Source organism: Thalassophryne amazonica, chromosome 6, assembly GCF_902500255.1.
Source record: "Thalassophryne amazonica chromosome 6, fThaAma1.1, whole genome shotgun sequence".
Lineage (NCBI taxonomy): Eukaryota > Metazoa > Chordata > Actinopteri > Batrachoidiformes > Batrachoididae > Thalassophryne > Thalassophryne amazonica.
The window spans coordinates 41488799-41560887 of record NC_047108.1 but is presented as its reverse complement, the minus strand read 5'-3'; the positions used below and the strand labels follow the sequence as shown (position 1 = coordinate 41560887).

Sequence of the window (72089 nt, the reverse complement as noted above, 5' to 3'; positions counted from 1 at the left end):
AACATTTTTGACATTTAAAGGCGTTAAGAGATGAATAACTGACTGGTGCGGAATGTGTTACAGCAACTGCTAAACTGCATGATTGCCTGGGGAAAAAAAGAGAAGAAATGTAGATTAAACCTGTTTGTTTTGATTCCATTTGCTACTGAGAAGATGGACATAAAACATGGATAAAAAGACATAAGTTTCCTGCAGATTTAGTTTGTTAGTATTTCTGAAACTGAATTATTCTGTTATTATGCAGACTAGAGCGTGGATACCTGAACCAAGCCCGAAACAGTTTGACATAGTAATTGGGTTTGATCCAGTCATGTCAGCACAAAGACACAGGAAGGCTCCACAAAAAGGGTCACTGCATGTACTGTACATGTTTGTAGATCTTTAGCAAACAAATATAGTTGTTTATGGTATTTTTAAATTGGCTGCTTTATTTCAAATAAGGTTAAGGTTAACGAAGTAATGTTTCATTGAATCAGTACAACTAAAGCAGATGATTCATAATGAAGCACAGCTTCGACACTTATACAAAGCCAATCTGTGGTGTGTGTTTGTGTCCGTTTCTCCGGGTTGTGCCTTTTGGTTATGATTTGCATTCAGTCCTGTATGTTTTTGGTTATGTGTTGTGATTTGTTGCCACACCCTGTTGGTTTTCTGTGTGTGTGTGTGTGTGTGTGTGTGTGTGTGTGTGTGTGTGTGTGTGTGTGTGCGTGCGTGTGTGATTCCCTGCTTGTCATTCGTGTCATGTTGTCTCCATGCCTCCTGTGTGTGTGTGTGTGTGTGTGTGTGTGTGTGTGTGTGTGTGTGTGTGTGTGTGTGTGTGTGTGTGCGTGCGTGTGTGATTCCCTGCTTGTCATTCGTGTCATGTTGTCTCCATGCCTCCTGTGTGTGTGTGTGTGTGTGTGTGTGTGTATGTGTGTAGTAATAAGTCCCCTGCCTGTGTCGGTCATTAATCTCTGCCCTTGTGGTTCGTCCTTGGTCTGTGTCACTGTGTTTTCTGCTTTAGCTCTGGATTTAGGTTTTGGTCATTGTTTAGTTCTGATTGTCGTTTGTGTTTTTATCACCTCCTTATTTTGTTCTTAGTTTTCTTGGCAGTTTTACACTGTTGCTGTTTGTTCACTTCTGAGTTCTACGTCTGTTTTAGCATTATGTATTTTTTATATGTATTTTGGTTTTGTGATTTCTTCGTCAGTTATGTTTTTTTTTTTGTAGTTTTCCACTCATCTTCTGATGCCTTTTTAGTTTTAGTCATTTGGTGTTCCGTACGTCAACTTTGACCTTGCCTCCCTTATTCAACACCTGTTGTTCATTAGTTCGTTTTCATTTAAGCCCTCACCTTTTTCCTGTTTGTTGCCAGTTTCTTTGTTTTGGTCCCCTGTGAGTTTGTAAGTAATTTGTGATCCTCTGTCATTACCAGTTGCTTCTTGGTTTGGTACCTTGGTATTTGATCATTTTTGTTGTGGCCCTTCCTTATCAGCTGCTTGATTTCTGCCTGCATATTTGGGTTTGATTAGACATTGTTAAAACTTAACACGATCTGACACTGAATCTCTGCTGTAAGCGTGAAGTGAAATAAAGCAATGCTTCATAATAGTCGGACTCCATACACACTCTATACACGCGGGCTAATACACACTTCAGATACTGATCAGTTTCTCATTTAACAGACAAATGCAACAGAGAACAATTAGAAATTGATAGAAATCTCACAAATGTGTGTGGACCGGTTATGCTACATGTACAAATGCGTTTACATTGTGACATAGTACCCTGTGGCGTGATGCAGTTAATTCTTGTTCTTTTTGTTTAATGGCCATTGGAAACTAATTCACTAGTGCATTACTGCCACCACTGGACTGGAGTGTGGAACAGGAAGTAAATTTGAAAAAATAAATTTCCTCTGAAGTTCTTTGCAAAATAGTCTGTAGATGTAATGTCAGTTTATTTGCATTAAGCAGATGGACCAATGCTGTGTATGTGAGAACAATCAGCTCTTCTTTACTGCCAGACACAGTCCTGGATCTCACAGGCGGTCCACCATGAACGCAAAAACACTTTAAGCCATCAACTTTAGTTTAAACTGATCTAAATCATAGTAATTCATACTGCTTTCTGCTATTCTGAGATGTGCCTTGCGGTGATTATGTTGTGATTTGGTGCTATACAAATAAATTGAGTTTAACTGAATTATTTAAATTCTGGTTGTTCATAGTCATACACTCAAAAAACTGATGCATTGGATGAATTCAGTTCAATCAAATTTCAATTAAAAACTAAATTAAATTAAATTATCTTGAATGGATGTGCTTTATTTGAGTTGGGGCTACCTATATTTATTATTAGATGGAAACCCTGCTCATAAATGAACTGAGTTCATCCAGTGGGTCATCTGTTTGAGTGATCACTCAAAAAACTGACTCATTGGATTGGAGTTCCATCTAATAAATATGCGTTGTCCCAACTAAATTAAGTTACATCATGTTGCGTGGATGTGCTTTATTTGAGTTGGGGCTACATATATTTATTAGAAGGAAATTCTGCACATTATTGAATTGAGTTCATCCAATGATCCATTTTTTATAAGGAGTTCCTAAAGTGGAACTCCTTATAAAAAGATTGAGAATGACTGCTTTAGAATATGTGGTATTTTTGAAACAACTGATACTTACTGATGTGCAGTGTGTGTGTGTGTCCGGTGTGTGCTTGTTTGATAAATACAGATTTTTTTTCTTTTTTCTTTTTGTATGACAGCATTTAGAACCTTTTCTACGCACAGCTCAATAAATGATGGCCCTGGACCTCTTCTCCTGGAGATGTTTAACCCTGGCTTCACTGAGTAAAAGTCCTTCCACACATTTGTCCCGTCATCCACTAAACCAGCTGACTTCAATTAGTTAAACTCTTCAGGCAGGTAGATGAGCTAATTAGTGAAATCGCTTGTTTTAGGTGCACATGGTCAGACCTTAACGCACTGAAGCCAGGGTTTTCCACTTCTGAACACCTCTGTCACATGAATGCATCACCCATAAGCTCTTCAGCAGTCTTGGAAGTGACATTCACAGCACTGCCAAAAATCATTAAGAAACACTAAAAATGCTGAAATGGACAAAATGAGGAAACGACTTTGGGCCTGACAGTTGCAGTGACATATAGCAGAGAGCATTAGCTCCCACATCCCACTCTTACTTTGCCTTTTCACTCCCTCTCTGGCCATATTAAGAAACTCGGACGAGACGAGAGCAGGGCTGACAAATCAAAAGAAAGAGAGATGTGGACCCGTTCCAGGTCTTCAGTTCCTGTTGAGTAATGAGGACATGGGGCGGAGGCAAGATGAGTTCACAGGCGTCTGTGTTCAAGTATGCATGAAATCAGCGCACACACACTTTAGTGAGTTACGGTAAAGGTGGGCTTGATATTTTTGAGACTCTAATTTGGACACGTAACGTCGATCAATAACCCTCATGTCTGTCCAAACCCGGTCCTGAAATTAGACAGAGGTGTCAGAGACGTCTTTAAAAGGACATGAGCCGCATCACAACGCAGGAATCTAGAGAACGGCCAGATGTGCTGATGTAAACACACATTACACACACACGCCCACATATACAACTGCCAATCATTTATTGGACTACAGCGTGAAAAGTGATGGAAGTCAAGTTAGGACGAGGGTGGTCGCTCTCTTTCTCTCTGACAAATTTGTCCAAGCAGAAGAATTTGCTCTGAGTCTTTGTCTACATTAAGCGTGACTGCTTTCAGTTTTCTGTTAATATAGTTTGCTGGGGACATTTAACAACCTGGGAAGGCACATCCACAAGTACATTTAAACGCTCTTGAAGTCCTTCTGATCCACAAACACAGCCTTTTAAGGTAAGCTATCCCTCACTCTCTCACTCTTTTGGCTTGTCTCTCTCTCTCTCTCGCTCTCTCTGTCTTGTCCAGCTCTGTTTCTGTCTTTTTCAGCTTGCCTCTGACCCCCCCCAGCTGTGATTTTTTCATTTCCCCCACGATGTTGCCATGAAAATTGAGCACTGCTGGATTCTCTCGTGACCGGCATATGTCCCCTGGGTCTTTTGCACTCTTGAACTCATAAACAAGAGAAGGAGGCTTGAGAACGGCAGTTGAGCAGGGCGAGGGGGCCAAAGAGCAAAGCAACCATCCTGAGGCTTGCAGCAACAAGAAGAGATGAGCTGCAGCTCTCAATGTGTGCCACACACACACACACACACACGTGTGCTGGTTGTTGCTGGTTCCAGCATGTTTATTAGACTGGATTCTTTAGCAGCATTACTTAAATTTGGGCAAAGAGCTGCACGTGGTCATGAAGTTATTGTTTTGGTGTGTTTTAACACAGTATGTGTGGTACAGAGGAATAGAGATGGACTTTAGAGTTTTGTCCATATAAGGGGGGAGGAATGTGAAGAGAGAGCTGCAATGAATGACTGATCTCCCTCTCACCCTCCCTCCATCTTCTCTCTTTCCTACAAGTTTCCTCTCTCTAATCCCTTCTCTCTGTCTAGATTTCTTTTGTTGCTTTTTCCAAAAGTATGGCTTCATCTATGCAAAGAGTGCATAACTGTATGTGCACAAAGTGTATGCAGTGCATCCTGCACATTGACTCACAACGGGCCCAGTACCCTAAACCATAACCTTCACCAAAACTAAATAAACCTTGACACTTTCACAAATTTGATCCTCGCACTGTCACACAAGCTGTGTATAAACTGTGTGAGGCTGTGTGCCAGTGCACAAAGAAAATTTTGAAATGTTTAAAATTTCTGGCACGCATAAACTTCGTGCCACTTGCATGAACTAGTCATGAACATTGCACAACCTATTCGCAGACACTGCGTGCCAGTGTTTGTTAAGGGAGGTGATGGTCTAGTGGTTAAGCACTGGGCTTGAGACCAGAGGATCCTCGGTTCAATTCCCAGCCTGACCAGAAAATCACTAAGGGCCCTTGGGCAAGGTCCTTAATCTCCTAGTTGCTCCCGGTGTGTAGTGGGCGCCTTGTATGGCAGCACCCTGACATCAGGGTGAATGTGAGGCATTGATGTGTAAAGCGCTTTGAGTGTCTGGTGCAGATGGAAAAGCGCTATATAAATGCAGTCCATTTACCATTTGCCTGTCAAGGTCTGTCAATGTGTGTCATTGCACGTCATTGTGTGCAGGACCTAGCACAGTCTACGCACAGTTTATGATGAGTTAGTGCAGGGATCAAATTTGTGAATGTGTCAAGGTGGCTTAAGAACTGCCTCAACCCAAACCAGCTGGGTAGGGGTTTGGGTTGAGGCAATTTGTCAATGTCAGGTTTGGGTTGATGCATTGGATAAGAAATGAAACTATGTTATTGACGTATACGAGTAAAAATGTGATGATAGTACAGGTGGTAACATTGCAAAAATCCACTTTCTGCGTTAATTTTGGAGTTTGAAACAAATTTTGCAAATTATGAACAAAAGCAGCCACAACTCTCACATGTTGCATCTGAGGTCCTGTGAATGTTGCACCAACACCTAGTTGTGAAGAAAGACATGAGCCAGACGGTGAGGCTCTTAGTTTACCTGCCAATTTACACTCCTATCCTCACTTAAGGTCACGAATGGTGAGTAATGACCAAAAGAACAAAGTGGCAGAAATGGGGTAGGTTCCTTCATATCTCGTATCTGGTCTTACACTCCGGGACAGGGTGAGAAGGTCAGATATCAGGGATGGACTCGGAGTGGAGATCCTGCTTCTTCGCATTGAAATAAACCTGCTGAGGTGCTTCGGGTATCTGGTGAGGATGCCCCAGTTGTGTCCTGAGAGAGGTCTTCCAGGCACTTTCAACTGAGAGGAGGCACCAGAGAAGACCCTGGAGAGATTATATTTCCCAGCTGTCTTAAAATACCTCAGGGATGATGGTAGGGAAGTGTGTGATGAGCCACGAGCCACTCAAGGACATTCACAGACTTGTCCTGAAGCCACTCCTTTGATATCTTGGCTGTGTTTAGGGTCATTGTCCTGCTGAAAGATGAACTGTCCCGCTGAAAGATGAACTGTCCCCCAGTCTAAGGTCAAGAGCGCTCTGGAGGAGGTTTTCATCCAGGATGTCTCTGTACATTGCTGCATTCATCTTGCCCTCAATCTTGACTCATGTCTCAGTTCCTGCTGCTGAAAAACATCACCACAGCATGCTGCTCCCACCACCATGCTTCACTGTAGGGATGGTGCCTGGTTTCCTCCAAACATGATGCCTGGCATTCACACCAAAGAAAGAAAATTTTGTTTCTCATGGTCTGAGAGTCCAGGTGCCTTTTGACAAACTCCAGGTGGGCTGCCATGTGCCTTTTACTAAGGAGTGGCTTCCATCTGGCCACTCTACCATACAGGTCTGATTGGTGGATTGCTGCAGAGATGGTTGTCCTTCTGCAAGGTTCTCCTCTCTCTACAGATGAATGCTGGAGCTCTGACAGACTGACCATCGGGTTCTTGGTCACCTCCCTGACTAAGACCCTTCTCCCCAGATTGCTCAGTTTAGACGGGTGATTAGCTCTAGGAAGAGTCCTGGTGGATCCAAACTTCTTCGATTTACAGATGATGGAGGCCACTGTGCTCATTGTGACCTTCAAAGCAGCAAATATGTTTCTGTACCCTTTCCCAGATTTGTGCCTCAAGACAATCCTGTCTCAGAGGTCTACAGACAGTACTTTTGACTTCATGTTTGGTTTGTGGTCTGACATGCACTGACAACTGTGGGACTTTATATGTTGACAGGTGTGTGTCTTTCCAAATCATGTCCAATCAACTGAATTTACCCCAGGTGAAGTTGTAGAAACATCTCAATAATGATCAGTGGAAACTAGATGCACCTGAGCTCAATTTTTAGCTTCATGGCAAAGGCTGTGAATACTTACGTACGCGTGGTTATTTTTTTATTTTTTTAAAAATTGCAAAAATCTCAAAAAACCTTTTTTCACATTGTCATTACGGAGTATCGTGTGTAGCCGGTTGATGGAAAAAATTTTATTTCATACGTTTTGGAATAAGGCTGTAAAATAACATGCAGAAATCATGTCCAATCAATTGAATTTACCCCAGGTGGACTCTAATTAAGCTGCAAAAACATGTCAAGGGTGATCAGAGGAAACAGGATGTACCTGAGCTCAATTTTGGCTTCATCGTTAAAAGAAGAAGAAGAAGAAGAAAAAAACAGAACTAAAGTGTAGCACTAGTGCTGTACAAGGAGTGTAGCACTCAGATGTTCATAAAAAAATAATATACATACATTTAAGTAATTATACACTGACACAATTTCTCTAATTTTGCCTCTGTACGCCAACACAATGGTGTTGAAATGAAACAACTAAAATCAGTCTGTATTGTAGACTATCTGTTTTAATTTGAGGGGTTTACAAAAATATCACACTAGCCATTTAGGAATTACAATCATACAGTATTTATATATAGTGCCTCTATTTACAGCCAACTTTCTTTACACAAGTCACAGGATGCACAAGAACAACAATCATGTATTATTAAGAAATGTAAGCAGTATGGTGCTGTGTGATAAATCTGTCTGGAGTAGATACAACTCACCCGACACCAGTCGGAATAGCTCATATAAGTGCACGATGAAACATCGCGTTGACGCAGCTGCGCAATGTGGTTACGCACCGGGCAGCTGCTGTGAAAATAAAAAAAAAATTATATGCCACCCACGGGAATCGAACCCATGCCAAAAGTTCTGACTGCAGTCAGAAACTTTACCACTGAGCTACAATCACTATCCTATGATAGTTGTGAGAAACTGCCTCATATCAGGAAGGACATGGACCTATTAAAAAAAATAAAACAGCACACCATAAAAAAACACTGCATTATATTGAATCTCTCTTATCAAGTGGACAATACAAATATGATCCGTCTGTTCCTCTGTAGATGACATATGGTCACAGACATACAGTCATGAAATGACATGAACGATGAAGCAGTTCACTCTTCTCATGTCCACATCTGCTGGTCCGGTGCATCCAGCCAGCCGTGCGCGTGTGTTCTGCCCGACATGCATGTCTTGTGGACGGCATGCCGCAGGACTGACACTGAGTCCTGTGGAACAGAGCTCACATGAGTGGTGTGACAGTCAGATCGCCTGCTGCATGTTATAATCTGAAGGTCCGTTTTAACCTGAGCAGCCTGTCAATGTCTGCACCGTGCGTGTGCTTGCTTGCTGTAGTCCGTTGCCACAATGATATATGTTTTATTTATGTCCACGTAAGGACAGCAAGCAGACACACGTGTCACAGTGGACAGTTTTTAGTTCATGTCTGTCCAAACACAGCACATCTTGTCCCACTGGGATGTCCAGATCGACAGATCTCCAAAGCCGCTTCTGTCGGCAGCCACACCTTCTGACAGTTCAGCGCACACACCAACGGGTCTGTGTGTGTTTGCAAAGCCACACTCATGGGGCACTTAGACAAATTTCACTGCCAGCTCGACAATGATTGTCTGCTGACTGTTGTGGTGTTAATAGTGTGAATGGCCACATATTTTCTAAGTGCCATGCGAGCGGTGTTAGATGTTCGTGCGTGTCACCTGCCGCGAGAGGGTTCGATGGGCTCGCACAGCGCACACTGTGTTTCAGCTGCTGGTGTGCACAAATAGTTGTAGCAACAGGTGTACAAGGCAGCTGCAATTTTACACGTTTTGCACCTGATTCCTGCTTCATGCGCACTTTATGCGCAAATTGACCAAATTCGCACTGTGTGTGAAGGGGCCCTTAGAATCGTTCATAGATATCACCCAGCCAATCACTACATGTTGAAATTTAAAAGGATATAAACACAAACTGTTTCTTTTGTGAGTGTCACCCTGGAATAGTGCTGCACCTTTTTTGGCACTGCTCACACACCTGTAAATTTTGGCAAGATTTCAGTAAATTTATCGTTGACCATGTCTGTAGAGATTTTACTTTATTATAGGAGAATGTCATAGTTTTTTTTTTTTTAAGAAAATGTAATAAGTATTTTGTGATTATCCTTTTATTACTACAGGCATTTTTTTTATTCATAAGTGTAATTTCAATAGAAGAAAACTTCATTTTGTACCTTTCCCTAAAGAGACTGAATAATATGTCAAACTAATTTCTAAATCAAGCAACCAAAAGGTGATAAAAACTGTCACTATATGTACAGGGGGGCAAAAAAGTATTTAGTCAGTCCCTGATTGTGCAAGTTCTCCTAATTAGAAAATCCTACAATGTGATATTCAGGATGTTTTTTTTTTTCTCATTTTGTCTCTCATAGTTGAAGTGTACCTATGTTGAAAATTACAGACCTCTCTCATCTTTCTAAGTAGGAGAACTTGCACAGTCAGGGGCTGACTAAATACTTTTTTTTACCACACTGTACCTCCTTCAGTACTTTTATTTGATATCCCTGGACTTTCCTTCCTCTGTTCTATGTTTGTATACTTGATTGTATACTTGTTATTTTCAATAAAGTTTCTGAAAAAAAGATGCTGAAATGGGGCATCTTGACCGTGCCGACTCCCCCTAACTCCCAACCAACCCATAAATGGGTAAAGAGGTGGAGCATGGGCAACACTATTGTGAAGTGGGCGGGGCAAATAAAGCCCAAACATGCCTTATAGCTCATACTTACACTGAAAAAAAAAATGCTACTTGGGATCAACTTAAAAAAATGGATATAATTTGTTACAGAAAATGTTTTTAGTTTCTCACAATGTATATTTATGATTTTGTAAAGTGACTCCAGCAGATTTAAACTGGAAACCACAATTTTCCATTAGACCAATGTAAATAAGTACTTTGAATGAAGTGCACTGTGTTTCACTTTTTTCAGTGTACCAAACAACACGCTAACCTTGGTTTGCATATTTGATTAGCACACACTTTTGCAGACTGGGCAGTAGTTTTCATAATCCGTGGTGTTGTGTGGGCCGCTGAAGAGGAGGTACTGCTGGCCCACCACCACCAGAGGGCGCCCTGCCTGGAGTGCGGGCTCCAGGCACTAGAGGGCGCCGCCGCCTTGCAGGAGCAGCCAGAGTGACAGCTGTCACCCATCACCTGCGACAGCTGTCATCAATCATCGGATCTGCAGGGGTATATCAGCAGGACGGCATCTCCACCTCATCGCCGAGATATCGTTTCTACTGAGAAGGTAACGTGCTCAGCTGACTGTTTAACAGTGATCTTTGTGACTTTTGTGTTTTGCTCTGAGTATTTTCCAACGAGAGGTGGAGGTAACTTACCTGCCGTTCGGATTCCTGGGTGCGAACGCGCCCTCCTTTAATTGTCCTTTGTTCCTCGCCAGCAGTACCAGGTCCGACACGCGGAGGCAGTGGCCACCTGGGAGTTTGGGACTTGGCGGCTCCAGTATTCCCGGGGTCTGGTGACGGAGGAAACCGTGTGGTTCCGGTTCTACTTTGGAGAGGCGTCTCCTATCTTCGAGCCTGCCCACACGACACCTGTGTGAATTCGACTTTGTCTATTATTGTAATCTGTTGTACTTGTTGTGCATATTCACAACAGTAAAGTGTGTTATTTGACCTATTCCATTGTCCGTTCATTTGCGCCCCCTGTTGTGGGTCCGTGTACTTACACTTTCACAACAGGATATCTCGGCCAACGTCATGGATCCCGAGGGGTGTCAACCGGCTGTTGAATGGCCAATGGAAGAACAGGGCGCACAGGCGCCCGCAGGAGGAATGATCGGTGAGTTGCAGCGGATCCTCACCGTTTTCACGGCTCGGTTGGATTTAATGACCGAGCAGAACGTCCTCCTTAACTGCAGGGTGGAGGCTCTCGCCGCGCAGGTGGAGGTGCGCCCTCAGGGCGCTGCTGCGGCTCTCCCTCCTGTCAACCCTGTGCGTAACAGTGACGTTCCACTGGTGGTTCAACGACCCCTCCCACCTTCCCCGGAAGCATACATAAGCCCTCCAGAGCCATACGGAGGTTGTGTGGAGACGTGCGCGGACTTCCTTATGCAGTGTTCGCTCGTCTTCGCACAACGTCCTGTCATGTACACGACTGATTCTAGCAAGATAGCTTATGTGATTAATCTGCTTCGCAGCAAGGCACGCGCTTGGGCTACAGCGCTTTGGGAGCAAAATTCACGGCTCCTTCTGACATATGATGGGTTTGTGAGGGAGTTCAGAACGGTGTTCGATCACCCAAATAGAGGAGAGACCGCTTCAGCCGTGCTGCTGTCAATGAGACAGGGGCGCCGGAGCGCAGCTGCTTATGCAGTCGACTTCCGCATCGCGGCTGCGAGGTCCGGCTGGAATAACACTGCCCTCCGCGCCACCTTCGTAAACGGACTGTCGTTGGTCCTGAAGGAGCTCCTGGTGGCTAAGGACGAACCGCGGGATTTAGACGGGCTTATCGATCTCGTTATACAATTAGACAATCGGTTAGAGGAACGCCGTCGGGAGCGAGGCGAAGGACGTGACCAGATACGCGCCGCCCCTCTCCCTTCCAGGTTCGAAAAGGGGCCGCCCTCCCCACGCTCCACAGCCGCAGCGCTTTGTGGGGCAACAGCTCCCCCTGTTGACGTTGTTAGGGAAACGCACAGGGCCAAAATGGGGAGGCTGATCCGTGGAGAGTGTTTTCTCTGCAGCTCAACAGAGCACACACAGAGAGACTGCCCCAAACGGCCAAAACGTCAACACTCGCCCTTAGAGACTGGGCTAAGGGGGGGTCAAGACATTCAAGTGAGACACACACAAATTGCCACACGACTCCCAGTCACAATCCTGAGCGGGGATTTAACCCTTCAAGCCCGAGCACTGGTGGACACGGGGTCAGAAGGGAATCTACTAGACAGCAGATGGGCAAAGGAGGTAGGGCTCCCTCTGGTGGCGCTTCCTACGCCATTGCAGGTGCGGGCACTAGATGGCACCCTCCTCCCTTTACTCATACACAAGACACCACCAGTAACTCTGGTGGTGTCTGGAAACCACCGGGAGGAGATTGAGTTTTTTGTAACTCCTTCTACCTCCCGCGTGATTTTGGGCATCCCATGGATGTTAAAGCACAATCCCCGGATCGATTGGCCGTCTGGGGTGGTGGTTCAGTGGAGCGAAACCTGCCATCGGGTGTGTTTAGGATCCTCGGTTCCTCCCGGTTCCCAGGCTAAGGAGGAGGTCAAAGTCCCTCCCAATCTGACGGCAGTGCCGGTTGAGTACCACGATCTTGCTGACGTCTTCAGCAAGGATCTGGCACTCACCCTTCCCCCGCACCGTCCGTACGATTGTGCCATTGATTTGGTTCCAGGCGCTGAGTTCCCGTCCAGCAGGCTGTACAACCTCTCACGACCTGAGCGCGAATCAATGGAGACCTACATCCGGGACTCATTAGCTGCCGGGCTGATCCGGAACTCCACCTCCCCGATGGGGGCAGGTTTCTTTTTTGTGGGCAAGAAAGATGGCGGACTTCGTCCATGTATTGATTACAGGGGGCTGAATGAGATTACGGTTCGCAACCGATACCCGTTGCCATTATTAGATTCCGTGTTCACCCCCCTGCATGGAGCCAAAATCTTTACTAAGCTGGATCTTAGAAATGCGTATCACCTGGTTCGGATCCGGAAGGGAGACGAATGGAAGACGGCATTCAACACCCCATTAGGTCACTTTGAGTACCTGGTCATGCCGTTCGGCCTCACAAACGCCCCCGCGACGTTCCAAGCATTAGTTAATGATGTCTTGCGGGATTTCCTGCACCGATTCGTCTTCGTATATCTAGACGATATACTCATCTTTTCTCCGGATCCTGAGACTCATGTCCGGCATGTACGTCAGGTCCTGCAGCGGTTGTTGGAGAACCGGCTGTTTGTGAAGGGCGAGAAGTGTGAGTTTCACCGCACATCTTTGTCCTTCCTGGGGTTTATCATCTCCCCCAACTCCGTCGCTCCTGATCCGGCCAAGGTTGCGGCGGTGAGAGACTGGCCCCAACCCACTAGCCGTAGGAAGCTGCAACAGTTCCTCGGCTTTGCAAATTTCTACAGGAGGTTCATTAAGGGCTACAGTCAGGTAGTTAGCCCCCTGACAGCCCTGACCTCACCAAAAGTCCCCTTCACCTGGTCGGATCGTTGCGATTCCGCGTTCAAGGAGTTGAAACGGCGCTTCTCGTCTGCACCCGTTCTGGTGCAGCCCGATCCTAGTCGCCAGTTAGTGGTTGAAGTGGACGCCTCGGACTCAGGGATAGGAGCTGTGCTTTCCCAGAGCGGGAAGACCGATAAGGTCCTTCACCCGTGTGCCTATTTTTCCCGCAGGTTGACCCCGGCCGAACGGAACTATGACGTCGGCAATCGAGAGCTTCTTGCGGTGAAAGAGGCCCTTGAAGAGTGGAGACATCTGTTGGAGGGAACGTCCGTGCCATTCACGGTTTTCACTGACCACCGGAACCTGGAGTATATCAGGACCGCCAAGCGGCTGAACCCCAGGCAAGCCCGCTGGTCACTGTTCTTCGGCCATTTTGACTTCCGGATCACCTACCGTCCCGGGACCAAAAACCAGAGATCGGATGCCTTGTCCCGGGTACATGACGACGAAGTCAAAACGGAGTTGTCGGATCCACCGGAACCCATCATCCCGGAGTCCACTATCGTGGCCACCCTCACCTGGGACGTAGAGAGAACCGTCTGGGAGGCCCTGGCACGAAGCCCGGACCCCGGAACCGGGCCGAAGAATAGACTTTACGTCCCACCAGAAGCTAGGGCTGCAGTCCTGGACTTCTGTCACGGCTCTAAGCTCTCCTGTCATCCAGGGTGCGAAGAACCGTGGCAGCTGTCCGGCAGCGTTTCTGGTGGGCGTCCCTGGAGGCCGACATCCGGGATTATATCCAGGCCTGTACCACCTGCGCCAGGGGCAAGGCCGACCATCGCAAGGTATCGGGATTGATTGGGATATCCCGTGCCTCATCGCCCCTGGTCTCACATCGGCCTGGATTTTGTCACGGGCCTCCCGCCGTCCCAGGGCAACACCGTCATCCTCACGATAGTGGACCGATTCTCCAAGGCGGCCCACTTCGTGGCCCTCCCGAAGCTCCCAACGGCCCAGGAGACAGCGGACCTCCTGGTCCACCACGTCGTCCGGCTGCATGGGATCCCAACAGACATCGTCTCCGATCGCGGTCCCCAGTTCTCCTCGCACGTCTGGAGGAGCTTCTGCCGGGAACTGGGGGCCACGGTCAGTCTCTCATCTGGGTATCATCCCCAAACCAACGGGCAAGCAGAACGGGCCAACCAAGAGATGGAGCAGACCCTGCGTTGCATGACAGCCGTGCACCCGGTGGCCTGGAGTACCCATCTGGCCTGGATCGAGTATGCCCACAACAGCCAAGTGTTGTCAGCCACCGGCCTCTCCCCATCTGAGGTATGTCTAGGGTATCAGCCCCCGTTGTTTCCGGTGGTTGAGGGAGAGGTCGGTGTGCCCTCGGTCCAGGCCCACCTGCGGAAGTGCCGTCGGGTGTGGCGAGCCGCCCGTTCTGCTTTGCTGAAGGCCCGGATGAGGGCAAAGGCCCATGCAGATCGTCGGCGGACCCCGGCCCCTACGTATCGTCCAGGGCAGGAGGTGTGGTTGTCAACCAAGGACATTCCACTCCAAGTAGCCTCCCCGAAACTACAGGAACGGTACATAGGTCCCTTTAAAATCCTCAAGGTCATCAGTCCCGCCGCAGTGAGGCTTCAGCTTCCGGCCTCACTGCGGATCCATCCCGTGTTTCACGTGTCAAGGATCAAACCACATCACACCTCACCCCTCTGTACTCCGGGTCTGGCACCACCTCCTGCCCGGATCATGGATGGCGAGCCGGCTTGGACTGTGCGCCGGCTTTTGGATGTCCGACGGATGGGCCGGGGCTTCCAGTATTTGGTGGACTGGGAGGGGTACGGCCCCGAAGAACGCTCCTGGGTGAAGAAGAGCTTCATCCTGGACCCGGCCATCCTGGCCGACTTCTACCGTCGCCACCCGGACAAGCCTGGTCGGGCGCCAGGAGGCGCCCGTTGAGGGGGGGTCCTGTTGTGTGGGCCGCTGAAGAGGAGGTACTGCTGGCCCACCACCACCAGAGGGCGCCCTGCCTGGAGTGCGGGCTCCAGGCACTAGAGGGCGCCGCCGCCTTGCAGGAGCAGCCAGAGTGACAGCTGTCACCCATCACCTGCGACAGCTGTCATCAATCATCGGATCTGCAGGGGTATATCAGCAGGACGGCATCTCCACCTCATCGCCGAGATATTGTTTCTACTGAGAAGGTAACGTGCTCAGCTGACTGTTTAACAGTGATCTTTGTGACTTTTGTGTTTTGCTCTGAGTATTTTCCAACGAGAGGTGGAGGTAACTTACCTGCCGTTCAGATTCCTGGGTGCGAATGCGCCCTCCTTTAATTGTCCTTTGTTCCTCGCCAGCAGTACCAGGTCCGACACGCGGAGGCAGTGGCCACCTGGGAGTTCGGGACTTGGCGGCTCCAGTATTCCCGGGGTCTGGTGGCGGAGGAAACCGTGTGGTTCCGGTTCTACTTTGGAGAGGCGTCTCCTATCTTCGAGCCTGCCCACACGACACCTGTGTGAATTCGACTTTGTCTATTATTGTAATCTGTTGTACTTGTTGTGCATATTCACAACAGTAAAGTGTGTTATTTGACCTATTCCATTGTCCGTTCATTTGCGCCCCCTGTTGTGGGTCCGTGTACTTACACTTTCACAACACCGTGGTTTGGGTTTTAAACATTATGTCCGCCATATTGCATCTGTAACTGTGGAGTGACAGTGAAGCTAATCGGCACTGACAGTCCTAATACATGAATCATTCTAAAATTTCATGCAATGGAAATATTGGTACACATACTTCTTAGATGATACGTTAGTACAGTTAAACACCCAGCAAGACATATTATCTCAGATATTTGTCATAAAATGTTCGAAGGGGACAAACACGGTCAAGTCCACAGCAGGTAGCTGCTCCAAATTTTTTACAGATTACACTCATATCTTCACTTTAAAGATTTGTGGTTTGAGTTTTGTTTATTCACGAATGCAACGTCAGTGAGGTCAACGTATTCATGGCCAGCCTTATTTCTGCCTGACGATGTGCTAAAGCAAATCTCAGACCTGTTCTGTGGTGGATCATAGAAGGAATCAGGTGATGTGTAATGCATGAAAACTATCTATACCATTTGCAGCTTTAACTAAATGTAAATGTGCATGTATGTGTGTGTGGGGGGGTGGGGTGGGGGGTTGTGAAACACTCTCTGTCAGTCAACCTCTCTGCCTCCCTACACAGACGTGATGAAATATTATCCGTCGTCTTCACCTGCATCTGGACTGAATTCAGTCGAAACAGATGTGAAAGGAAGCAAAATGATGTCACCCCGGATGAATTTTTCAACCTAAAACATTTGAAAATGATGCATTTGATGTGTGGTTGACTGTGTATGTTTGCAAGATGTATAGAATTTCCATCTGAACATCCTGAGGCATCTCTGTGGGAATGTATTCTGAACAAAGGGTGCTGGGAAAAAAAACAAGGTGGTGGTGGTGGTGGTGAGCTCAGCCGAGCAGTATGTGGGAGGAATGGGGCCTAGCAGGAATAACTTTATGACAGCATATAGATGCACATTTTAAGTGAGTGTAAAGTTTTTCATAAAGTTCGCTTTATTACCTGCTTATGCAATTGATCGATTGGTTAAAAAGTGAACTTGAAATGCATCACCTATTAAATACTACAGCTACATTTACATAAAGGGTTTGTGTCTGAGTGGAATCCACATAGAATGGAACCGTTCTGAATCCACGGCAGAAATAAAAATGATCACTTTGATGCACATGTTTACAGTGGCTTGCAAAAGTATTCAGCCCCTTGGTATTTATTTACATCAGTTATGAAAAAATACAAAGTATGGCACTCCACAGTAAATCTGCATGGAGTAGATAGTTCTCAAAAACTGAGTGACTGTACAAAGAGAAGAGTGAGGAAAGCCACTAAGACACCCAGACAACCCAGAAGAAGTTATAGGCTTCTATGGCTGTGATTGGAGAAACTGTTCACAGTGCAAGTTTTGGATTTTATATCCCCAGTTATACAGCTTCATGAAAAGAAGACCTGAAAGTTCACCTACAATTTGCCAGACGGTACATCTGAGATGCAAGCCCAGATTTGATGTTTTAGTGAAAGAAGACCCTCCTCTATACCACTTCATCATGAAGCTGTATAACTGGAGATACAAAATGCAGAATTTGCACTGTGCACAATTTCTTCAATCACAGCCACAGAAGCCTAAAACTTTTTCTGGGTTGTCTGGGTGTCTTGGTGGCTTTCCTCACTGTTATTCTTCCACAGTCACTCAGTTTTTCAGAACTGCCTACTCCACACAGATTTACCATCGAGTGCTATATTGTTTGTATTTCTTCATAACTGATGTAAATAAAGTTCAAGACACATTCAGTGACTTGGAAATGTTCATGTATCCATCTCCTGACTTGTCTGAAGAAAACTGGCAATAAAACTGATTATTTACAGGTATTATACCAAAAGGGCTGATTACTTATGCAACCCATCATCTTTGCTTTTGTATTTTTTATTAATTTATATCAAGTTGTAGAGCTTTGTTTTCAGTTTGAGATAATTTTAGAATTTTTTATATTGAGAAGCCTGTTTTACTTTTTGTATTTGAAACCCCATAAACAAATTAAAATGCGTGAAATACTAAGGAGCTGAATACTTTTGCAAGCCCCTGTATATGTTGCTCAAAACAAAAGGCTTGGCAGTTTTTATGTGCACAAACCAGCTTCTGTTGCACCCTGTAATTTTATTTTCATAACTGAGCCACATAGTTCTATTTTTGCTGAAACCTCCAGCAGCACATTTGATCTTATGCAGCAGGATAACACTGTGACCAGATGCATCTTTCAGGGCCCCTTCACACATAGTGCGAAGTTTGGGCGAAGTACACAATTAAGATGGGCAAACACTGTACGATATTTTCAATTGTTGTACTCAGCTCCAGCTCAAATTGTACGACAAAACCACAGGGTGTAAAAGTTCAGAATTCACGATTTATGTTGTCACACTGTACAGCCCGATGCTCTGATGCGATCTGACTACTCACATTGTACGTTCAAAAACCACACATCGGACTCGTGTTTCTGGAAGCAAAATGTAAACAGAAGCTTTCTTTTTTGGGGAGGGGGGGGATTACCTTTCACTGCTATGCTGATGATACTCAGTGATACAGTGAGGAAAATAAGTATTTGAACACCCTGCAGTTTTGCAAGTTCTCCCACTTCGAAATCATGGAGGAGTCTGAAATTTTCATCTTAGGTGCATGTCCACTGTGAGAGACATAATCTAAAAAAAAAATAAAAAAAAATCCAGAAATCACAATGCATGATTTTTTTTAAATAATTTATTTGTATGTTACTGCTGCAAATAAGTATTTGAACACCTGTGAAAATCAATGTTAATATTTGGTACAGTAGCCTTTGTTTGCAATTACAGAGGTCAAACGTTTCCTGTAGTTCTTGACCAGGTTTGCACACACTGCAGCAGGGATTTTGGTCCACTCCTCCACACAGATCTTCTCCAAATCTTTCAAGTTTGGAGTTTCAGTTCCCTCCAAAGATTTTCTATTGATTTCAGGTCTGGAGACTGGCCAGGTCACTCCAGGACCTAGAAATACTTCTTACGGAGCCCCTCCTTAGTTGCCCTGGCTGTGTGTTTGGGGTCATTGTCATGCTTGAAGACCCAGCCATGACCCATCTTCAATGCTCTTACTGAGGGAAGGAGGTTGTTTGCCAAAATCTCACAATACATGATCCCATCCATCCTCCCTTCAATACGGTGCAGTCGTCCTGTCCCCTTTGCAGAAGAGCACCCCCAGTGTATGGTGTTTCCACCCCCATGGTTCACGGTTGGGATGGTTTTCTTGGGGTTATTCTCATCCTCTAAACATGGTAAGTGGAGTTGATTCCAAAAAGCTCTATTTTGGTCTCATCTGACCACATGACCTTCTCCCATGCCTCCTCTGGACTATCCAGATGGTCACTGGTGAACTTCAAACGGGCCTGGACATGTGCTGGCTTGAGCAGGGGGACCTTGCTGCCCTGCAGGAGTTTAAACCATGACAGCATCATATGTTACTAATGTAATCTTTGTGACTGTGGTCCCAGCTCTCTTCAGGTCATTGACCAGGTCCTCCTATGTAGTTCTGAGCTTTCTCAGAATCATCCTTACCCCACAAAGTGAGATCTTGCATGGAATCCCAGACGGAGGGAGATTGACAGTCATCTTGTGTTTCTTCCACTTTCTAATAAATAATTATAACAGTTGTTGTCTTCTCACCAAGCTGCTTGCCTGTTGTCCTGTAGTCCATCCCAGCCTTGTGCAGGTCTACAGTTTTGTCCCTGATGTCCTTAGACAGCTCTTTGGTCTTGGCTATGGTGGACAGGTTGGAGTGTGATTGATTGAGTGTGTGAACAGGTGTCTTTTATACAGGTAACAAGTTCAACAGGTGCAGTTAATACAGGTAAAGAGTGCAGAATAAGAGGGCTTCTGAAAGAAAAATTAACAGGTCTGTGTGAGCCAGAATTCTTGCTGGTTGGTAGGTGTTCAAATACTTATTTGCAGCAGTAACATACAAATAAATTATTTAAAAAATCATACATTGTGATTTCTGGATTTTTTTTTTTTTTTTTTTAGATTATGTCTCTCACATTGGACATGCACCTAAGATGAAAATTTCAGACGCCTCCATGATTTCTAAGTGGGAGAACTTGCAAAACCGCAGGGTGTTCAGATATTTATTTTCCTCACTGTACATGCCGATAACTGCTGGTAATCTCATTCACATAAAATCCTTAGAAGATAGCCTTGCATCAGTGAGAAGTTGGATGTCTAGAAACTTCCTACATTTAAACTCTGATAAGACTGAAATGATGGTTCTTGGTGAAACATCGGCATCAATTTGACCAGCTAACGCTTAGCCTAGGCTCGTGTGTCATACATCACACTGACAAAGTGAGGAACCTTGGGGTAATTTTTGATCCTACATTGTCCTTTGACCTCCACATTAGAAATATTACGAAGACTGCTTTTTCCACCTGCGAAATATAGCAAAGATTTGTCCCATCCTGTCTATGGCTGATGCCGAGACCCTGATCCATGCGTTTATCTCTTCTAGATTGGACTACTGCAATGTTCTATTTTCTGGTTTACTGCAGTCTAGCATTAGGGGTCTCCAATTGGTTCAAAAGGCTGCAGCCACACTTTTGACACGAAGCAGAAAGTTCGACCACATTACACCCATTTTGGCATCTCTTCACTGGCTCCTGTCCCAGTGAGATCAGATTTTAAGGTACTACTAACCTATAAAACCTATAAAAATAACCTATAAAATTATTCATGGACTGGCACCTCCCTACCTAGCTGACCTAATTAAACCTTACGTACCAGCCCGGGATTTACGTTCTCAGAGTGCAGGACTACTTTGTGTCCCTAGGTTGAATAAGAAGTCTGCGGGTCACAGAGCTTTCTCTTATCATGCCCCTGTTCTGTGGAATGATCTCCCTGCATCAATAAAACAGATTCTGTGGAGATTTTCAAGTCCAGACTTAAGACACACTTATTTTCCTTTACGTATGGCTAGCATACTGGTATAGTTTTGTTTTACGCTTTTTACTCTTTTAATTCATTTTATTGGGAAACTGAGTGTGCCGCAGCCTCAACTTTACCTAAATATGTGTCTTTTAGTGAAGCTTAGGGCTAGTAGCTGGCGATTACCTTAGTTTTTCTTGTTTTTTTTCATGTTGTTTAATGCTGACAAATTATACTGTATTTCTTGTCTTTCTGATGCCTGGTTCTGTTTTTTCTCTCTGTTTAAGGTGCAGCTCCATCCAGAGATGGGAATTGTATTTGTGTTGGAAACACCCTCCTGTCCTGTGGGGTTGTACCAACATGCATCAACACGCATATCCTGTATATTCGTTTTGTGAATTGTTTCTATGAATTGCTCTGTAATTTATGTCTGTAGCATGGCCCAAGCAGAGGGTCACCCCTTTGAGTCTCCCTTACCAAAAAGTAGTACATGCAAGTATGTTTCAAGTATACTTCCAGTTTACTTTTTATATACTTATCAGTACTATTTTTTGGTAAGGGCTGGTCTGCGTGTTTCTTCCTCAGCAGGAGTTTTTCCTTACCAGTGTTGCTCTGGGGGTTAGTAAGGTCAGACCTTACTTGTGTGAAGCGCCTTGAGGCAACTCTGTTGTGATTTGGTGCTATATAAATGAAAATAAATTGAAATTGGAACTGAAAATTGAAAAAAAAATTCAAACTTTATTTACATTTCTCATTTTTACAAAAACTCTCATCAAACAAACATCAAATTTTTAAGAAAAAAAAACAATACAAGACTTTCCATGAGTTGAAGAATAAGGGGGGAAAAGGTACAGAAGCTGCTCTCCCAAAGAGATGATCACTGTTTATGCTCTCTCCAATTCTGCATTGGTGTTTGCACATGCGCAGTGTGAGAGGTTGGGGTAAATTGGCTTGTGGACACTCGTAGCGCTGCTTCAATAGCGCAATACCATCATGAGGGCCGACCAAAATATCAAACAGGTTTGATTTTCATCTGACCATACGATTGTTGATGGGGATGTGGGCGTGAGAGGTGAAAGGCAGCTTGTTACTCCATGTATACTACATGATGCAGGAAAATTCTCACACAAGTGAAAAATCGGCTCAAAAAGGGCCAAAACTACAGTGTAAGCCCAGCTTTAGTGTGCATGACACAGGAATTGTGTGTAAACCGTGTAATGTCGTGTAAAATCTGTGGATCTGGACATTCCAGCTGGACACCACGTACTGTGTTTAGATGAACATGGACAGACAACTGCCCACTGTGATACGCGTGTGTCTCTTTGCAGTTATCAAGTGGATATAAATAAAAACATATATCACTGTGGCGGCATGCTGCAATGAGCGAGCGCGCACACGGTGCACACATGGACAGGCTGCTCCCAGGTTGAAGCGGACCGTCAGATCAGAACACGCAGCATGCAATCTCACTGTCGTGTCACCCACATGAACTCTGTTCCACATGACGCGGTGTCCTCCGGCGCATCGTCCACAAGACGCACGCGGCCAGTTGGCGATGCGCCAGATGAGCCAACTGCTTCTCATTCATGTCATTTCATGACTGTATGTCTGTGACCATGGGTCATTTACAGAGGAACAGATGGGTCATATTTGTATTGCTCGCTTGATAAATGCAGTATTTTTATATGGTGTGTGATGTATCACAGTGGTAAACATACCACTGTCCCAGCTTTTTTGAAAGGTGTTGCAGGCATCCATTTCAAAATGAGCAAATATTTGCACAAAAACAATAAAGTTTATCAGTTTGAACATTAAATATCTTGTCTTTGTGGTGTATTTGATTGAATATAGGTTGAAGAGGTTTTGCAAATCATTTCTGTTCATCTATTCTGTTTTTATTTACATTTTACACAATGTCCCAACTTCATTGGAATTGGGGTTGTAGAATGGAGTTTTGGTCATGTTCAAAACCTCATTAGGTCATGGAGTCATTGGGTGTCTTTTCATTACAGATTTGCATAAAAGAGATATTTTGACAGCATTTCAATTGAGTGATGTAATGCTGAGCTCGATTGCAAGTCAGACGTTTTGAGACAGTATTCCCAACATCTGATCTAAATGCATTCCATTGTATCTGCTTGGGAATTTTTTTGGTTCTCCATTTTCAGAGGGGCATTGTCACAAATTTTCCCCCACCTGTGTACTGAGAGCAACACCAAGGTCCCCAACTGAAGTCAGGACCCTTCAGAGATGTTTATTTCATTAACCTACCATCCAAAACTCCACACAAGTAAAAAGTGTTGAAAAGGTGATTCTGCTTACTGCTCACTGTCTGCAGTGCCACATTACTGTGATGTCAGATTGGTGACCTCGGTCTTCACGGATCATATCAAAGTTTCCGACTTGGAATTCTGACTTGAATGGCTGTTCTGTGGCACTTTTCCATGTAGGAGTTACTGCGTTCAGTTGCACTCTGAACTTGAAAAAATTATAATGTGGCTGCTGGGTTTTGTCCTCTCGTGATAACTGTCATTCAAGCCAGGCTCTTGCAAGAACAGTAATTCAAATAGTCATGGTGATGGATTGGTAAGTCCTGCTAAATATTTTCATTTTTACAAAAAGAAAATCCAAGATTACCACAATGACATCTGATACAACAAGCTCTCCGTCTCTTCCTACATAATAAAAATACATGATATATATTATATAACATGTATTTTTAGAATGTCATGTGACTCTTTCTGTATGTCATGTGACCTGTAATAGTGGAAAAATTGTTCCCATTGCAGTTTTTCAAAATATGACTTTTTTTTAAAATCACCTCATGTAAAGCGTAAAAACTTTATTGTGATATTTGAGAGTTTTTTTCTGAAATAGATGCATTTCCATTAAGCCTGTTTTCAATTTGCTACTTTAATTTGGAGGGTATTGTGCTGCACGAGCGCACCTGTTTCTTTGGATATCCGGGTACAATGTTATAAAATAATAACATTGTTTTCCAGCTCAGCCTCCAGTTGTCTGTAAAGTCCATATTGTGCTGTGGAGACTGTGCAAAGCAAAAGACGACCACAGCAACATCTGCTGGAGTGATTTCCATGGTGATTGTGATGTCTGCTGTTTCACACATTTTGGAAAAGTGGCTCATCATCTTGTGGCAAGTCACGTATTTTCATGACAATTGCAAACATGTCAAATGTACCTGACACGAACACATGCTTCATGTGTGGCGTCCTGTTCGGCTGTCCCGTGTGACACTAACATGAATACAGGCAGAGCGTGTGACAACAGGCAGGAATGTGTTTCCTTTATAATATTGCGTCATTGTGAGAAACGTGTGTCTTATTATTAAATTAAAATTTAGGACTGGAGCTGTTGGGGTCAAATCTGCTGACAGTGATGTTTTTATGCTCTATGCTTACAGACACATCAAGGTTCAACCTTCAGTCAGACTTATCGGAAGCCTGGAATGACATCATATGATCTCATTCCTGAGGCAAGTGAACCTGACATACAAACCTGCCTAGACACGACCCAGAGAGAGAAGCAGACATCAAAGCACTGCCTTTGTTGGATTTTTTTTTTGGCATTGCTTCCTTCTTGAAAAAGAAGAGAGGTAAGAAAGTAGATGAGGTGGAAGTCTTTCTTATGTCTGGGGTTACGTCCTCATTAACTCTCTTGTCCTCTCTGCCGAGCTTGTGAAATGTCTTCATAAAGTTCAGCATGCACGTTCCAGCCCGCGCTGCGTGCAAGCGACTTGTCAGTGTTGGCAAGGACGTTTTCAGTGCCAAATGGAGCCGCCTGTTGGATAAGAACTTTGAAGGAATGTTCACGTGTTGTATAAATAGGAGGTTCTTTTATATGGGATAAAATGGAGCAAGTTGAAGACTGTTTCAGTTGTGGAGGCACTTTGTGCTAAAGTTAAGTGTGTGCTTTGTTTTGGTTTTGTTTATTCCTGGCGTTTGGCTTTTTGTGTATTAGATTTTGTTATATTTTCAGTTCACATGCAGATTGTCAGTTTGATCACTATGTTTTCGCTGCACTGGTAGCAGCGTAGGCCTTGAACCTCTGTTGTGGATACAGTAGCTCAAAAACAATGAATGCTGTCGCCTTGTAGCTTACTTTATCAAAATAACACATTGTGAAGACAAACCATATTGCATTTGTCTTTGGAAGGAAGCTGGAGCACCCAGAGGGAACTCGAGCAAACTCCACACATAAAGGACGAGGTCAGAAGTGAACCTAGGACCTTCTCGCTATAAGGCAACAGTGCTAACCACTAAACCACCATACAGCCTGTCATGCTGTTTGTGAATTTCATATTGAAAGGTTACAGTCAACACAGGGTCTGAATGTGTACTAATGAGTATGCTTGGAGCTTTAGATAAACAAACTAGATTTCTCCCTAAGGTAGCTTTGCCGTAGTTCATCTTCGTACAGTAAAGTAATTGATAACTTGGAAAGTGATGCTTTCAAAGTAATTTTCCAAACACTAGATGTACTCATGTAGGTAAAACAAACACAACTTCATAATTTAAAAAAAAATTAATAAGTCCAGTTTTATTACTGCCAAATTCACAGAGAACATTCTTGCGACACAGACCTTGGACAAATTCAAAGATGGCTAACCTTGACCTATTTGAAGAGGTCAAAAGGTCACATTGTTTCCTATTTTTGTGCTCATAGGGCCACGAGTATTTTAGCATTGTGTTATATTTTATATATTGAGTCTTCTGAGGAACGAAGTGGAAATTAAGTTTAATGCTCCTGCCAGCACACATCCACTGTGCACGCACACTGGACTGGATGCACTAGCTGCACGAACGGATTCATTGTGTTTATTTATTTATATATTTATTTTCAATGCACACCTGCCGTGCACGTGCAGGAGCTGGCTGAACACATCCTGCCATGGATGACCTGCACAAACTGGATTTATTTTTTTATTCATTTATTATTCTGAGAGCAGTAGTGGATTTATGTTTAATGCTCCTGGTGGGTGCACACCCCCTGTGCACGTTGGCACTGTGTGCTGGACAGATGGTGCCAGCACTCTGGCTTCATTCTTTTATTTAATTTTTATGTAAAGAAAAGCGGACGGATGCGCCACTGTGCCGCTCAAGGCGCGGCACAAAACCACCTCCATGTTGGTCTCACAGGACGGCTTTGAGATGGCTTTCAGACGGCTGTCGGTGGGTTTTCAGTCGTGTGACTAACCGAGAAATTGTGGATGGGCCTGGACATGCCAGAACATGTCCTGTGAGGCTTCATCACGGCATTGCTTTGCGCCATGCGGCACTGCCGCGATGCGCGGAATTCCTCCGCTCCTCTTTCCATGACAAAAACTCCTGTAACAGTGGAATGTGCCGTTCATTTCCAAACTGGACGCTGTGTGTTATCCGGGACGTCCTCTGACTAGCACAGGAATTGCGGAAGACGTGGACATCAGCACTTTTTCGGCACATTGACACAGACGTGCGGAGGAATTACGCGCGTCGCGGTGGAGCCGCATGGAGCAAAGCAACGCCATGATGAAACCTCACAGGACATGTTCTGGCATGTCCAGGCTCATCCACAATTTCTCGATTAGTCACACGACTGAAAACCCACCGACAGCAGTCTGAAAGCCATCTCAAGGCCGTCCTGTGAGACCAACACGGAGGTGGTTTTGCCCCGCGCCATGAACGGCACGGTGGCGTATCCGTCCGCTTTTCTTTCCATGAAAAAAACTCCTGTAACAGCGGAATGTGCCGAAAAAGTACTGATGTCCACGTCTCCTGCCATTTTTGTGTAAGTCAGACGACGTCCCGGATCAACAAAGCCTTCACATTGGAAATGATCTGGTTGTTTCAGCCTGTCGATCGGCGCTCGGAGCGCGGCACGCTCTCAGCAGCTGTGGGCGGTCTTTAAACCGGCTGGAGCACTCCTTAATCTGTGTAATCCCCATAAAATCGTCCCTCAAAGCCATTTGAATTTTCCGAACGGTGTCCACCTGGAGGTCTCTCACAGTTTCTGGAAAAAATGGATGCAGCAAAGCTCCAAATCGTTCAGACATTTTATTCGCAATAAAAATCAGACGAGAGGGCTGGACCACTGCTCACACAAAGCCTGCTCACAGGCGAATGACGCAACCGACAGGCGTGAAAAAACTCACGCATGCGCACGAAGGTTCAAGCTTGGCTGATGTAATCACACGTGATTCAAATCCATATGGTTTTTGAAAAAAATAAAAAGGTCAGATACTTTTCTAACAGACCTTGTATTGTTTTTATTTTCATTGTCTGTGAGGACGTCAATGGAACTTGAGAGACGCAGCTCAGTGGACATCATTCTGTAAGTCCGTGAGTGGTTGTTCACACTTTTCTTCTGTTTGTTTGTTTGTTTTTATTTATTTATTTATTTAGTGATTTTCTGCCTGAAGTTGAGAAGTGTTCACAGCCTCTTTCACATAATAACAATGTAATAGTCCACGTCCATCCTGAGCACTGTGTGCGCAAACGTGTGGACATTTCAGCCGTGCCAGTGGCGGTGAACATCCCACATGGTATTCACACGCAAATCCTTGCACCAGTAACGACCGCACCAGTGCCTCTTGACTGTCGCGTGTGCCCTGCACGCCATGTCAGTGGCTCTCACGTGATATGTGTGCAGCCTGCTTAAGATTTGTGGCTGCATTTTCACCGCCACTACAGACGGCATTCAGCGGACAGTCGACCGCCATATGCACACACGTTGGGAGGACCAATTCAGTGACATTGGAGACACAGGAGAAATTTATGCCCTTTTTGCCTCTTTTCACGTGATGTTGCGTCTCCACCTCTTCTCCACCAGTCATGCCTCAGTGAGACACTAGTCTGAGACAGGGAGCTACAGGACAGGAAACACTCGGACCTTCCTTCTCCTGTAAAGATATCAGCACAATAGGAATGTGTTTAATTATTTTAAGGTGTTTGTAATTCCCACTTAATGTCTTTGCACATGGCTGCATTTCTTCAACTTTCACCAAAGACTCAACCATTTTAAGGGTTTTGTGAAGGTCATTTATATACTTGTTGTCAATTGTGTTCATTGTTGTTTATTGTTAACATTTTTCCTACAGTAGATTTGCTTAAATAAGAATAGTTTGGAACTGAAATTTAGAATGGAAGTGTTGAACAGTATCGTCTCTGAAGAATGTTGTATTTTTGTGGTGAAAAAAATTGTCACCAGTGAAGCAGATTTTGGTTTGAAATCCAACAGGTCAATTCTGAAGGTGTAAATCAGTAATTAAGATTCATCACTCTATTATGTAATTTTTTTCAACATTATTCCTGTCACATGAACATGGAGAAAAGATGCTGAGATAAATAAGGAGACAAGTAAATATATTAATCACAGAGTAAGTGCGCTAGCAGGGGTGGTGGCCAAGTGGTTAGTGCACTTGGTTTCAGTGCGGATGGTCCCCGGTTCAAATCCCTCCCCTTTAACATTTCTCCCCGTAATGTGGAGTTGTGTCACGAAGGGCATCCGCTGTAAAATCTGTGCCAATTCAACATGCAGATCCACCTTGACTCTGCTGTGGTGACTCCAAGTGCCAACAAGGGAGCAGCCGAAGGGCCTTATTTATTTACAGAGTAAGGGTGCTGCAGAGCAACAGAACAAGATTGTATTGGTGAACTTTTTTCTTTTCCCATTGTTTCTTTTCTTTAATTCTGTCACTCCTGGACGCATCTGTGAGGAAAGCCATTACAGCTGAATGTAATTAATTAAAATCAGTCCGAATGGAATTATGAGTATAAAACTGACTGAGATGATTATTAAGTGATCTGCTAAAACTGAACTAACTAAAAAAAAACAAACAAACAAAAAAAACAAACAGACTTTTTAGTTTTAAGTTGAAAAGTTAGTGTGTGGGCTGCCATCAAGTTTTAAGATGACTTTTTAAGTTAAAATAAAGTCCTTTTTTGTAACGGTGAGTGCATTGCTGTTGAATTGATTCTGGTCTTTCTCAGAACATATGCTTAAGGCTTGAGGAAAATATCAGCGCTTACAGTTTAATTTAGAAAACTGTGAACTTTATCTGCAGCTCTAAGTCCATTATTTATTTTTTTCTGTGTCTGTGTTAATTGTCCTTTGACAGTCAAGGTGCTGCTGATCACTAACAGGAGCGACGACATATCTGCAGTACAGAGCAACATGGGGTCTATAAGAATCTCAGTGAATCAGGAAAAATCAGAAATGATGAGCACGATGTGATGAGGACTGAGTCACAATAGCCTTATGTTTATGTTTTTTGGGCTTTGATCTCCATGGCAACATTTGTATTCCGCTTCCTGCAAGAACACACTCTGAAAATTCCTGCTGTTGCACAATCTGATCGTACATGCCACCTCTTATCATCCAGATATGCTTTCATGGATCTTAAATATAGTATTGTGCTGTTATTAGAAAATATAACGCAATGCTAAAATACTGAGCATTGTGTTCTTCATTATTTGCATTTGTGTTCTTCATCATTTGCACTTGTTTAATTAATTAAGATCCTATTGTCTTACGTACAGTTTGTACATGTTCAATAAAGCCCCTCTATCAATCAATCAATCAATCAATCAAAAACAATATTTAAGTTTAAAGAGCAGAAGATGTGCAAATCAAGGAATATTTGTACATCACCCTTTGCATTTGATGATACTGAGAAAAAGTCCATAGAAAGTTAGCTCTGAGTTAGCAGAAGTTAACAGGCACGCTAACATCTGCAAATGTCTTGTAAATGACCCCACAGCTGTTATCAGGTTACATGAACAGCATTTTCAGTTTTAGAAGTGTTTATTTCTCACTATCCTTTACATAATATATGACACAGAGGTTATATTTACACACAAACAAAGCAGAGTTCTTGCAGCTAGCTACCAGCCTGTGATGTCACCATGCTAACATCCACAAAATGACTTGTAAATAAGTTGTTAGCTTCCAAAAACAGGGTTTTCAGTTTTCAAAGTGTTTATTTATCGCTAGCTTTAACATAATATATGAGAAATACAAATTATAAACACACAAAACAAAGTGATTTTGGAGAGACCAGCCACTGACATCACAGTGCAGCTCTACTCTGATTGGCTGTCACGCCTGTCACTCAAACACAGAATTGAACAGATTGAAACAGAATGTGACTTTTAAACCTCTTAAAATTGGTCATGTTTAGCCATCTTTGAACTTGTCCAAGGTCTGTGTCCCAAGAATGTTATAAATGTGAAGACCCAGGAAGTAATAGGGCTGGATTTATGCTGAGCACAGACAGATTAACTTCCTGGATTCAACCATCATATGTTCGATTATATTAGAGAGAAATGTATTGATCCCTTGGGAAGACTCCCTCAGGGAAAATGAGGTTCCAGCAGCATTGTATAGCAACACACAGGGTAAGAAGCACACAGAGTATCAAACGTGAAAGTAAAAAAACAAAAAATGTTTGCAAATTTAAATATAAATGCACAATATAAATACCAGATATACTGATCAATACTGGTTTACTGGCTACTACTGTTTCTCTCATTCCCATCCTCTGTCTTCTTGTTACTCCTCCTCCCCCTGAATGAGGAGTTGTACAGTCTGATGGCCTGAGGGACAAAGGAGTTTTCAGTCTGTTGGTCCTGCATTTGGGAAGGAGCAGTCTGTGGCTGAAGAGGCTCCTCTGGGTGCTGATGACGGTGTGCAGAGGGTGTATGTGTATCCGTATGTGGTGAAAGTATTGAACTATTAGAGCTGAGTGGGGTAACAATGCACTAACTCCATGATACAATACATATCACAATACACCTATTGCGATTTGATAAATATCATGGTACGCAATTATATCACTGTTCACACTAATTATGTGATTATTTGATATGATTTACAATACATTGTTACACCCCTTGTAGAGACCTTCACTTACCTTTACAGTGACATTCATGCCTCTGGCTCTTGGGCCTTTGAGAACAAAAGGCACTTGGGAAGAGCTTATGGAGTGATGTCACTGGACAGAGATCTTTGATGTTTTTGCAGGAGAATGAAGGTCCAAGTTGTCAGGGTTCTGGTGCTGCCTGTCTTTATGATTGTGAGACTTGGACGCTAACTAGTGACCTAAGGTGACGTCTAGATGGCTTTGGTACTAGATCAGAGGTTCCATGGGTACCACTGGAATGACTTTGTATCAACTTGGCACAAGACAAAAAGTCTTACCTGGCACAACAACTATCATGGAGTTTGTTTAAATGTGCTTTATGCACTAATGGGTGAGGTTGGTAGTGAAGTGGTGAACCATTGGCTTGTTCAAAAGCTTTGATACCCTATCTGAAATGTTTGAATAGTAATTATAACCAACCCTATCTCGTACCCAAAACAGTAAAACAAATACCATGAAAATAAAAAGTGCCAAGAAGCCAAAAGTTCTCACATCTTCAGGTTTGGTGAATTAGCGATGTCACGACTATCAGTACACCTAATCTGACTTAGACCAAATTTGCCAGCTGTGATGGACCGATGAATGGGAAGATGTGGTTTGATTTTTGTTAGGGTCAGTCATAGATCAAGGTCAAAGGTCAATGTCAAATTTCCATCCCCATGCTGATATTTACAAAATTCATGGAAATTAGTTCATATATTTGATTGTCAGAGAATGTAACTGTTTAAAATGTAACTTCCATTTTTTTTTTTTTTTTTTTTTTTTTTGCAAACACTATGTTTTGAAATGTGGGCGTGGCATCACTGAGCTCTGACCAGTTTTCATCTTGCTCTCTTTCGGTCTTATCGTCATTGACTCTTGGTTGTCATACAGACACAAATGAAGTGTTGTTTTCTATGTTTTCTTACACACTGAATCACAATTCCATTTTGCTAAAGAAAAAAAAAAAAGTTCTTGACATCTAATTTTCTGTCCTTGCCATAAAAAACACAACTGTAGTGATATTTTGCATATATCTTATGTGCTAACTGGTTTACTTACCTCGACCCGATTCTGTTCTGTGCAGGCATGGAAGTCATCTCATGTTTTCTCCCTACAGTGCACATATAGTGTCAGCAAGTCCTTTGGGATCCTCCTCAGGAACTATAATCCCCACGTTGAACATCTCCCAGACACACAGTGTCAGCAATCTGGATGTTTGGAGGATGACTTGGGTGACTGTGACTTGACTTTTGAAACTGTAGACATGGTGACCTCAGTCAGAAGGCTCCAGGTCTGAATCTGATTTGATCCTCTATCTGATTTTCTCCAGTCCAGTGTAACAGCCCACACACGTGGAAGGTTAAGAAATTGGACAAACTACTGCATGTCCAGAATGATCAAATAATAACCACCATATTAAGGGGCGAACATTACAGAATTTCACACCTCACATGAATTTTTTACACCCTAACCACACACAAAACCAAAGTGTTATACACACACACACACACACACACACAAAGCACAAAGTGTGCCACCCAGACACTCTTCTGTTTTCAGTTACACCCAGGGTGTTAGTGTTAAGCAACCCACCCACACTCAGCTCAACAGTCACCACGGTCAGTGGGAGGCTTTTTGAAGGTGTGAGCGTGGACACCACAGTGTGGGAAATTAGACGTTTCCTTCCTAATGTTTGTGTTTCTACTACATTAATTGACAAATAGACACTGACAACACTCAAACGTATTCAATTTGATGCAGTAATAGAGAAGAGATTCCGGTGTCACGGACCGAACTGTCCCCCCTAAAAATCAGTCAACCCTGCCTTCACTGCGCATGCGTCATTTCGGAACGTCAGCAGCAATTCATCGATTATCGCCTCATTTCTGCTTAAAACTGACATTAGAATGCTTTAAGAAGTTTTACTTTGTCATCTGATGGTTAATAATCACATTATTCCCTTTGATCGCGTTGAGTGTAGAGAGTCAGACTCAGAGAGTCAGTCTCAGATGTGCTGCCCTGATTGGTTCCCCGTCTTTTATTATGAAATAATGCTGAATTTATGTGGAAATGATTGTTGTACAAAAGCTTCAGATATCTGTCACTGAGATAGATGATGACTGGAGTGCAGTTTTAAGCAGAAACAAGACGATAATCGGTGAGTCACTGCTGATGCTCCAAAATGACACATGCGCAGTGAAGACAGGGTGGACCGATTTTTAGAGGGGACCATTCCGTCGGCAACACTGGCACAAAGTGCCATGAATAGGGTTGACCTATCCATAACAATTACTCCACACTATCCTTTCCAGGCATGGTGGATTAGTGAGTTAGCACTGGTGCCTCACAACAAGAAGGTTGTGGGATCACTTCCCGCCCTTTATGTGTGGAGTTTGCATGTTCTCCCTGTGTCTGTGTGGGTTTCCTCCAGGCACTTTGGTTTCCTCCCACAATATATAAAAAAAAAAAAAAAAAGAAGTTATTTAAGGTCTGCTCCTTATCAAGGCAGCATCTCTACATCTGGAGTTGGTCCCCGGGCACCAGACTGTGGCTGCTCACTGCTCCTAGTGGTTGGATTGTGTCTAACTGTAATGAGGATGGCTTAATGCAGAGGACAAGTTTCAGTGTATGTATGTATGTGGGTGATTCTTAGACTACGGGCACTTATGTCCTTTGATCATATTGTATGAAAAACAGAAAAAAGGGGAAATTTCACACTTTTATAATCTTTACAATGAAAGTGTGTTAAGAAATTTGTTCTAGTAGTCTATGATGACTTTTTCACCTTTTTTCAGCATCATTATATGCAAATATTGCCGTTTTGTGCTTGTCCCACACCCAGACTTTTGATCTTCAATGATAAAAATGAATGGTAAAGAAACGTTTTTTCTAATGTTTTCAAATATCTCTGAATAAAATATCAGTAAAATAATCAAAACATAATTGGGGTATTCAATGTCATACAACTGCTGTGATTTTTTTTAAACAAAATATAGTTGTCCTACACTATTGCTGTAATTTCCACTACAACTCTGTAATGTCCCTTTAAACAGTTTGTATGAAAGATTGTTTGGGTAGTTTCTATGGAGATAAACAGTGACATCAGAGCACATGTATATAGTGCCAAATCACAAACAGTTGCCCCAAGGCGCTTTATATTGTAAGGCAATGGTGTGGTGGAAATTACATTTACAAGGCCAATAGTGCCCGTAGTTAAAGAATCACCCATGTATGCATGTACAATGGCAATAAAGGCTCTTCTTCTTCAAATGGCCTTTATTTGTTTTGAAGACCAATCTTAGTGCAATGCACCAATGTTTTTCATCCTCATGGACACTGGTGATTGACTAAACAAATAAGGTAAGTTTTTTGTCTAAATATTTATTGTATCAATCATCAGCTTGGTGACAGAATATTAATATTAATATTAGTTCGCTTAAAGACACCACCACAATTCACAAAGCTTCCTGCATCGGGGTTACACACTGAGAGAATATTGGTTTTATAACACCAGATTGTCTACTCACTTATTACAGATATAATCATGTAATGTATATGCGTATACAACTAATAAGGTAACTAGTAATCTAACTTGGTTATTCTTAAGATTGAGTAATTAGCAAAGTAACTAAGGAGCAAAGTAACTAATAGTTACTTTTCTGAGTACTCAATCTTAAAACTAACAAAGTTAGATTACGAGTTACTTTATTAGTTACATTCAGCAGCTGCCCACAAGTTGTAACTGTAAAATATAACTATAAAGTCAGTAATAAAATAACTTTTCAAAGTTACTTTGGCAACACTGAATGTGAAAGGGTTTAATTTTAACCCTAGCAACCATTTGTATAGAACTAGCCAAGTGGTTGACAAGGGCCCATGATGTCCTCACTTCAGTGCTCAATACAGTACATTCATCTGCATATACAATTCACCAAGCAGAGCTGATGCTAATATCCACAAAGACTTACTGTAGGTATATACTTTATCCAAGCAATATTAAATACTCTTTGAGCAGGTGAACAAATTTTACACCATGACCTTGTGTAAAGGGAGGAAGTTCAACACATTTCTCATTGTTGGGATCCATTTTTGTTGTCACATCAATGGGTGGCTGACTAAAGTACAATATAACACATGCCAGTCTACCTTTGTTATTGCGCACATAATTGATCCATCTAGATTGTAGACACAACTCTCAAAATGTCCTTGTTGGACATTTACACATTTTTTGGTGCAACCCCATCCCACGCCATCTGTTTTTAATTGCCAAAAGAAGGGATTTGAACCTTTATTGACAAGCTGAGCAGTCAGTTTGATGAAGCAGGTAGCAAGCTTTAGACTCAGTTCACTTTTTGCTAGTTTGGTCTCATTCCAAGGGACCCACATGACGACACAAGACATTTTGTAAGTGTTGTAATACAGAAGCTACGCTTGAGTTTCTGGGTGAAGAAAAGGCTTTTTTTTTTTTTTTTTTTGCACATCAGCATATAAAAGTGCTGTGAAAATCATGAAAAGTATCCTGTCCATAAGTGTCACTCTAACCATAATCACAATATTGGTAAAAGAAATTTGTTAGTTCATAGTGTTGAGAGGAAGTGTCAGTCTTTCATGTTACTGTGCAGATGTCGACCCATGTGGTCAGAACAGTGTGTCCACACACACACACACACACACACACACACACACACACACACACACACACACACACACACACACACACACACTGTCTAAACTTTGTGTTTGGGATGAAAACATCACCTATGATGAAAAATCATGTTGTTCCTGTTGTGGGGATCAACCCTGTGACACTTCAGAAGATTTTTTAAGGCCCATTATGAAAATGACTCATTTGAGTCTAATTACCAAACTTAGACCGGTTTTTAGTTGTTTAAAGAAAATCATCCCGTCTATTTCTGTCACAATGTGAATGTGTGTATGAGAGAGACTCTGTCATTGTCCACCAGGACCAGACGCACATTGTAGGACCTTTTTTGGTCCTTGTTCCCTTTCCATTTTCCCCTCGTCAGGCGTGCCCTTCAGAGAGGCTCAGCTCAGACACAGAAAAGCGTGGACGAAGTTCAGTCAAAACAGGAGGCCCCGGCAGATAGGGAGGCGACGGAGCCGATAGCTGACCTTCACTTCGCCTCATGGCACTAGGTCAGTGGTGTGCGGGGTCAGTTAGACCCAGTCATCAAGGAGGAGCTGTGCTTCTTTAATAGACACACAAAAATTACAGATGGTTCTTTTAGTTTTCACTGATTGCTTGTTTTGTTTTGTTTTTAATCTGTAGATTATTGTGATTTTTATTTTATTTTTTCACAGCGTGTTTGTGTGATTTTGAGATTGACCATTAGAGGTGATCTGCTTCTTACACAAACTAATTTCAGAGGCGTGAGGACACCAAAACAAGATGTCCTCACCAGTAAGACTGATGGCTTCCTGTGGGGTTTCACAAACGTTCTGCTCAGTGATGCCGTGATGGTTCTCATGTTAGGGACTAGGCAGGCCGAGGTTAGGATTCCTTACATTCCTCTGTTAGGCAACATTTGTTCTGCATTAACAAAAGTTTATATGTGAGCTCATTGTTCCTTTTTTGAAGAATTAGCAAACTATAGTACAGAGAAGCAAGGATCTATATGGCATCGTAGCACTCCCTAGTGGCCATTCTGTGCACTTTCTCCTGTACACAGTACAAGTTTTTTGTTTTTGAAATAGCAGACATTTAGAACAGGATAACTATGTGGCTCTGATATATTTGGCGTAGTATCTGGTCCTGATTTATTGTTAATTTTGCTGATTTTTTGCTGTATATGCACAGATGTTTGTGCGGAAGGTTCCCTGTTCAAACCCCACCACCATTATCTTTACAATGAAAGTGTGTTAAGAAATTTGTTCTAGTAGTCTATGATGACTTTTTCACCTTTTTTCAGCATCATTATATGCAAATATTGCCATTTTGTGCTTGTCCCACACCAGACTTTTGATCTTCAATGATAAAAATGAATGGTAAAGAAACGTTTTTTCTAATGTTTTAAAATATCTCTGAATATAATATCAGTAAAATAATCAAAACATAAGTGGGGTATTCAGTGTCATACAACTGCTGTGATTTTTTTTAAACAAAATATAGTTGTCCCACACTATTGCCGTAATTTCCACCACAACACTGTAATGTCCCTTTAAACAGTTTGTATGAAAGATTGTTTGGTAGTTTCTATGGAGATAAACAGTGACATCAGAGCACATGTATATAGCGCCAAATCACAACAAACAGTTGCCCCAAGGCGCTTTATATTGTAAGGCAATGGTGTGGTGGAAATTACATTTACAAGGCCAATAGTGCCCGTAGTTAAAGAATCACCCATGTAATGTGGAGTTGTGTCAGGAAGGGCATCCAGTGTAAAAACTGTGCCAGAATCAACATGCAGGTCCACCTTGGATCTGCTGCGGCGACCCCGAGTGCAAAGAAGGGAGCAGCCGAAGGGAATCACCTACTTTTGTGCAAGAATATGAGTTGATAATTTGATCAAATTTATTTTATTTAGTTAATCCAAATCATTTTTATGCAAATATGTAGTAAATGTATAGCAATTTCACCAAGTTAATTAGTAAATGTAAATCAATTTCAACCATATAATTAATAAGTGTCGATTTCACCTTGCGTATCAGTAAATATGAATCAATTTCCCCCCAGATATTTAGTGAATCTAAATTATTTTTGCTCAGATCCTTAGTAAATATGAATCAGCTTTCCTTGTGAAATTGACTAAGATTTACTAAATATTTTTTGCTGTATAACTCATCATTTGTTGTGCTATTACTAAATCCAACACATTTCAACTGTTGCTTTTATTAACATGTACATAATTTTTTGTTTAGGTTTAGTTAATATAGTCAATACTTTTTAATCAAAATTGTAGAATTTAGTCTCTGTTCAATTAATATTATGTGGCACTTTGTTCCCACAATTTTTTGAGTAAACATTGGTCTTTTTTTTTTTTTTTTTTTTACAGTGCACATTAAAAGTCTTCCTTCCTACCTTCCTGTCTGTCCTCAATGTCCAAATGACAATTTACCATCACATCACTTTTCTGTTAATTTGATCATTTAGCCATTACTGTACTTGTTCAAGTGAAGAGCTCATCCCTAAACTCCTGTGAAGAAATACTGGATTTGGGTGAAGTGCCTTCAGTGTTTGTGCTGCACAAATAGAGGACACACACTCAACACAGTGGTTACCATCAGACAGGGGTCCAATTCACTGATTCCATCTGCTCAAAGTGATGTAAAATCAGTGAAATCACCTGGTAGAGTGGGTGCTTGCAAAGAAAACCTGCACCCTCTCTGCCCTTTCTGGAATGAGTTGAATAGCCCTGCCATAAGATAATCTAAAATCATCAATCACAAATTCCTCCGCTGCTGAATAGAACTGTTTTATCGCATGTGCAGTCATTTGGTTGCCTTGTTGCTCTTTGTATTTATATCACGTTGCACCTCGTACTCTGTATGTATTTTGTTCAATTGTTTTTTACATCAGTGAAAATGAGAGCTTGAAAAACAAAAGAAGCAACAGGAGGCCAGAAATATCAAAGACAGCTAAAACCGAGAGCAGACTGGCACATAATAATGCAACTATCTGACAAGAACAGAGTGACAAAAGCAGGAAGCCATTTAATCAATCAATCAATCAATCAACTTTTTTCTTATATAGCGCCAAATCACAACAAACAGTTGCCCCTACCCATTTAAGATTACTCATTCTGTAAAACACAAGACAGGTGTGTCATTACAAACATGACACAGCTGCATGAACAAGACAGAAACGATACAGAGGTGTCTACCAATGGAGAGCAGCAGACCTCAACAAAAAATAAACAGGGAGAGAAGAACATACAAGGCCAATGGGGAAGGAGGAGGGGGTTGGAAGGCAGGTAAGGAATGGAGACAGACACACAATTCCTAAGCTACACAAAAATTAAACAACCAAAAAACATCCAGCATCATAGCCAGGAGACTGGGACAGAAGAGAGTTTTTCAGAGGGGGAACCAGGGGGTCTGAACAGAATAAAGATTGCAGGGAGACAGAGAAGGGCAAAAAGTTCATTAAGGGCAGGTTAAAGGTCAAAACAGGACAACCAAGAGGCCTGATCGTGAAAAGAGATCAGGAACCAGGGGACATCAAGGCTCGAGCAGGAGACCGTTCTTAGGTGTCACCAACATTCAGAAACCGGAGGAAAGTATGGCATCACTACTGCCTGAAACACATGAACAGGAAGACATTCGTAAGCAGAAGGGAGCCCAGTCACCTGTGTCTCACAGTGGAACCTAGGTGAGGCCCACTAGCACTCAGCCTCCTTGTGGACAGGAGCTGATGAGACATTCCGGCTGTCAGCCAGCTCAGAAGGAGCATGATCCAGTGAGGTCTGATGGCCTTCAGCCATCTCTGAGAGAGACAGAAGCAGGAACTGGTGAGGCGCACTGGCTGTCTGTAACAAGGACCATCAAGAGAAACCAGGAAGTGAAATAAGATGACGAATGCTGTAAAACACAAGACAGGGGGAGGTGATGGTCTATTGGTTAAGCGTTGGGCTTGAGACCAGAAGATCCTTGGTTCAAATCTCAGTCTGACCGTAAAATCATTAAGGGCCCTTGGGCAAGGTCCTAAATCCCCTAGTTGCTCCCGGTGTGTAGTGGGTGCCTTGCATGGCAGCAGCCTCACATCAGGGTGAATGTGAGGCATTGATGTGTAAAACGGTTTGAGTGTCTGATGCAGATGGACATATAATAAATACAAGTATTATATAAATGCAATATAAATGCAGTCCATTTACAGGTGAGTAATTACAAGCAAATCACAGGTGCATGAACAAGACTGAAACAAGACCAAAATGCACACACACACACACTGGAGAAACCACAACATTGCACCACAAGGAGACCAGACAGCTGCATGCCAAGATAGGGAAACTGAAGCAACACTCAAACATAAACCAAACTGACAAACTGGGGGCAAAACCTGACACTGGCATTAGCAGTGATAACTCAGTCCCCTCACCAGTTCAACATTAATAATTTTCCACATTAGTAAGTACAGTTTCCATAGAATGAAAAGTCCTAAAAACTGACTATAACACTTCAAAGAGGCTGTTCTTCGACAAATAGACACAAGCTGTTTCAAAACTGCTTTTTAAAGAGTTTTTGAAACGCATAACCAATTTCAGACTGGTCTTTAATTAGCCAGCAATCCAGAATCAAGGCTATGTTTTTTACGAAGCCTCACAGGCTGTCTCATCACCTGTCACATAGCCTGCTGTAAATTCCTAGCTTCACCCCTGCTGTGAGACCCCGTGGGCCCTGTGTTGAGGATCTATGGCACAAAGTCTAAAATAGAATACAAATCTATTTGGGCCACATTCAAAACCTTGTTGCTATCTTGAGAATGCAACAACGAAGCACAAAGATGGATACAGTGTGCAAAGGTGTTTGGTTTATCCAGCCCAGTTCATTATTCGTGGGTGTTTTGTTGGCATTACATGAACTATACCAATCAGAGTGTGACCAGTCAAATGTGAGTGCAAGGCACACACACACACACACACACACGTTCCAGTGACAGTTGGATTAACACTAATGTGAATATTGAAGATGATATGCATAAAGAATATTCACTGAACACTGTGCATTATGTACATAAGGTGCAACTGTTTCGGCTGCAATTGGAAATGGAACTTACAAACATACTGAGTGGACATACAAACACCTGTCGCCTGTGGTACTTTTTAAGTTTAGAGCTGTTCATCTGTCTTTAACTTTTGTTCGCAGTCTCATGTACTTTATCTAATAATCAATTTTGACCTTATCAGTACCACAAAGGGGGCCAAAATGATGTATGATGGCCATCCCAGGGTGGTAGTTATAGCCAGGCAGGGGTCAATGAAGAGGTCAAAATGTAAAAAAAAATGGGGCATCAAAATGTACCAATCATATTTTAAAGTATACCATATTATTTGTCTGACCATAAAGACTTCTAAAGGGTATAGTTTGGGTTACCTATGATGAAATGTTATGGAGTTATGGGGTAAAAACAGCAAATGTGGTGACAAAGGTCAATTTCAGTTTGTAAAGGGGTCAGAAATTAAAGTTGCTCCAATTTTGATAAAAAGTGATGAAAATTATTAAGGGGATTAATAAATGAAATAATTTTGACTAGAGTGCCTTAATTGAGAGAGTGGCATCAACTCAAAACATGGCGCCATTTTACTTCCAACTGTGCTGAACTACTGAATGAACCTTTTACAACCCCAATTCCACTGAAGTTGGGGCATTGTGTAAAATGTAAATAAAAACAGAATACAATGATTTGCAAATCCTCTTCAACCTGTATTCAATTGAATATACCACAAAGACAAGATATTTAATGTTCAAACTGATAAACTTTATTGTTTTGTGCAAATACTTTCTCATTTTGAAATGGATGCCTGCAACACGTTTCAAAAAAGTTGGGACAGTGGTATATTTATCACTGTGTTACATCACCTTTCCTTCTAACTACACGCAATAAACGTTTGGGAACTGAGGACACTAATTGTTGAAGCTTTGTGGGTGGAATTCTTTTCCATTCTTGCTTGATGTACGACTTCAGTTGTTCAACAGTCCGGGGTCTCAGTTGTCGTATTTTGTACGTAATAATGTACCACACATTTTCAATGGGTGACAGGTCTGGACTGCAGGCAGGCCAGTCTAGTACCTGCACTCTTTTACTATGAAGCCACGCTGTTGTAACACGTGCAGAATGTGGCTTCACATTGTCTTGCTGAAATAAGCAGGGACATCCCTGAAAAAGACGTTGCTTGGATGGCAGCATGTGTTGCTCCAAAACCTGGATGTACCTTTCAGCATTGATGGTGCCATCACAGATGTGTAAGTTGCCCATGCCATGGGCACTAACACACCCCCATACCATCACAGATGCTGGCTCTTGAACTTTGCGCTGGTAACAATCTGGATGGTCTTTTTCCTCTTTTGTACGGAGGACACGACGTCCATAATTTCCAAAAACAATTTGAAATGTGGACTCATCAGACCACAGCAAATTTTTCCACTTTGCGTCTGTCCCGGTCACTCGGGAGGAGCTCGGAGTTGAGCCGCTGCTCCTCCACGGCGAAAGGAGTCAGTTGAGGTGGCTCGGGCATCTTTTCCGGATGCCCCCTGGACGCCTCACTGGAGAGGTGTTCCGGACACGTCCCACTGGGAGGAGGCCCCGGGGAAGACCCAGGACACGCTGGAGGGACTACATCTCTCGGCTGGCTTGGGAACGCCTTGGGGTTCCCCGGAGGAGCTGGAGGAGGTGTGTGTGGATCGGGAGGTCTGGGCGGCTTTGCTTGAGCTGCTGCCCCCGCGACCCGACTCCGGATAAAGTGGAAGAAAATGGATGGATGGATGGCGTCTGTCCATTTCAAATGAGCGCGGGCCCAGAGAAGGCAGCAGCGTTTCTGGATGTTGTTGATGTATGGCTTTTGCTTTGCATGGTAGAGTTTTAACTTGCACTTGTAGATGTAGTGGCGAACTGTGTTAACTGACAATGGTTTTCTGAAGTGTTCCTGAGCCCACGCAGTTACACAATGATGTTGGTTTTTAATGCAGTGCTGCCTGAGGGATCGAAGGTCACGGGCATTCAATGTTGGTTTTCGGCCTTGCCGCTTATGTGTAGAAAGTTCTCCAGATTCTCTGAAGCTTCCGATTATATTATGGACTGTAGATGATGGAATCACTAAATTCCTTGCAATTTAATGTTGAGAAACATTGTTCTTAAACTGTTGGACTATTTTTTCATGCAGTTGTTCACAAAGTGATGATTCTCACCCGATCTTTGCTTGTAAATGGCTGCAGGGGCGTAGGTTTGCATATGGACCATAGGGACAAGTCACAACCAATATTTTGGGATGGCAAAATAGTCCCTACCAATATTTAGCATTTTTTTATATAACAAAATCATTCACTATTTTTTTGCGAACTCGATACTATAATTTTAGTCCTCACGTTTTGTGTTTTCGACGTGCCAGTGACAGGGTTACCCATGTTGCAATTTCATTGGCTCACGTTCTTCTCACATGGACGTAAACAAAGCGCATCTCATGGTGGCAGGCAGTGCTTAATTTGTAAAGTGGGAGGTCCCGGAGCGCAGAGGATGGGTGGCTCCGGTGCAGAAAAACAAGAAGGGCGGGGGGGACTTGCGAGCAATGCTGTGCGCCACACTTAAAATAAACTGCACACCCACACAAACACACCTTCACAAATGACACTAACACCCTGCCTTTTCCACAAAAATGACTACATTTATGTTTGCTGTCTGTTTCTGTACTTTTCTGTCACTTTTGCACTCTTTTTCATACTTTTCCCTCGTTTCAAAAGTCACCAAACGCACTTTACCGTAATATATGCAACATATAGAGGGTTTTCATTCACATGACCGATTTGCTGCAGGACAGGTGCCGTATTACAAGGAGGCTGACGCGTGATAGAAAAATGAAGAGAATGTCCGGTTATTACGAGGCTTTAAATCCTCGAAATAAAGCTATTAATCGTGATCGATGTGTAGCAGTTGGTTCAGTGGATCCGTATCTTATACCAGATAGTGAGTTTAGTGTTAATGTAACGAACTGGCCGACAGTGTCACACTGCGATACTGTGAACTAGGAAGCCGCCGACCAGGTCAGCCTCGCCGGCCTCCTGCAGAGCATCACAGCGGAGCTCTGAAAGCGGAGGTTGGTCTTGAAGTCCTGAGTGATTTCTCTCACCAGGCGCTGGAAGGGCAGCTTGTGGATCAGCAGCTCGGTACTCGAGGACCACAACGTAAATAAGTGAAGCAGCAGGACCTTCGTGGCCGGGACGACGGCCAAGCTAGCGGGAACGTCTTTTCAATTGGGACCCGGGACTTTCATCCCGCTACATAAGCATCTGTATTGGAACCGTTATTGTGTTATCCTCTGCAGTATTTTTATGTATTGTTATATAATTTTATTGCCGAATAAAATAAAATAAAATTCTGGGAGCAGTGGATTTCTCACAGCGCCACGGTGCCGTGAGGATTCTTTACATCCACGTTGAAACTTGTGCAATTGTTCGCCAAATGCACGAAGTGTAATCACAGCGTCGTAATCCAGAATGGCCACGGGACACAAAATGACATGACCGATACGTCACATGAAAACCCTCTATAGCATACTGTTAGAAAGCACGGGTTCTTGGCTTGCTGTTAGTGTTGAAATTTTTCAGAGTGAGGCCTTACATGAGAACTTACGGTAATGAGAATCAGCGGCGCACTAGTGTGAAACTTCCGTGTTTTTCCTCTGCGTTATGACATCACAGGCTTACGTTTACCGTAATACACCATATATCATTGGAAAGCCCTTTTTTTTTGGCAAATTAGGTTGCCAGATACCTACAACTGCATTATTGATGAAGAGAATAGATTATACATCTTGGTTGCAAAAACTTTTTTTTTTTTTTTTTTTTTAGCTCAAGTATTTTTTTTTTTTTGTTGTCTTGTTCTCTCAGGTGTAGGCCTATAGAATAGATTCGTGATTTTGGGTGCAATTTTGTTATTTAAGCTATTTGTTTGTTTGCCTACACACTTAATAATGTAAATAAAGTGTTAAATTATTCAGCATTATGTCGTCATATGTTATGTATTATGCTGTACTTGTGCGTCTAATGGTATGAGTAGGGATGGGTATTGAGAACCGGTTCCTTTCGGGTATCGTTAAGAAATTATTCGATCCACTGACATCAATAAGCTTTTTGCTTAACGATTCCGTTATCGGTCCTTCAGAGTGGCCGTTGTTTTTACGGGTGTTTGTCAGGAAAATGATCACTTCTCTAAGTTCATTACAGACCCTGCAACGGCTCCGTAATCAACTTTTCTGCAGCGCGGCTTTGCTTTGAACCTTGAACCAATCGAAGCAGTGGTTCGCAGATTGAAGCAGTGCTTCGATCTATTGCTTCGTTTATTCATTTTTTTCTTTAGCTGTATCTTAATTTTCTCCCACTAAAACCCTAAAGTGCATACATCTGTGAGTATTATTTACCTTTTTTATGTTAAACCGACCTGTTATGGTCTTCTGAAGCAGTTGATAGATGTATGTTATAACTTAAAAACGGGAGCGATGCTAACGAGTTAGCATGTCTATGGCATTTTCAGTGTTAAATTTAGCATTAAGCAGTTGCAGCTGTCATCACGTTCAGGTGCATTTTTCTGTATAATAAGCGTTTGTTGTAAAAGAGTCAATTGTATTACAAACTAATGTTTTTTTTATTTATTTTTGTTTATATATTAATAATCTAATGATTAGTTATTATATACAATTTTAGAGAAAGAGACAAAAAGAACCTGAATAAAAACACAACAGAAAATATAAAACCAACTAACAATGAACATAAATAAATAAATAAATACATACATACAGAAATAAATAAATGTTTCCTGTGAACACCTAGTGACTCTTACACCTCCATTTCATCCCTGTCTTATGTAAGTTTAATGACAATTTGTTTCGGTCAAACCATATTTTCAATTTGTTCATTTCTTCAGTGATTTCCTCCAGAACTATCTGCCAAACTAGAAAACTGCTGCATCCTTGTAAGAGCAGAATACTACTGGAATGAATTTGAATAAGGAAAGTTTTTTTTTTTTTTCCCCCTCACCTAAATGGATGCTGCACTCACTCCAGTTTATTGTCTGGAATAGTCCCAGATTGCATTTCAGAGCTTCTAGAATTCAAACATTTTTGTGCAAGTGGTGCTGGGGGGGGGTAAATTTTGGGTTTCAGCTTTTTTTGTTTTTCACCACTTTCATCCCTGCATATGTCAATTGTGAGTCACTTTTGTGCAGATTAAAGTTACTAACTGGGACTCCTGTCTTGTTGTGAGAAAGAAATGAGAATCGTCCTCCGTTCTGTTCACACAGCTCCAAACGCTGCGCATCTCTCTGCTGAGTCAAGTTAAGACTCATTGAAATACATAGAAAACCTGGAAAGACTACTTTTAGTACAAAATTCACAAGAGGTATCGATAAGGGAATCGATAAGCAATTGGATTGATAAGCAGAATTGATAATGGCATCGATATCGATAAAATCTTATCAATACCCATCCCTAGGTATGAGTGGGTTAGGGGGTGGTGGTGGTGGGCAGGGGGGCCGGGGGGGTGGTATTGTCCATACCAAAGCTGAGACCAAACCTACGCCCTTGAATGGCTGAGCCTGTTATGATTGTGAATAGTCAGAAAACAAGCTCCAGAATGCAGGCAGCAAAAACTCAAAGGATTAGTTCCAATTAAAAGTGATTTATTTACAGGTGAAAATCCAGAAGTCAAAAAATCCACACAGAGGAAAAAAACAGCATTCAACACGCACAGAGAAAACGCACTTAGTGAAACAAAGACAAAAACCTAATGAGGGGCTGGGAAAGCAATAACTGCACAAAATACTCACAAAACATGAAGACCCAGGAACAACAGAGATCTCAGAGCTCGAGTGAGGACTTAAATAACAAACGAGCCACTTAGTACAGGTGCGGTAACTAAGGAAACTGAGGAAGGACAAAGATAAATACAATGTAAATCTAAGCACCACAGTAAAAGAAGAAACATAAAATGACAAAACCAAATAGACTACATAACCAAATGTGTAAAACCAGAACAGAGCCACGAAAGAACCCTCAGAAAATACTACAATAGAAACCCCCAAAATAACCGGAATAAACATACTGAAAATAATGTACAGAAATTTAATTAACGTTAAGTGACTGTCAAGTGAAGTGCAACATTAAACAGGATCACAGGGCGACACCAAGTGGCGACTCAGGGAAAGAACACCTGGAAAGGCAACTAAGTGGCCAGTGGGATACAGAACTAAATGGAACAGTGATCAATATCAAAGGCCCCAAAAACCTAACCATCAAAAGAAAACCCAACCACATGAAATCAGAATACAAATAAGGAATACCACGCCATCACACCTGAATCCAATGGAAGGCTCATTAAAAGTCTGCTAACAAGTCTTTCATTGGAATCAGGTGTGTTTGAGCAGGGAGACAACTAAGACAGGAAGGTGGCTCTCGAGGACCGAACTTGGCCACCCCTGCAATAACCCAAATGCTCAAACCTACATACAATTAAGACAAAAAAATAAAGACAACTCAAAAACCCAGCCAACGGGCTGATGGGCAGAATTACAACAGAGCCTTTTGGGGACACTCCTTTTATACCCAATCATGACACTCACCTGTTTCCAATTAGGTGTTCTTTAAGCATTCATCAACTTTCCCAGTCTTTTGTTGCCCCATCCCAACTTTTTTGAAATGTGTTGCAGGCATCCATTTCAAAATGAGCAAATATTTGCACAAAAACAATAAAGTTTATCAGTCTGAACATTAAATATCTTGTCTTTGTGGTGTATTCAATTGAATATTTCAATTTCAATTTATTTTTCAAGTTATTTTCATTTATATAGCGCCAAATCACAACAGAGTTGCCTCAAAGCGCTTCACACAGGTAAAGTCTAACCTTACCAACCCCCACAGCAACAGTGGTAAGGAAAAACTCCCTCTGAGGAAAAAACCTTAAGCAGACCAGACTCAAAGGGGTGACCCTCTGCTTGGGCCATGCTACAAACATAAATTACAGAAACAATTCACAGAACAATTCACGGACAAATATACAAGAAATGCTATTGGCACACAGGACAGGAGGATCGTCAACACGAATACAACTCCCATCTCTGGATGGAGCTGCACCTTAAACAGAGATAAAAAAAAAACAGAATCAGGCATCAGAAAGACAAAAAATACTGTATAATTTGCCAGCATTAAACAACAAGAAAAACAGAGAAATACTAAGGCCACTAGCCCTAAACTTCACTAAAAGACCCAGAATTTAGGTAAAGTTGAGGCCGCAGCCCGCTCCAATTACTAATAAATCAATTAAGAGTAAAAAGCGCAAAACAAAACTGTACCAGTATGCTAGCCATATGAAAGGGAAAATAAGTGCGTCTTAAGTCTGGACTTGAAAATCTCCACAGAATCTGACTGTTTTATTGACGCAGGGAGATCATTCCACAGAACAGGGGCACGATAAGAGAACGCTCTGTGACCTGCAGACTTCTTATTCACCTTAGGGACACAAAGTAGTCCTGTACCCTGAGAACGTAAAGCCTGGGCCGGTACGTAAAGTTTAATTAGGTCGGCTAGGTAGGGAGGTGCCAGTCCGTGAATAATTTTATAGGTTAGTAGCAGAACCTTAAAATCTGATCTCACTGGGACAGGAAGCCAGTGAAGGGATGCCAAAATGGGTGTAATGTGGTTGAACTTTCTGCTTCGTGTCAAAAGTCTGGCTGCAGTCTTTTGAACCAACTGGAGACCCCTAATGCTAGACTGCGGTAAACCAGAAAATAGAACATTGCAGTAGTCCAAACTAGAAGAGATAAATGTATGGATCAGGGTCTCAGCATCAGCCATAGACAGGATGGGACGAATCTTCGCTATATTTCGCAGCTGGAAGAAAGCAGTCCTAGTAATATTTCTGATGTGGAGGCCAAAGGACAACGAAGGATCAAAAATTACCCCAAGGTTCCTCACTTTGTCAGTGTGATGTATGACACACGAGCCGAGGCTGAGCGTTAACTGGTCAAATTAATGCCGATGTCTCACTGGACCAAGAACCATCATTTCAGTCTTATCAGTGTTTAAAAGTAGAAAGTTTCTAGACATCCAACTTCTCACTGCTGCAAGGCAATATTCTAAGGATTTTATGTGAATGAGATTACCGGCAGTTATCGGCATGTATAACTGAGTTTCATCTGCATAGCAGTGAAAGGTAATCTCAAAACGCCACAATATGTGCCCAAGGGGTGCTATATAAAAGGAGAAAAGCAGGGGGCCTAAGACAGACCCCTGTGGAACCCCAAATTTCATGTCACCAAGGTTAGAGGTAGTGTTACTGTACAATACACAGTGAGAACGACTGGTCAAGTATGACGTCAGCCATGCAAGGGCACTCCCAGTAATCCCAAAATGATTTTCCAGCCTATCAAGTAGAATATGATGATCCACTGTATCAAATGCAGAACTGAGATCTAATAGCAACAGAACCGTAGTGGTGTCCGAATCCATTGTAAGCAGAAGATCATTCACCACTTTAGTGAGAGCCGTCTCTGTGGAACGATATTTTCTAAAAGCAGACTGCAGTCGCTGAAAGAGATTATTCTCAGTAAGATAGTCTACGAGCTGCCGTGACACCACTGTTTTTCCAGAATTTTAGAGAAAAATGATAGATTTGATATCGGCCGATAGTTTTTCAATACACTAGGGCAGGGGTGGGCAATCATGTGCCATGAAGGGCCGAAGCACTGCAGGTTTTCCTTGCTACCAATCACCTCAGCAGGTGATTTCATTAATGTTCAGGTGTCTCAGCAGGTGATTTCATTGATAACCAGGTGTTTATGTTCAAGGGAGAGGCTCATCAGCAACCCACCTGCTGAGGTGATTGGTTGCAAGGAAAACCTGCTGTGTCTCCGCCCTCGTTGCCCACCCCTGCACTAGGGTCAAGATTAGGTTTCTTAAGTAATGGTTTAATCACTGCAGATTTGAAACATTTAGGAGCAGATCCAGAAGTTAAAGAAAGATTAATCATTTCCAGCACATTCGGCCCAAGAGTGGGCCACAGGTCCTTAAACAGTTTTGTTAGTATAGGATCAAATAAACAGGTTGTGCTTTTTGTTGACATTACGAGTTTTGTCAGCCTGCCTAGTGAGATACTATCAAATTCTTTAAATCTAGGTAATACCTCAGTAATGGTGCCCACCTCAATAGCAGGGTGTAGTGGCTGGGTTAAGGCATGTCGGGATATGTTTAACCTGATGTCTTCTATTTTCTTCCCAAAGTAATCCAGAAAATCTTGTGCTGTAAAAGGAAAGAGAACTACAGGTGGTTGTCCATGCATAAGTGCCACCACCGTGTCGAACCAGAACTTTGAGTTATGCTTGTTTTTGTTGATCAAATCAGAGTAGTTGGTCCACTTTGTAGCCAATAATGCATGCTTATAGTCTAAGATAGCATCACGCCACGCAAGGTGAAATACTTCTAATTTTGAACGATGCCATTTCCGTTCTAGACCTCTTGCTTTATGCTTGAGGTCACGCAGATAATCATTGATCCAAGGTGACTGTGATTTGGGGGAGCATGGTTTTAACACAGGTGGTGCAATCATATCGAGTGTAGTTTTGAGCACTGAGTTTAAACTATCCACAAGTCTGTCTACTGACTGGGTATTTGTCAAATGTGAAGCTAAGACATCAGGCAGTCTAGCTTCGAGTTCAGTCTTAGTTGAGGAGTTGATGCATCGCCGTAATGATATATAAGGTTGTTGTTCCACTAAATATGGCAGTGAAACTGTAAACTTAATAAGTGAGTGATCAGACACCACTGATGTAAGAGGCATGATGTCAATATTCGTGACAGCAATACCACGTGCGAGAACCAGATCCAGGGTATTTCCACTAATGTGCGTCGAATCCCGAATGCATTACCGAAATCCTAATGCATCCACAATTTCCATAAATGATTTGCAGAAGGGATCAGAAGGCTTATTTATATGAATGTTAAAGTCACCAATGATCAGAATGTTATCTACACTAGTTGACAAGTTAGAGATGAACGCACCAAATTCATCTAAGAATTCAGAATATGGGCCAGGAGGCCTATATACAGTGACAAAGTAATACGACTGATTTTATTCTTCTGACCTTGGCAATGTGTAATATCCTGAGCAGAGCGGAGAATCAGATGCTCAAACGAGTTATATTTGTGACCCCCAAGAGCTAATAAGATAAACCTAGATTTATAAATAAGAGTAACACCCCTGCCTTGCTTCGCATCACGAGGGACGTGACTAAATGTATATGCTGGTGGGAAGGCCTCATTTAAGGGGAGGACAGCTGTAGGTTTAAGCCAGGTTTCACATAGCCCAATCATATCTAAGTGATGATCAATAATTAGATCATTGATCAACAATGATTTTGAGGACAGTGATCTTATGTTAATGAGACCCAGTCTAAGGACCTCAGTGGGGTTGACAGTTGAATTGTTTGGGTTTAGGGGTGGTTCCAGAGTAGCATATATAAGATGCCTAGAAGTAGGTTTAGGTTTGAGACATTCCACGCGCGTTGTAGGTAGCAGACACAAAATCTTGGCTATTGCTGGAACAACCACTGGGCCATCCTCAATTTCAGCATCATCCAATATAGTAATGGGTATTAAGTTTGGATAGGGTGGAGGCCGTCTGGCATCAGCAAGCCACAGCGGCCCCAGAACGAAGGCCAGTTATCAATAAAGCTAAAGCCTTGCTGTCTACAAAACTGCGCCAGCCACCTATTTAACGATGTCAGCCTGCTAAATGCCTCATCAGTACCCCGGGAGGGGAGGGGACCAGAGACTATTAATCAATGCCAACACATCTTTCTGGCAAGGTCACAAGTCCTCTCTATGTCCATTTTTGTGACCTCTGAGTGCTTCATCCTGATATCATTGTTGCCAACGTGAATAACTATGCTACTATTTCTGATGTCATGTTCCTTCATCTGTCTTCCCTTCTGCAGTGTCAGCACCCTAAGATGAGATGCAGTGTCGGGAGCTCTGGCCCCAGGAATACATTTAACGTCAGCTGGCGTCTGTAACCTGACTTTGCAGGTGATAGAATCCCCTATCACTAAAGTCCAGTGTTTCGGCCTGGAGAAAGGAGTGGAACTCACTTGTGGGCTCAGAGAATTCACATCAGGCAAATCCAAGGGGGAGAACCAATTCACAGTTCACACTGGCGAGTGTGATTGGGGTGTCACAACCGGGCACCAAGCCCTATGGGGCTTCCTCTGCCTAGCCACAGTCCGAAAGCCGTCCTCCACTGCTGGCATTTCTAAGCTGATGCTAATGGGTTCACTAGCCGGCCCAACACTAACCTCATCTGGAGTGCCCATAACATCTAACTCCACTGAGCTAAGAAGCTGCTCTAACTTACGGACACGGCTCTCTAAGAGAGCCACCCTATCTTCCAACATCACGCAGGATTTATGGAGGGTGTAAAGTAGGATTTGTATTGTACTTTGTACACTAAGAAATTCAAGAATGTAGCCAAGCAAACACGAGCTAACCAATAATGGATAGGCTAACCACTCCTAAGGCTCACACAGACGCAAATAAATGAATTAAAATTCACAGCAGTTACACTGAAAAACTGACAGAAGTATTAAACAGGTAAAAAAAAAAAAAGCAGCAGCTATAAAATACACTAAACAGTTAATTAACTAACAGAAGTATAAAAAATGAAATGAAAAAATGATGACAGGGGTCCGAAATAGCTAACGCAAGCTAACCGCTAGCAAAAATGCTAGCCGCTCCTAAGATTTTACACAGGAGTAAAATAATTACTTAAAATACACAGCAGTTCGACTGAAAAACAAACAAAAGTATTAAACAGGTAAAAAAGAAAACAGCTATAAAAGTAACGACGGGGGGAGGGGAGGAGTCAACCTAGCTAGTGAAAGCTAACCGCTAGCGAATGCTAACTGTTAGCGATTCACAACAGGACTGTTGTTAAATAATGTTCAGAGTAGATACAATTAATAATCAGAATCAATCAATCAATCAATCAAGTTTTATTTCTAAAGTGCTTTACAACAACCAAAGTTGATCAAAGTGCTGCACACAGTTAAAAACAACCATAAGATAAAACATATACATCTAAAATATATTACAGTTGTTGATTTCCAGGGAGTCACAGCTCTATGTGTCAAAGGCCAATTGAAACAAATACGTTTTCAGCCTGGCTTTGAACAGGGGCAGCGATGAGATGGAGCGTAACTCCAGAGGAAGAGAGTTCCAGAGTCTAGGACCTGCCACGGCAAAGGCACGATCGCCCCACTGTCTAAACCTTGACCGTGGAACCACCAGCAGGTGTTAGTCTGAAGAGGATTGGATTGGATTGGATTGGAAACTTTAAATTGTCCATAGGTGTGCGTGCAGGTGTGAATGTGTTTGTTTGTCTATATGTGGCCCTACGACAGACTGGCGTCCTGTCCAGGGTGTACCCTGCCTCACACCCTATGACTGTTGGGATACGCTCTTAATTGGAGTAAGTGGTTGAAGATGAGTGAGTGAGTTAATGTTTGGTGTCCAAAATAAAGGTCAAATAATGTCAACGTCCATTGGATTCTATGACATATGTTACCCCGTAACGTAATAACTAAGCATGACAGATGGTGCAGACTATTCCTTTGTAACTCAATCAATAATTTGCATAACTTTTTAGTAAAATTGGAACAACTTCAACTTTTGACCCCTGTACAAAATGAAACTGGCCTTGTTCAACCTTTTTTTAACCCCATATTTAATTTAACTTTTATTTAACCAGGTGAGTCCCATTGAGATCAAGACCTCTTTAGCAAGGGAGACCTGGGCAATTATCAAATTTCCTATTCATGTCTTTAAATGTGGGAGGAAACCGGAGCACTCGAAGGAAACCCACGCAAACACAGGAGAACATGCAAACTCCACACAGAAAGGCCACAGGTGAGACTCAAACCCATGAATTCTTGCTGTGAGGCAACAGTGCTAACCACTAAGCCACGGTAAATCCACAACATTTCATCATAATTAGTCCAAACTATACCTTTTTGGGATATTTATGATCAGACAAATGTTCTATATGATTGGAGCATTTTAAAATTCTGACCCCTGTATAATTCTTCATTGACCCGACCTGGCTACAGCTGCCACCCTGGGATGGCCATCAAAGTTTTTTGTGTAGGCCACGGTACACTGAGGCGGGATTGAAACAGTTGAAATGAAGTGGTTGAAGTGTGTGGTTAGTGATTATAATGTGTTTTTATATCAAAGCATAAGTTCTTACGCATCATAACAGTGCTGGTCTAGAGGGAAGTTGAGGGGGTTGCCCCCCCCCCCCCCCCAACCCATCCCCAAGCCGCTGACTAACGGTGCGGTAAATATGGGAAAGGTCTTGCATAAACAAAGGCTGATTGATTAACTATGCTACATATAGAATTAGAAGATTTCCAGTTTTTAAAATAAAAATTGTGTATTTACAAACAATGAAGAGAGAAAGCCACCGTTTAGATTCCCAGATTGCCTTAGAATGCAGGAAAAAGGTTACAGATGTTTTTTAAGGAAACAGGGGAGCTTGTCCCTTCAGGACACCAAACCAAGCCACTGCCTCCCCTTTTCACCTGAAGTTAGATCCACCCCTGCTTGATGATGTAATACCAGCAGATATCTTTTAATTTTAAACCATGTCTAATGTTCGGACTCCTGATGAAAACTATAGCACCCATTTGTCCACACAGAGCCCCATCTTCAGGGTAGAAAAAAGGCATTCTGAATATATGAGCCAAACAACTACAACCAACCACCAGTGATGGGGGGGAAAAAAAAAACCCTGAATTTTTTTTTTCATGATGTTGGGGCTACTGCAGCTAGTGGTGGTGGTGGTGGTGGGGGGTGTCTGGGAGCAATACTACGTGGAATTTGGTGCAATTAATAACCTAAAATGAGAGTTATTTCTCAGTCCTATTTTCTTGCTCATTTAATCATAAAAAGCATATTTTCCCATATTGGCAAGATGACAGAACTATAATACAGTCTGTCACATGGATTAGAATACGGTGTTAATACTACTGGCCACGCATTAACTAATCTGCTAAAGTTTTAGGTTTGACAGACATTTGATAGTGTTGTATTTGCCTTTTTCCCCCTAATTTTTGCTCTTCATCTGTGGATCAAAAGAAACTCTAAACTGAAATGTTACTAGCATTCACATGCCAATAAAATCAAATGTGATTCTTTTACTCCCTCAAATAAACCAGTTAATTACGAAGATAAGCCTCATTTTAAATGTTATTATTATTATTATTATTGTTATTATTATTATTATTTTGTGTACATGACATTAAAAAGAGTTGCCAGCTGCTGGAAAATGTTTGTAAAAACACTCTTGCAGGCACACAAAAAAGGGTCAGATTCAGTCACTTCAGCTTGTAATGTGAACACAGCATACGTTCTAAGCCGTCTTTACAAATAGCTTTACAAAAAATTTATCTGGCTTTCAGTGAAAATTTTACGGGCTTCACAGAGAATAAGGACTGTTACTACAGCTTTAAGGACGGCTTTAAGGACGGCTTTAAGGACGGCTTTAAGGACGCTCGGCGCGCCGCGCTCCGAGCTGCGACGACGAGGCAGAAAACGCCAGATCATTTCTAAGCTGATGGCTCTGTGGATACAAGACCGTCGTGTGCACTTTCTCTGGTTATCACAAGAGCTGGACATCAGCCATTTTCCGGCAGATTTCACTTTTAACAAGAGATTTTGTCATGGAAAGCCGCGCGGAGGCTTTGTGCGTAACGACCGATTCGCTGTTTGAGCGAGACAAAGGAACACCTCTGTTTCGGCGTGTCAGAGGACAAGTTAGGACAAGCCCAGCTCTCCACAATTTCTCTGATACTTACTGGACTGGTAAGCATTGAAAGCCGAGATAGGCATGTCCCAACTTGTCCTTTAACACTCCGAAACGGAGGTGTTCTTTGTCTCGGTCGATCAGCGAATCGGTCGTGATGCACGAAGCCTCCGCACGGCTTTCTATGACAAAATCTCTTGTTAAAAGTGAAATCTGCTGGAAAATGGCTGATGTCCAGCTCTTGTGATAACCAGAGAAAGTGCACACGACGGTCTCAGATCCACAGAGCCATCCGTTTAGAAATGATACGGTGGTTTGTGCCTCTCGATGGCGGCACGGAGCGCGGCGGCACGGAGCGCGGCGTGCCGAGCGTCCTTAAAGCCGTCCTTAAAGCTGTAGTAACACTCCTTATTCTCTGTGAAGCCCGTAAAATTTTCACCGAAAGCCAGATAAATTTTTTGAATGGTTTTCAGCTCCATGTCTCTAAGAGTTTCTGAAAAAATTCTGATGGAAAAAAACCCCAAATCATTCCGCCATTTCCTCGCAATGAAACAACGACGAGAGGGGTGGACCACTCCTCCCACAAGGCGTGCTCACAGGCGAATGACGTAACCGACAGGCGTGGAAAAACTCACGCATGTGCACGAGGGTTCAAGCTTGGCTGACATAAAAACATATGAATCAAATCCATATATTTTTGGAAAAAAATAAAAAGGACCGTTACTTTATGGACAGACCTCGTATGACACTCTCAAAAAAAAAAACACCGTCTCACACCCCGAGCAGCTTCCCCCCTTCCGCTACCCAAACTCATGAACAGTTAACCCTCGCATGATAACACTCTGTGATCAACTTGTCCAAGTCCAGCAAATGCTCCAGAGCCTGTATTGTTGGTGTGAATAGTGATCCGAATGAAGCGAGTGTGCTTCTTTTATGACCGCAATGCAGATGCCGTGCATGCGCAACACGTGGACGTTGCATTCATAATACACCCGTAATACTGCCGTGATAATCTCAATGCGTCGGATCAGTTTCCTCACTATATGCGTTATATAACCGTGATTGTTCATCATATATTCGCTATATACGTATTATTAATATATCCGTAATTCATACTGGGACATTTGTCATTTTTGGCCATTTTTGTTGCGGACGACAATGAACGCCCGCAATTTGTATACTCAATTCATGCACAATTAATCCTCTCCCCAGTGGGACAGGGCCCTAAAGTTTTAGGTTTGACAGAAATTTGATCATGTAGTATTTGCCTTTTTTCCTCCCAATTTTTGATCTTCATCTGTGGATCAAACACAAATCTAAACTGAAATGTTACTAGTGTTCCCATGCCAATGAAATTAAATGTGATTCTTTTTCTCCATTAAATAAACCAGTTAATTATGATGATAAGCCTCATTTTAAATTTAATTATTACTATTATTATTATTATTAATATTATTATTAATAAACAGCGGCGATGACGTGGATGGCCCGGCCGTCCACGCCATCGCCGGATTGATGTGCGCCAGTGGCGCTCTCGGAACCTGGGCTTGCTTCGCCGGATTCCGAACAGTGATACTGTTATCCCTACTGAGGTCCTTACCCTGGGTCTCCTGAACATCATATCACTGTTCTCAAAATCTTTGTTGATTAATGATCTAATCATGGATCATCATTTAGATATGATTGGCTTATGTGAAACCTGGCTCAAACCCACAACTCTCCTTCCTCTGAATGAGGCCTGCCCACCGGTGTACACATTTAGTCACGTGTCTTGTGGTGTGAAGCAAGGCGGAGGTGTTGCTTTTATTTACAAATCTAGGTTTTCTTTATTAGCTGTTGGGGGTCACAAATATAATTCCTTTGAGCATCTGACTCTCTGTTATGCTCATGATGCTAAGTACTGTCAGGGTCATAAAACTGGAGCTCAGCTATGTTATTTTGTCACTGTATATAGGCCCCCTGGCCCACACTCTGATTTCTTAGATGAATTTGGTGCGTTCATCTCTAGATGGTCAACTAGTGCAGATAACATTTTGATTATTGGTGACTTTAACATTCATATAAATAAGCCCACTGATCCCCTTAGCAAATCATTTATGCAAATTGTGGATGCATTAGGATTCCAGCAATGCATTCAGGACCCAACACACATTAGTGGAAATATCCTGGATCTGGTTCTTGCACGTGGGTTTGCTGTCACAAATATCAACATCTTGCCTCTCGCATCTATAGTCTCTGACCATTCATTTATCAGGTTTACATTTACGCTGCCGCGTTTAGTGGAACAACAACCTTGTCTACTACTGCGGCATTGTATTAAACCCTCAACTATGACTGAACTTGAGGCTAGACTACTTGATATTTTAGCTTTGAGTCTGGAGAATGCTAAATCAGTAGACAGCCTTGCGGATAGTCTAAATTTAGCGCTTAAAACTACACTTGATAAGATTGCACCTCCTCTTTTAAGGCCACGCCCTCCTAAGGCACAGTCACCTTGGTTCAATGATTATTTGTGTGACCTCATGCAGAAGGTAGAGGTTTGGAACGGAAATGGCGTTGTTCCAAATTAGAGGTGTTCCATCTTGTGGGGCGGGATGCTATTTTAGATTATAAGCATGCACTGCTGGCCACAAAGTGGACCTATTACTCTGATTTGTACAGTAAAAACAAACATAACTGTTTGTTTTTACATAACTAATTTTTTGACTAATTGTTTGCATTTCTTATTCACGGGCAGCCACGTGTTAGTCGTTCTCCCTTTTCAGCGAGGGATTTCTTTGATTATTTTGAGAAGAAAATATACTCAACAAAAATATAAACGCAACACTTTTGATTTTGCTCCCATTTTGTATGAGATGAACTCAAAGATCTAAAACTTTTTCCACATACACAATATCACCATTTCCCTCAAATATTGTTCACAAACCAGTCTAAATCTGTGATAGTGAGCACTTCTCCTTTGCTGAGATAATCCATCCCACCTCACAGGTGTGCCATATCAAGATGCTGATTAGACACCATGATTAGTGCACAGGTGTGCCTTAGACTGTCCACAATAAAAGGCCACTCTGAAAGGTGCAGTTTTGTTTCATGGGGGGGGATACCAGTCAGTATCTGGTGTGACCACCATTTGCCTCATGCAGTGCAACACATCTCCTTTGCATCATCCATGAAGAGAACACCTCTCCAACGCGCCAAACTCCAGCGAATGTGAGCATTTGCCCACTCAAGTCGGTTACGACAACGAACTGGAGTCAGGTAGAGACCCCGATGAGGACGACGAGCATGCAGATGAGATTCCCTGAGACGGTTTCTGACAGTTTGTGCAGAAATTCTTTGGTTATGCAAACCGATTGTTTCAGCAGCTGTCCGAGTGGCTGGTCTCAGACGATCTTGGAGGTGAACATGCTGGATGTGGAGGTCCTGGGCTGGTGTGGTTACACGTGGTCTGCAGTTGTGAGGCTGGTTGGATGTACTGCCAAATTCTCTGAAACGCCTTTGGAGATGACTTATGGTAGAGAAATGAACATTCAGTACACGAGCAACAGCTCTGGTTGACATTCCTGCTGTCAGCATGCCAATTGCACGCTCCCTCAAATCTTGCGACATCTGTGGCATTGTGCTGTGTGATAAAACTGCACCTTTCAGAGTGGCCTTTTATTGTGGACAGTCTAAGGCACACCTGTGCACTAATCATGGTGTCTAATCAGCATCTTGATATGGCACACCTGTGAGGTGGGATGGATTATCTCAGCAAAGGAGAAGTGCTCACTATCACAGATTTCGACTGGTTTGTGAACAATATTTGAGGGAAATGGTGATATTGTGTATGTGGAAAAAGTTTTAGATCTTTGAGTTCATCTCATACAAAATGGGAGCAAAACCAAAAGTGTTGCGTTTATATTTTTGTTGAGTGTAGAAGATATTAGGCTGAGCATATCTCAGCACACCTCAGCCCAGCCATTAAAACCTGCTATGGAGGTGGGTGCTACCATTGAGGTGTTACCTAGATTGACAGAATTTAATAGTATTTCATTGGGCGTGCTGACGAAACTTGTGGCGTCTACAAAAAGCACAACCTGTTTATTTGATCCCATACCAACAAAATTGTTTAAGGACCTGTGGTCCACTCTTGGGCCGACTGTGCTGGAAATTATTAATCTGTCATTAACCTCTGGATCTGTTCCGAAATGTTTTAAATCGGCAGTGATTAAACCATTACTTAAGAAATCTAATCTTGACCCTAGTGTATTGAAAAATGACAGGCCGATATCAAATCTATCATTCTGTTCCAAAATTTTAGAAAATGTGGTTTCACAGTAGCTCGTAGACCACCTCACTGAGAATGATCTTTTTGAGCCGCTACAGTCTGCTTTTAGGAAATATCACTCCACAGAGACAGCACTCACTAAAGTAGTGAATGATCTACGAGCAATGGACTCAGACACCACTATGGTTTTGGTGTTGTTAGATCTCAGTGCTGCGTTTGATACCGTGGATCATCATATTTTACTCGATAGGTTGGAGAATTTTGGGGGGATTACTGGAAGTGCCCTTGCCTGGTTGACATCATATCTGTCCAGTCATTCTCAATGTGGCTTGTATAATGGCACTACCTCTGACCTTGCTGACATGAGATTTGGGGTTCCACAGGATCTGTTTTAGGCCCCTTGCTTTTCTCCCTGTATGTGGCACCCCTTGGGCATATACTGCGAAGTTTTGGGATTGCCTTTCATTGTTATGCTGATGATACTCAGTTGTACATGCCAATAACTGCGGGAAATCTCACTCCCATAACATCCCTGGAGGACTGTCTTCTATCAGTGAGAAGTTGGATGTCTGGTAACTTCATACTTTTAAACTTTGAAAAGACTGAAATGATGGTTCTTGGTCCAGCGAGACATCGGCATCAGTTTGACCAGCTGGCGCTCAGCCTGGGTTCGTGTGTCATACATCATACGGACAAAATGAGGAACCTTGGGGTCATTTTTGATCCCACGTTGTCTTTTGACCTCCACATCAGGGATGTTACTAGGACTGCTTTTTTCCATCTCAGAAATATAGCGAGGATCCGCCCCATCCTGTCCATGGCTGATGCTGAGACCCTGATTCATGCTTTTGTTTCTTCTAGACTAGATTATTGTAATGTTCTCTTTTCAGGGTTACCGCAGTCCAGCATCAGGGGTCTTCAGTTGGTTCAGAACGCTGCCGCCAGACTTCTGACACGTAGCAGAAGGTCTGAACATATCACACCCATTTTGGCATCTTTGCACTGGTTCCCTGTCTCTGTGAGAGCAGAATTTAAGGTTTTGCTATTGACTTACAAGGTTGTTCATGGACTGGCGCCATCTTATCTGGCTGATCTGGTGGAACTCTACGTGCCAGCCCGGGCTTTGCGGTCGCAGGATGCGGGACTTCTCTGTGTTCCCAGGGTGAAGAAGTCAGCAGGTCAAAGAGCCTTTTCATATCGTGCACCCACCCTTTGGAACGGTCTTCCTGCGACGGTGAGGCAGTCGGAGTCCGTGGACATTTTTAAGTCAAGACTCAAAACCTGTTTTTATTCTCTTTCTTATGAATAGTTTTTATTTTTATCTGTTTTATTTATTTTACTTCTGTTTTTATTTATGTATTTGATTTTTTTAAATTCATTTTTTAATTATTTATTAAATTTTATGTTGCCTTGTTTTATTTAAGGCGCCTTGAGACAGCTTTTGCTGTGATTTGGTGCATTATAAGCTAATTAAATTAAATTAAATTATTATTATTTTGTCAGTGTACATGACATTAAAAAGAGTTGCCAGCTGCTGAAAATTTTTTGTAAAAACACTCTTGCAGGCACACAAAGGGGTCAGATTCAGTCACTTCAGCTTGTAATGTGAACACAGCATAAGTTCTAAGCCGTCTTTACAAATAGGCAAACTGTCCTTTCTGCAAACTTTTTTTCCACAGGTGATCAGATTCAAACCCGTTCTTACACCCTGTCTGTCTGCTGTCAAACGCCTTTTATTTCATAAACTGGCTGCCTCGTTTGCTGCGTGATCCGCAGATAAATGTCGCTCAGAGTTCTGGTTCTGTGCTGTGTCCTAAGTGGACGGAGTCAAAGCGGAGCAGAGCGCACGGGAAGAGAGCGCCTGTCCCCGGTTTCCTGCCGCACACGGAGAGAATTCGGCTGCGCCCAACTCGGGATAAAGCTGAATCCTGTCCGTGTGCGGCAGGACATGTCACACAATTCAGAAAAACGTGCAGGAATTATATATAAGCCTGTATTTATAGTGTTATGAATGAAACGTGCGTTATTTGTTAGAAAGTCGAGGTGTATCTGAGTTTAGCCCCCCTCCATTTGAGCAACCCAGAGGTGAACTGTCCTCCGTGCGCGGCGCGCCTGTCCTCTTTCACCATCATCTCACTGCTTCAGCCAGCGGGAACGCCTGCAGCTGCCTACAGGGGGCGCCAATTTGCCAATTCCACACCACAGCTCCGTGTCCCACACACAGTGCGGTGGACACGATTTTTTTTTTTCTCAAATGCTCGCCCCCATGTTGCCGCCCGTATGAAAAACCCCCACTGTCCAGAGGATCGTAAGTTCGAGTCCTGAGGGGTAGCGAACGTGCGGAGATATAGTACAAGGCAGAGTGCAGCCGTTATATTTTATTTGCTTGTGTAATTTGCAGAGCGTTTTTTTTTTTTTTTTATTTTATTGTTGTATTGATATTTGGTTGTGTCATATTTGCAAAGTGTTTTTTTAAGTGTTTATATTTATGGTAAATTGCAGTTGCAGAGCGTTTTTTTTTCTTTTTGTGTTTATTTTTGTTTGCATCATAGTAATTTGCAGCGGGCTTTTTTTTTTGGTTGTGTTCAATGATCATTATGTTTGTGTAATGTTTGGAAGGGAACATTTGCACGTATCAAACGTTCATTGACTGTTTGTCTGTTTGGTTGCCTTAATTTGCAGATAACTTTTTGTGTGTTTTGTTGGTTGCGTCATGGTAATTTGCAGAGCGTTTTTTTTTTTTTTTTTTTTAAGTTGTGTGTTCATGATGTTTGTTGGCCACCGCATTACGCGGCTCCACGTAAGCCCAGTGTGAAAGGCCTTACTTTGCTGTGAGATTTTACGTGTTTTACGCGAGATTTGAAACTTGAACCATGCGTGAGTTTTTTTTTTTTTTTAATAAACCGTGCGGCCTTCGTTGGTTTCCGTCGCCATTTTGCCATTTGGGAGCTTGTAGAGGTGTGCTGGTTTGTGGATTAAAATCTATCACCATCAGGTAAGAAATATCTATTGCAATGCTTTCAAACATGCTACAAAAATTATTTGAACGTCGTGGTTATACGTAGGTCGACGTATTATAATTATTGTCTTTGTTTATACGTTATAACTGATGTTTTTTTTCGAATTGATCTGACGTGCACTTCTGAATTTACGTTGATTTACCGTCTTTAATTTCTTAAGAATCACACTTTGGACTTACATAACGATGAAAAAGCATGTATATGTTATGCTCACTACATAGTTGATCTGTCTAAAAGTTTGGATATAAGCCTGTATTTACCAACAACTATTCAATCTAATTAACCCACGGCCTGGGCGGCGTGGCACAAACCTTAGTTATTGTGGACTCCAAACAACATTAAACCACTGCCACGGGCCATGTAGTTCGTGGCTTGTTCATAAATAAATTTGAAGTTTTAATAATACTTGGCATTTTACATTTATTATGTGGCTGGACCGAAAAACGCAGCAGTGTTAGTCCCTGTCTGTTGCGTGTTTTGCAATAAGCCAGTTTCGAGGTTCTCAGTGCGCGTGTGCGGAGAGCTCCTAACACTTCCGGTTCACAGGTCAATGCGTATAAACAGACTGCCGACGCCATAGAAATAGAGACCTGGACGTCACGTGACGAGCGGCGAGCCGCACGGCGGCTATTACTAAGGGTGGAGGGGGCGCCTTGAGCCAGTTAAGGTGCTGGTTAAACAGAAGCTAAATGAGGGGAAAAAAAGGCAGCCAGTGCTTCACCATCAACTGCACCAACTACAGAAACAAATTCTCGAATACTAAAATGAACTGTACAAGAGCCTTAATGTAATTGTTATTTGTACCTGGTTCTTTTTATGTAAATTTCTGCCCCTTACCAAAAACCAAACCATTGCATTCCTTTATTCAAGGTCATGTTAGAAACCAGGCCTGGGACCCTCACAGACAGTGTCCATCTTGTGAAAGGCCCCTAAAATGAGTCATACAACACTTTTTATACCTTGTGGGTGTTAACATAGGTGTGGTTTACCCCCAATCTCAATTCTCTTTTGTACCCCTTCCCCTTGGCCCTACCCCTACGCCTACCCCTTTAAAACAAGGGGTAAAGTGAAGGGGTATGCCTCTAGCCCTATGAATTGAGACACCCCTCCGACTTAGGAGAAAAAAAAACTGCCGGTGTCAAACTGCCGTCTTCACTTTTTGTTAAAATGGCAACCGAAATGCAACTTGTTGCAGTAGACTGTTTGCTCTTTTTATTTTCTCGCCTTTCTGCGTAAATGCAAAGAAATAGAAGTTGCAGATTTCTTTGACGCATTGCAATCATGTCATGTTAATTTAATTAATTTGTAATTTATAATAATAATGAATATTATTAATTAATTGATTAGTAATTTATTAATGTTAATGATACTAGTGATTAATCAATAATGATAATTAATATTCTTTGATTACTCATTAATTGACTGTTTATTAATTAATTAGTAATTAAAATAATTTGATAATTTATTCATTTATATAGCGCCAAATCACAACTAATCGCCTCAAGGCGCTTCACAAACATCATTTAAAAGCAGAATAAAATGAAATAAAATTAAAACAATACAAATTTTAAAACATAAATAAGTAAAAGAAGTAAAATAATAAATAATAAAAAAGACAATCATAAAATACTAATGATAAAACAGGAAAACTTTATTTATTTAAAATAAATAAACACAAAATATATCAGTCTGTGTGCAATGAATGTATACATTATACAAGTTTCACTTTTTGAATGGAATTACTGAAATAAATCAACTTTTTCATGATATTCTAATTATATGACCAGCACCTGTATGTATGTTTTGGGCTGCATCTAGTTCTGTTAACCTTATATTTCTTTTTCAAATTCTCCCATTTTTTGCATCCAGCCCTATTTCCTTGACAAATAATAGCAGTCTGTTAGGACGTCAGGTTATGCGTTACACGTATACATGTGCGTCTGTATATATTTTCCAACTTATTTCCATTGATGAAACTTCTCATTTTCTGCCTCATTTTCATATTAGGAGACGAGTGTGTTCAGGGCTCCTGTTTGTTTACTAAATGCACACACGTTACAGACCTTGAAATCCAACAGCAGGGGTTGATATTATCCAAAGATTTATTAACATGCTTATCCTTTATCATGATTTTCTCCGTTGTGAGATATAAAAGTGTCTTATCGTAGCGTTCGTGTGTATATGCATTTTAACGCCTCAGCGCACGAGCGACATTAACGATATTCTTCAGAACGACAATATACGCAACATGCATCCAGCAGCATACATGTTGCTGTCACAGACAACTGTCTGTAAAGTTTTTTGGCAAGTTATAACTTTCTAAACAGCGTAATTTGTAATGAAAGCCGCTTCATTTATGCGGCTCTTTCGGCGCCATGTTTGTTTTTTTGGAGAGAGCAGTAAGCTCCTCCTACCCCTCCAAACGGAGTGTGCATCCAGATTCACTCCAAACGGAGTGGTTTGTAGCCCTTCGCCTTCCCCTCTGCCTCGCTACTAAAAGAGAATTGAGACACCCCTCTGTCTCTCGTGCCCGCGCAAAACGGAGGGGAAGGGGTAAGGGGTAGAATTGAGACTCAGCCTTAGTCTCTCATTTCTAATGTTACTGGCTCTCACCAACAGGGGGAGATCTCCCTGTATCTGAAACTTGGACAGATGATAGAGTAAAACTTAACATATTTCTCAGAACTTCCAAACAAATACTTAATAGCTAACATAAAACAAAGAATAGCACAGATATTATCTAACAACTCCCCCTCTTGACATGAATCTATCATGTCAACAATAAAGACCATTTTGGCATAATTCATTTCCCATGTATTATCCGATATTCCAATCAAATCAATTTCTGCCAAACATATAGGCACATAGGCAACCATCAATTGACCCCATCCTGATGCTCCTTCACAGTGCCCATGTAATAACTCAGGGTCTCTCTGAGACATTGACGTAATTGTGACGTGCCTGTTAGGTCGTCCCGGGTTTTGAGGTGGGATCTTACCCGTCATATCCCGCCTTCCATACGCTCCTGACACAACATGCCATCAAGGCAGGGGTAGCAAGGTGTGAGAGGGAACTACCATTCAAGGTGTCACATCCAAATTGTCATTAACCTTTAAATTTTCTAAGACCATTGAATGTGAATTGAATTATCTTCCCAACAATTCCCAAAGATTAATCTGTTAGATAATTCTGCACTCAACCAACAACAAATGATTACTGTATTCCCATATCAAATGAAATATGGAAAAGATCAGTTACAAAAGTTATAAAGACAATAACAATGAAAATAGGGAGCTCACTCCTGGTGTTCATCATAAAATTATCCACACATCCATAATAAAACACAAATATTCCGGATATCCACGTGGATGGAGTGGTCTTCAGTTGCTTTTAACATTTTCCTTGGTCAGTCGCAACATATTATATAGCAGAAAATAAGCTAGTCTCTCCATGTACAGACAAATCAAATTATAGGCACTGCAGTACCTATATCAATAGCACAAATGATGTATACAGGACTTCATCATCGCCCAGTGTATCATACAAAAATCTAGTCACCGTATCAGCGAATCAAAACTGAAAAATTAATTGATTAAAAAAGAAAACAGAAGACATCTCCAAAAAGAACTGTGGCCTATATGTGTTAACACTCAGCAGCACAACATTTTAATCAGGCAGTAAAAATACATTGGTCTTCTTTCTCGTCTTCTTCTAGGGTCCTCTTCCAGGGTCTTCTTCAGAAGGGGAACTTATGGGTATCGCTTTGTTAAGAGTGCTGTAACATTTGATAGGGGAAAGATACCCCTAATTTGGTCTCAGGCAGTGGTGATGCATTTAAAAAAAACAAATGTCTTATACAGAGGACCAGTACAGGTACTGCTAAAGTCAAGTCAATTTGAATGTAATAATATGAAGGTACCAGCCCAACCATCTGCCAGAATATTCTACCAACTCAATCTACTATTAGATTGATACCAAATTCATAGCCAATCCCTCAGCACGTCTTTAGTCCTGTCAGGACTCTGGTTACAGGGCCGTCAGATACAATATTGTTTGGAAGTAATTTACAACACTCTTAACCATATGAAATATTCAATTTTTTCCTACTAAAATATATGAGCCATCCATGAAATGGCTAAGAATTATTCATATAGTCCAGTCACAATGTCTCTGGTCAGATAATCCGTCTTTGCACATTGAAATAAACATAATTGATTCCATCCACCTTTTTTGCAATTTAGAACCACCAATTTAGATTCGTGAGGCACCCCCCTAAGTACTGAACTGGAATATATTCTAAATATTATATATGAAATACTAACAGGCCTCCTTCTTACTCTATAATCCCTAAAATACTGAATTAAGTCCCTTCCCATAATATTAATAGAGCAATAAAGAAATGATGGTGGATATTCCATGCCAATCTTCTGGAAGGGTATACATCTTAATGTATGTCCCCCTCAGTACCAATTGAATCAGCACAAACCTTCACTATCTTGGTGGTACAATCCCCTGAAATTCCATCCACTATTTAGTGTCCCAGGATAAGTGCTAACAAGGTCCTAAGCATCCCCAATAATTTTAAAATCATACTATGAGTCCCATAAGTTATTTTAGCTATTGTAAAATTTGGATCTCCATCAGTGAAGTCTGAATATTGCATCCACCGAAACTAAACTAAAAAAACTAAACTAAACAAACCCTGAAAAACCCGAATTCCCCTACATGAAATGCATGTTCAGGATGTGGAAACATATGGTCCATAAAGTATCACATATACCCAAATTGCCACAGTATGTCATATTTTTCATCTCTGTCCATCCTATTGTATTTCTTTTCAGATATGATATATAATTCACTTCAACACAATCCAAGCTAATATCTATGTCAGGCAGGTTAAAACAAGTCAAATACAAAATAAATCTGAAATCTTAAAACTGATTCATACATTTCTACAAAATACTCATGTTTTAGAGTTCTCATGGGATTCATATTAAATTTACAGAATATGTAAAAATTATGTGCATACGAGGTCTATTAGAAAAGTTAATGTTAGCTGCTGTGAGCTACAATCGCTTCCTGATCATGTTGTTCTGGAGGAAAGTGAAGTTTGCTCTTTAACGTCTTGATTATTGTTCTTTACAACACTGTTTGTCCTCTTTGTTCCAGACTAATATATATAATACGAGGTCTATTAGAAAAGTATCCGACCTTATTATTTTTTTCAAAAACCATATGGATTTGAATCACGTGTGATTACATCAGACATGCTTGAACCCTCGTGGGCATGCGAGAGTTTTTTCACGCCTGTCTGTTACGTCATTCGCCTGTGGGCAGTCTTTGAGTGAGGAGTGACCCACCCTCTCGTCGTTTTTTTCATTGTTTAGGAATGGCTCAGAGACTGCTGCTTTGTTTGATCAAAATTTTTTCAAAACTGTAAGGCACAACTGAGTGGACACCATTCGATAAATTCAGGTGGTTTTCGGTAAAAAATTTAACAGCTGATGAGAGATTTTGGTCTGGTAGTGTCGCCGTAAGTACGGCCTGCGGCACCTGACGGCGATCTGCGCTTCGAGGCGGCAGCGTCTCGCCCTTTCAAGTTGAAAACTTCCACATTTCAGGCTCTGTTGACCCAGTAAGTCGTCAGAGAACAGAGAACTTTCAGAAGCAGTCGGCATGAGGAGTTTATTCGGACATTCCATTGTTAACGGACATTTTGTAATGAAAGAACGTGCGGGCAGAGTCGCATGTCGGGCCGGACCCGACCGCGGGGGGTCGCCACAGGGAAAACACCTCCATTGGAAACCTTAACGGGCAAGTTGGAACATGCCCAAGCTGTTAAACAATTTCTCAGTTACTCACTTGTTGAAAGCCATCAAAAGCCGCCTGAATTTTACAAATGGTTTTCAACACGGAGGTGTTTTTCCTGTCGCGGCGCACACAGAATTTGCGCGCACATCTTTCATTAAAAAATGGCCTTAAACAGTGGAATGTCCGCATAAAGTCCTCATACCGGCCTTTTCTGAATCTTCTCTGTTCTCTCACGACGTCCTGGGTTAATTAAGCCTTAAATTAGGATGTTTTCAGGTCGAAACAGGCCGACGACGGCGCCTGGAAGCGCTGCAGGACGTCCCGTTCTGTGGGAAGTCCTTACACTGACAAAAACACCCCATAATCTCTCATCAGCCGTTAAACTTTTCACAGAAAACCAGCTTAATTTCTCGAATAGTATCCACTCGGTTATTCCTCACAGGTCCAGAAAAAATTTTGAAGCAACGCGCGCCGTCTGGAGCAGCGTGTGAAACAAAGGAATTCAGCCGAGAGGGCGGGACCACATCTCACTCAAGGCCTGCCTACAGGGAAATGACATCACCGACGCGCGTGAAAAAACTCACGCATGTGCACGAGGGTTCAAGCATGATTGGTGGAATCGCACGTCATTCAAATCCATATAGTTAAAAAAAAAAATAAAAGGGTCGGTTTATTGTCTAATAGACCTCGTATTGTAAAGCACTAAAGCGGCCCAGTTATTGTAGCATAAAATCTTAGCACATCCCAGAAAGTCCACCAACAACAGCAAAAAAAAAACACTAAACTGTAACAAAAATCCATTAAAACCCAAACACATATCATGTCTTGGTGGTCTACATCATACATGTCAACCTCTTTGAGGGTCCACCTGTATAACCAAGTGAGAAAATCCATAAAATCCTTATAACCTTCAAATCGCACTAAAATCAGTTTTATTACACTACACATAACCGCATAGTGGTATCACATAACTGGGTTTTTGTCCAGATATTATGAGTTGCCTCAGTGACATTAAAGTCAGGATCATTAGTGTTTCCTTCACAGTTGAACTTCAAACAATAGAGATCTAGTATTCATGACAGAAATAAGAACTGTGTGTCATTAATAGAAAGACAATAAAATCATGAAAAATAAATTGCATATAATGAGCAAAATAAAACTCAGAACTTCATGTGTATCAAAAATCGCCTGTGAGGTGTTTTGAAACAGGTCGCTCCTCACCCTCCATGTTATTGTCCTGCCTTAAGACGAGAGCGAAACAGAGTGAGCGAGGCTGCAGCACAATGACATCAGATTCTGAGTCGTTTTATGCTTGGTGGATAAAATAAATAATTCACGGTCATCGCGAATATGAAAAATAACCGAGATTGGCTAATATTGTAATAATTGTGACTGCCCTACCTGCAATAGCTCTCTAATAAGTGATAGCCATATCACTTGATTACTCATCTATTGTCATCATTACCTGTACAGGAAAACACCACAAATCATCTCACAAGATATGAATGTGAGTCAGTTTGTCATACAATTCCCACTGCAGTATACGCCATAACAATTTCCAAAGAACATCACCTATTATTCTACATAATTCCACCTCAGTTAATTATTCATCTAATCGGAACACACTACAGAAGATACAACCAATATCACTACATAAATACCCATATTAAAGACAAACAATTTCACTGGTGTGACAAAGGTCGTAGAAGTCCGCAACATGTTCCAATGCAACTAAATCTACTATTGAGCTAACGTTTTATGACAACATAATGTGCAGGTAAGTCCAGTCCAAAATGTCAATGATCTTCCAAGATCTCTGCTGATTTATTTTAGTATGTTCTTCAGGAAAAAACAAAACAAAATTCTCCACTTCGCGTGGCTGAGAGTCGCAGGGCCACTGAGAGTGCGTTTTTCTGCCACAGGGAGACAAAGGCGTTCGGTAATAACCTGATGAAAGAATTCAACAAATTAAAACAATCAGTTCCAAAGAATACTGTTGTGTGGGCCGCTGAAGAGGAGGTACTGCTGGCCCACCACCACCAGAGGGCGCCCTGCCTGGAGTGCGGGCTCCAGGCACCAGAGGGCGCTGCCGCCGACGAAGGCTGCCAGGGTGACAGCTGTCACCCATTACTGGACACAGCTGACTGCACTCAGGACGGAGGTATATCAGCAGGACAGCGTCTCCACCTCAGTGCCGAGATATCGCCTTGAGCCTAAGGTAATCTTCTCTGCAGCTTATTTAAGTATAATCCTATAATACTTGTTAAACCTTTCAGGACAGCTGACTACCGAAAGCCGAGTGATCGGATAAGTACTCACCTTCCTGCTTATTGTGACAAGAGGTGGAGGCGGCTTGCCCCTCTCATCTACTGGGTGCGGTCGCATCCCAACCTGTGTGTTTGTGTTCTTTCCCGCCAGCAGTACCGGATCCGACGAGCGAAGGCAGTGGCCACCTGGGAATTCGGGACTTGGCGGTTCCAGTACTTCTGGGTTTCGGTGGCAGAGGAAATCTGGGTGGTTCCGGTTCGACTAGGACGGACGTCTCCTACCTTCGGGCCTGCCCACAAGACACCAGCAGATTTCGGCTTACACCTCCAAATTGTGAATTATTGTATCAGTTGTGCTAATTTCACAACAGTAAAACTTGTTCTTACCTTTTTCCATTGTCCGTTCATTGCGCCCCCTGTTGTGGGTCCGTGTACCTACACTTTCATAACAGGATATCTCGGCCAGCGTCATGGATCCCGAGGGGCGTCAACCGGCTGTTGAACGGCCAATGGAAGACCAAGGCGCGGTGGAGGCCTCGGGAGGGGTAATCGGTGAGTTGCAGCGGATCCTCACCGCTTTCACCTCTCGGATCGATTTAATGACCGAGCAACACGTTCTCCTAAACCGCAGGGTGGAGGCTCTCGCCGCACAAGTGGAGGCACGCCCTTCGGGCGCCGCTGCGGCTCTCCCTCCCGAGGACCCTGCGCGTGAAAGTAACGTTCCACTGGTCGTTCAACGGTCCCTCCCTCCGTCCCCAGAAGCATACATAAGCCCTCCAGAATCGTACGGAGGCTGTGTGGAGACGTGCGCGGATTTTCTGATGCAGTGTTCGCTCGTCTTCGCACAGCGTCCCGTAATGTACGCGACTGATGCTAGCAAAGTAGCTTATGTGATAAATCTGCTTCGCGGGGAGGCACGCGCTTGGGCTACAGCGCTCTGGGAGCAGAGCTCACGGCTCCTTCATACATACGATGGGTTTGTACGGGAGCTCAGAACGGTATTCGATCATCCCAACAGAGGAGAGTCCGCTTCAACCGCACTACTGTCCATACGACAGGGGCGTCGGAGCGCAGCTGCCTATGCAGTCGCCTTCCGCATCGCGGCAGCGAGATCCGGCTGGAATAGCACTGCCCTCCGCGCTGCCTTTGTAAACGGACTGTCTCTGGTCCTAAAAGAACACCTGGTGGCTAAGGACGAACCACGGGATTTGGATGGGCTCATTGATCTAGTCATACGACTCGACAACCGGTTAGAAGAACGCCGCCGGGAACGAGGCGAAGGGCGTGGCCAGGCACGCGTCGTCCCTCTCCCTTCCGGGTCCGATCGAGCTCCGCCCTCCCCACGCTCCTCTGTTCCTGCGCTCCGTGGGGTCACAGCTCCCCCTACTGACGAAGCTAGGGACACGAGTAGGGCAACATTTAGGGCACCAGATGCACAGAGGAGATGGACCCACGGAGCGTGTCTTGTTTGTGGTTCAATAGAGCACCATGTGAGAGACTGCCCCGAGCGGTCAAACGCCAAACGCCCGCCCTTAGAGACTGGGCCAGGGGTGGGCCAAAACATTCACGTGGGACACACCCACATTGCTACACGACTCCCAGTCACAATCCTGTATGAGGATTCAACCCTGAAGGCCCCAGCACTGGTGGACACGGGCTCTGAGGGGAATCTGCTTGACAGCAGATGGGCCAGGGAGATAGGGCTCCCTCTGGTGGCTCTTACC

The 72089-nt window shown here is 42.6% G+C and overlaps 1 long non-coding RNA gene across 1 annotated transcript; it reads right to left on the bottom strand.

Moving 5' to 3' along the window:
• Positions 1-54098: 54098 nt before the first annotated feature.
• On the bottom strand, positions 54099-69804 carry LOC117512103. Its single transcript, XR_004561209.1, has 3 exons — positions 69794-69804; positions 55401-55404; positions 54099-54221 (listed from the first exon to the last, which is right to left on the bottom strand). It is a non-coding gene; the product is annotated as an uncharacterized LOC117512103 (long non-coding RNA).
• Positions 69805-72089: the final 2285 nt, after the last annotated feature.